The 72,089-nt window shown below is 39.4% G+C and overlaps 1 protein-coding gene and 2 pseudogenes across 2 annotated transcripts; all 3 read left to right on the top strand.

Annotated features, from left to right (window-relative positions):
- Positions 1–29,521: 29,521 nt before the first annotated feature.
- On the top strand, positions 29,522–33,903 carry LOC148033598 (7-ethoxycoumarin O-deethylase-like). Its single transcript, XM_087680940.1, has 4 exons — positions 29,522–29,548; positions 29,690–30,214; positions 33,551–33,685; positions 33,772–33,903. Exons 1-4 carry the CDS (start codon positions 29,522–29,524, stop codon positions 33,901–33,903), a joined length of 819 nt encoding a protein of 272 aa, XP_087537066.1.
- Positions 33,904–40,417: 6,514 nt separating this feature from the next.
- Positions 40,418–49,152, top strand: LOC148033596 (pyrophosphate-energized vacuolar membrane proton pump 1 pseudogene; annotated as a pseudogene). Its single transcript, XR_015691329.1, has 7 exons — positions 40,418–41,258; positions 41,676–42,997; positions 43,139–43,350; positions 43,571–46,375; positions 46,557–46,649; positions 46,792–46,884; positions 47,312–49,152. The product of XR_015691329.1 is annotated as a pyrophosphate-energized vacuolar membrane proton pump 1 pseudogene (transcript).
- On the top strand, positions 48,481–49,152 carry LOC148033597 (uncharacterized; annotated as a pseudogene).
- Positions 49,153–72,089: the final 22,937 nt, after the last annotated feature.

Raw genomic sequence — 72,089 nt, 5'->3', positions numbered from 1 at the left:
TGAGGTGGTTTGTTTAGTGGAGGAAAATTTTCCTCGATCCATTTTGACTACTCAAGTATATTTCCTCGTACATTTGATTGATGAGATCGCACTTTGTGGGGCAGTTCATGTAAGGTGGATGTTTTTTCTTGAGCGCTTCATGAAAACCTTGAAAGATTTTGTGAGGCAAAAAGCACGGCCTGAGGGAAGCATGGCTAAGGGTTGGTTAGTGTAATCATCCCTTGTTTATATCTCTGAATATCTTGCTGAAGTGGATCCCTCTCAACCACGACTATGGAAAGATGATGAAGACTTGAGGATGACCTCTATAGTACCTCAAGGAAAAGGAATGAGTAAAGTGCTAACAAAAGAAGAACTTCGTAAGTTAAATAGTTTTTGTGTGCTCAATAGTGATGTAATGAGCAAATGGGTGACACTATATAATGAAGCAAGGGCAAGAGAAAAAAGCAAAAGACAATAATTTCGCACTAGATATGGCAGTAATGTCTCATTTCCAGATCATCTAAATGCGCTCCCACGTCATATTGATATAGATTGGTTACATGAGGAAATGGAGAGAATGGAAAAAGAGGAGGAAATTAATATATCTCAAGAAGAGTGGGAATACACACGAGATTGCTTATCAAAGGTGAGACATACTATCAATTAATTTGTTTCCATAAGTTTTATTTTATATAAATAATGGACATGTTTGATATTTTATCTTTTACTACTAGTGCACATTATTCAATGCACTTTGGTGTGAGGGTAAACATCTTCGAACTCAACGTATAGATGAAAAGAGAAATAACCAAGATTGTGGTGTCATTGCTCACTTCAAGGCTGCCAATGGTACCATGGAAGGTTATTGTGGCTTGATCCAAGATATTCTGAAGCTTGACTTCAGACGATTCTTTATATATGTACTGGATGTGAAGTGGTTTAAAGAAGTGGTAACAAATGGTGAGTATTGCACAATCAAACGTCATCCAAGTGGTTTTGTAATCATTGACTCTACAAAATTTCACCAAAACAAGAATGACACATTAGTACTACCTCAACAATGCGAGCAGGTATATATGCAAAGGCTAATTTTTTTATATGTATACATGTGATACATATACACAATATAATAAGTACTTAAGTTTTTTGCTTTTGTTTTTCAAAGATAGGTTGTGTATCATCCAATGGTAAACAATAACCGATGGTGGTATGTCATCCCTATATCTAATCGTTCAAAACCAATATATGGTAATATTACCGACATGGAGATAGCAGATGACAACCCAACAATTAATGATGATGTGCATGATGACACCATAATGGATGATATGCATGATATAGTACAAGATGAACCTTGCGAGGATGTTCAAGGAAACGCAGAAGAAGACAATAATGTGATTGTCGATGATATTGATGAAGTTATTGAGCAATATAGCAACACATCTGATAGTGGGATAGACTTATTTGTTTTGTTACCTCTTGGTAACATAGACCTAGAAGTAGATAGTTTAGCAAGGATTGATCTCATTGAAGATGAGATGGATCATTCACTGTAACATACTTAATTTGCTTATTGATTCAATGTGTATTCATAATTCTACGCTTTTTATCATGCACGTGCATACTCAAGAATCAATAGTTAATTTTAAAGCTAAATTGAATTTTCCATAATAAAAAGGAAGTATATTTTATCATCTTCAAGTACGTAGAGAAATTACGAGGTACATATTGCAATGCTTGCTACGAATTGTAAGGTTTCTGTCGCTTGCCGCTAATTACTTATATCATGCTTGTCAAGTGGAGGAACTACCATTCATTAGAGAGCAATGAAAAAGTAATTATTAACTCTATTTTTTTAATTCAACGATTCAATGTGTATTCTTAATTCTATGGTTTTTATCATGCACACATGTGCATGCTCAAGAATCAATTTCAGGTGGTTAAATAATTATTAACTTTGGTTTTTTAATTATGTGAATTGCTAATTTTAGGTGGTTAAATAATTGTGCGTCCGCTGGCGCGTCTATATTAGCGTCTATTTGCGCAAATATATAGATGCAAAATTCGCGTCTATTTACACGCACGTTTACACGCACTTATAGACACTCTGATAGACACGCTTGACTTTGCACGTCTAATATGTGCGTCTATGCCTTGTTTCTGTTGTAGTGTTTGTGAACATGTAATCTTCTATCCAAACCCCCAACAACCTCGATGGTGGAGGACAATATGCAAATAAAGGGGTCGATATCGCAAGGGGTGGAGGCCATCGAAATCTTGGAGCATGTAGAGGAGATAGAATTGGCTAACAATGATGGAAATACAGGAGTCCAAGAATTCTTTGAGAATGAGGTGGACTCATCCTTTTGTGGTGACAGGTCTATCGACCTTCCAGTATATGTGGAGTTGTGTTAAGAGATTGACATGGAACCATAGGATACTTCATACTTGGAGCATCCACTTACTCAATTCGTTGACTAATCGCTTATAAAAGTACATAAGATATGCATTTAAAGTGAGATCAATTTTTTAGGATTTATATTACCGTGCTTTGTATTATTTAAATTGATTATGCTAACATCATTTTTTATCTATGTAGGTGACATTTTCAAGAGTCGAGGGATGAGCAATGAGGAGTTGCAGGATATCTTCACACGCATGTCTTGAGATTGGATCACGAGATTCAGAGACACGACAAACCAAAAGTTGTCTCAGATATCATCAGGCTGCTCTACTAGATCTACTTCAGCACGATCAGATGCTTCAACTTTGAGTAGACTAGATTGACGCTCTAGACATGGGCCAGAGGGAGGGAGTGCTTCAGGGTCAAGGGGATGCTATAGAGATACGGAGACAATGAGCCTGTGGTCGTCATGGGATATAGGTATGACTCCTCGCTCTCATGGCGGTTCCAAGGAGCATGGCTTAGGTGGATGTTGTGGAAGCACGGACGCGGTGTCTCCGTCTCATCATTCTGCTGGAGTTGCGTCACCTCCAGGATTTATCACACCTGTGGGGACGTCTACTCCAGTTACTCTGCCTTTTGCTCAGGCGTTTGTAGGTGGCATCCCTATGGGTGCTACTCCGATAGATACTACCCCAGTCGGTACACTGGATGTACAGGGGTCTCTTAGATATGCCCAGGAGCATGGACGCAGGTGGGAGAGGACCCATCTTAGGCATACCCCAAGGGGATATGCCTATCTTGTTGATGATAGGTCAAGAGCCATCGTCATGAATGATGAGGGGAGGAGGGTGATGGCTCGCATGAGAGAGTTATGCCAACAAGTTTTTCGACACCATCTTAGATCATTGGAAAAACATATCGGAGGGGATCAAGGACTACATAGTAGCATCCTTGCATGAGGAGTTTCCAGTTCCATCCACAGTAGATAGATTTTCTACAGGCTCAATGATGGACTGCATGCGTGCATATATATCACACACATGATCGGATGCATGCAAGGCACTCAAGAGTGGGGCTGCAAAGCCCGAGTGGCTAGATGTAGACGAGTGGTGGAGGAGGCTATAGATTCTCCAGGACGTTGGAGTCAACAGAGCGGAGGTGGCGAGGGCACGACTAGAGATTGGTGTGGTCCATTATCTTGGGAGTGGCGGCCACAGGACATATCAAGAGGACTTTGTAAGTTTTTCTTTTGTTTTGCTTGCTTATTTTTTTACAGTATCCTTTGTACTGACAATCTTGTTTCTAATAGTTAGTATTTTGTTTTCTTTGTAGCACTCCATTACAAATCGCAATCCTATGGCCTTGAGACTTGATATGTAGAGAGGCACGGTCTCACTGCATTGATCAACCGATTGTATAGATGCGACGGCCCTGTAAGTCACTCATCTTTCTTGTCAGTAGTTACCATGTTTAATTAGAATGCATTATTGTATGGTGGGCTGATGTATTGTTGTTTCTTTTTTTCCACAGTCCATTTGATACTCCTTTGCGGCAAGACGAGCTTTCGGATGGCGAGCATATGTAGCTTGCCCTTGGATCCTTGGAGCTCACACACCCTTCTTTTTTGGTCACCTGATCTGTGTAGACATTTTCTATGTAGTAGTGATATCTTGTCATGATTGTACCAGTCGCTTTCATTATGTGATCATGTATTTATTTCATGTATCAGTGTTATGATTTCAGAGTACACTTTATTTTTGTTTACATGAGCATTGTACATAGTGCATAAACTATTTTGTATGGCCCCAATAAAGCACACATTGCTATATGTACTACCCTGCCACAATTTTTTTTTCCTTGTTATCGTTGCTATTAGCATCACAAATTTACCTGCACGCATCATTATTGGCATCGTTATTAGTGTCGCAAAGCGTCGATATCAGCGTCGTTATTTGTGTTGGTGTCAGCGTCGTGCAAATAGCAACGTTGATACCGACTATTCTATGGCATCGCCAATAACTATGCTTTTTGTGACGAGAGGGGAAATTTTTGTTATTTACATTTTCGTTACTTTTAACGTCAGTATAAGGCCTATATCTTGTAGTGAGGGATGTGTTTTATTTAGGAAAAATTTAGAGATAAGGGTATGTTTAAATAGTCTTCAACACATGTGATGTAAAGGATTTATACATGTGAACTCTACGAGGTTCAAGGTTATGCACACTCAATGGGGTTAGTATTAATTTTTGGTGATGATGAGGAGTCTAGATTTTTTTATTAGCTTAGTTGACCTCTTGACCTACTCTCTCATTTTTCTTCTTACCCATGCTAGTAAGTGAGAGAGAGAGAAAGATTCCTCATCTTTATCTTTATTATCAAGACTTAAAAAGGGTGGAAGTCATTAGTCATCATCTTATCTTCTCCATATATGTATATTCTATTATTTTTCCTTCACCACCTACCTTCATGAGAGCTATTCAACCACTCCATACCCCATCCTAAATTAGGAAGTGAGAGAGAATCTCCTGTTTTGACTCTATTATATTTTGAAAAGAGGCTAGATATCATTGTTCATTATAATAATTATCTTCAAGGAGACAAGTCATCAAGGCAGGCATAGTCAATGCTCCTCCTCTAAAGCTAAGTGCTAACAACACAACAAGAGAGATTCATAGGAATCATCATGTACAATTTGGTCAACAACATCAACACTATAGCAACATCATATGACTTGTATTTTGGTATGCTTAGTAATATACTTCCCAAGAGATTTAGAATTAATGATTAGCTGTCATGATGGCACCATGTCCTACTCAAGGCAATCCCATTGTTCAATGCATAACATCAAAGGCAACCATTACAACCAATGTAAAATGTGGCCATTAGCACAATCAATGAAAGTAGGCTCATGTATATTACATGTTAGATTCGATGATAGTTCATCATTGTCATTATCCCTTCTTTTAAGTAACTATAAAGCTTCAAAAGGATTTATAGCCTTTACTCAGGGTAATGCCCTTAACATTATTAAGCCTTATTCACTATAGAGGCCTTAAGACTACCTCACATGCTTATTTAGGCATTTATACGTACCGTCCACTATTGAATTTCATTAAATTTACCCTTTTAAGTGATGATGAGAAAAATATATTTGGTTCAAAGAATTCAAGAATCAAAAATAGATTTTGAAATATCACAAGTGGGACTCAACCTGGCTAAGAGAAGAGCAAGTTTCCATGCTATATGCAGGGGAGGGACATCACAAAAAGTACTCAATAATGAACTTGATGTGTCTCTTATGAGGGCACTATTGTTTACCTTAAGGAAGATCAATGTACAAGATGCTTATGCATCATTTAAACTTCAAACATATTTGCCCAACAACAAAGTTCTTCAATGAGATGTCAAAACCTCATCAAGTTAAAAGAATATGTCAAAAGCCCTCCTAACTCACACAAAGAGATATGAGGAATATCTTTTATTTAAAAAATATTTATGATGGTTATTAGGTTTACTTTATGGGTAACTAGTCTACCAATATGTATTCTAGACTTTGAAAGAAAACATGAAACTTAAAAGTTTTGAAAAGTATATTTTGTTAATATGTCTATGGTAGGTTTTCCTTTTGAAGAGAACATTTAAATTTCAAAATTCTAGATGTCTGATTCTTTGTAATGCTAATTGGAGGAGAGAACTAAAATACTCCTTCCATTTTAGATATTATATTCTATTTTTTTTATCTGGGAGTAGTGCCACCTAGCCAACTCTATTTCTATTTAGCCTATTATTTGAGCCATGGAGGGTGTTGAAATATGGCCCTTAAAGGATTCTCATATGAATCCTCCTCTATTTGATGGAAAAGGTGAGATATATTTGGATCCATGTGAGAGGTATTATTACACCCATGCGAGGTGCTAGTTGAACCCCCATGTGACTATGACATCACATATGGTATAAGAAAAAGCAACTTGTGTATGCCTATAAAAGAGGCTTTATCCCACATTATAACTATCTACCTTGGAACTATAAATCATTATGAGGATCTTTCTACTTTGCATCCAACTTGTGTCTATCTTTCTTTCTTTGTTTTCTCCACACACACACACATCATGAGCACTCTAAGATACCACTATCCATAGCTATGTTTTCCTCTTTGTGAACTTGTGTGGATACAAAATCCAATAGGTGAGGCATAAATTGTGGTCAAGATATGTGGTAGGACAAATGGTTTAGAGAACCAAATCCATCAATATTCTATATAGAACCCTTGACCACGTAGCATCACTTTAGGAAACCATTGTGGCATTGTGTGAAATCTTCACCAATACTTATGATACTACTCCCAAGATCTTGTCTTCCTTTTGTTAGGTGGTCTTCTTTTGACATCCCAAGATGATAGTGGCCATGTTAAGTAATCCTCAAATTCCTTAAGGAGGATTCCAACATCAAAGTTGCCATAAGTATAATGAAGAAATGTGATTTTATCACACAATTCCTAAAGGCAGATAGGTGATGTGAATGTCGTTCCACATCTTGAGGGGAAGTAGTCAGGACTAAGTTAGTGGGTTTGGAACTTGTAGTAGTTGAGGGAAACTGTGGTCTTGGATCCTAGTTCTGTTGGAGAGGATTTATGGGGTTAATGGGCTCTTTGTGTTTCGAGCTCTCTATGGATGTGTCTTTAAGGGCAAGGATCCATTCCCTTTGGAGCCTTTCTTAAGGGTTCCTTGAGGAGGTGTGGATCCTTGAGTAGATTTATGGGATGATTGTCCATTCTATTCTAGCTATGTGGGGCAAGGTCATGGATGAATCACTTTTCCTTTCATTCTTTCATGAAGGGATGGATGGCACTAGGTAAAAATCAGGAACTAGTGCCACACAATCGTGGATTCAACCACTTCAAGAAGTCACGATTTTATTGAAGCAAAGCATATCCCTCTATGATTGTTGGGTCTTGGGTAAGACAAAATACATATGCACTGACATCAAATACCATGCTTCCTACTCCTAGCCTGCTTACCATGTGTAGATCTTCTTCTATAATAAGTTTATCATATGAGGGGTGAGTTTGGAGATTGGCAGAAAGTTTGACATCATGGATGATTGATAACACTCGTAGGGAAATAGATGTGACATATGTGGGGTCTTTGCAAAGGGGTACAAAGAGCTTTCCTTTTGCTCGTTGATAATAATTAATTGATGACCAATTTTAGCTACTAGATTATAGTTAGAATGCCATTCATGCTCAAAAGCACCTTATTCTTTTTGTTTCCATTCCATTGCTTCAAATCTTTCCTTGTTCCTCCCAAGGAAATGGCTTTCCTAAGATCTTTTTGTATTCATTTGTTAGTTTGCCCATGTCATTGAAAATGTAGATGTATGTGAGGGATGTTAGTTTTGCATGAAGGGGGGATCAAGATGGACTAAAAACTTCATTGCTAGCTCATTGGTTTGTTGTGCTATCACATAACCCATGTCCTCTTTTCTTGCTAGACATAGGGAGGTTTTGGAGGTGACAAAGATGTTTCTCGAAACATCATTTTTGAGAGTAGAATGATAACGGTTTGTTCCTTCGTGAATGTAACCTCTCTTATGGCCATAGGCGATGACTGTTTAGATTCCCATTGGAAAGTACTAGTAGCTAAGTCAATGGGCTGGCTACTTTTGTTGGTTTAAATAGACTAATTGGTCAAATCCTTGCCCTAATTCGGTGTGACAATGTCCTTGACTAATTTTTGTGAGTCTATTTGCATAGATTGAGCAACAATACAAGGTTGTTGTTGCTAGGCTTTCTTTTTTTGCTTAAACAAAGCATCCTTAGGGAATTGGGACTTAGATCGAGCAACAATATGATGTTGTTGTTGCTAGGCTTCCTATTTTTGCCTAAATAAATCATCCTTAGGCAAATTGAGACCCTAAGTAGGCTAATTGGTGCTTTTAGTGGCTACTTATTGCTTTTGCCGATGGTGTGTCTCCTTCGACTTGTGTGCATTCTTGTGCAATAAGAATATTACCATGGAGTGGACACTTTGATTCCACTTCTAGGTTTGTTGACCTATGAGGCATTATCATCACCTCTTTGGATTTGACAATTGTAGTTAGCATTTGTTCCTCAATGTTAGTCTAGTTCTTGTTTTTCTGATATGTGAAGGTTGGCTTCTTGGTTTCTATCTTAGCTTGCTCAAATTTTTGAGTTGCTTTTATCCTAGGACATGTGGTCCAAATTTAAGTTTTTTTCTTTATTTCTTTTTGGCTATGACTGATATTGCTAGTGACATAGGTAGCTTGGGTAACTAGATCCATCAATCTCTTATATAATACCTTTGAGCAGTAATGCTTTGGGAACCTATCATGGTGTTTTGTTGACTCTTGGTCAACGTTTATGGTGGTATGCCTAGGATTTTCATTTCTTTTTGGTGAGGGGTTTGTGTTTGATAGTATTAGTAATGGGATGGGAGCTACGATATGCTTGGTGTTTCTTGCTAGGTCTATGGAACTTCGCATTGAGGGGAATTTCCTTTTGGTCTTGTGCTTCTAGTAGTTCTCTAAGAACTTCATGACTCTTTCCATTGAGTTTCAATCTAGGGTAGAAATTAACTGCTTACCCTTGACTTGAGAAACAAAAGGATTTTATTTTGCTAAAGATCATGATGATGATCTTGGCACCAAGTTGGGTCAAGTGGATTTGTTGTGCCTCATAATTGACATCACACCTAGACCTTTGTAATGTACGAAGATAAATCCAATGCATTGAGGGTCCTTAGCATCAGTTCCTCATGTTGGATAATAGTAGGTTACATGGCATAACTCATGGCAATTCAAACAAGCTCTAGGCTTGTGAGGATGTATGGTAGATGAAGTGCAGGGTGGGTCATGAGATGACTGCATAACGGTTGGGTTTTGTCTCATTTGAGCACATAGCATTGGTATTTTATCTTACAATTGATTTTTTCATGTTGTGGAGCTGAAGAAGATGTTTGGCATTTCTAAGTATGTGATCTCTTTTCAAGTTTCACACTAGGGAAGTTCTATGATCTAGATTAAGTGCACTATGATCTAGATTGTGCACTAGCGATTTATGATTGTTGTTTATCTAAGACTTCCAACTCACACTAGCTGGGTTTCTAATGTGTGATAAATGTGAAGATTTGGATAGAAGAAGAAAGTTACAAGTTCTAGGTCCATTTTCAATATCTAACCGCTCTTGGATTTTCTTTCATGCATCCCTAGCATTTGTGTTTCTATTGGTTCCAATAATATGTTGACTAACATGAACAAAGAATCACACATTTCCTTAATTTTGTGCAAGTTCCTAGTGTGTAAGAAAGCTTTCTTTTCTTTCCAACACTTGTGGAACTTGTAGCACTTGGAATGCTAATCACAATTTAATAATGATTACGCTTGTGGTACCTATTGCTTATGTTGGCTCTTGAAATTTTGGCTTTTGTTGGCTTCTCACATGATTTGTTTGTGCATTCTTTTTCTCCTCCTATGTGCACTAGTATTTCTTGCTCAACTCCTTAGGGTTTCATTTTGATTTTAATATCCATGCCTTAAAATTCACTACACAACCAAGTTTTACATGTACAATGATGTGATCTAACCTCTATGCCTTAGTTCTAGTGCATGTGGACAAGTTGTGTAATGTGAATGCATGGTTGTATGGTTCCTAGGGTAGATGTGTGGGTTAGTATGTGTGTGTGAAAACTTGGACTTACATAGGTGTACTCTAGATGTATGCAAACTACGTGTGACTATGTGTAAATGTACTTAATTTCTTATACACGAGTTTGTGTCTATCTCATTTGCACTATTGCGGGATGTGTGGCAAGGGAATGTGGTGCTTAAGGATGAAATGTTCCTAGGCAGGGAGTCTAGTGCAACGATGCACTAGGCATGGTTTGTATGCAAGTGCACTATGTGCGTGTGAATGAGTACAGTGTGGTAGTGTGTTGAACACATGCAAATATCCTTGCACACATATGAGTGCACCTAAAAGTAGTGTAGGTGCACTTGGTATGGTGTGTCTGACTAGGGGTTTAGACATACACGTGAATAAAAGTGTGAGCAGCTAGGATGTGTGGGTCTGCAGAATGAGCATGCCTAAACAAATCCTTAATGTGTTCTATGTGCCCCTAGTGTGCTATGAGTGTATCCACACATGTGAACAACGAGTGCATACATGTGTGTAAATACATATGTGAATCTATTGATCCATACTAGTGTGCAAATGGACACATTGTATAAGGCCAAATGCACATGTGTACGATCGAATGCACATGCAAATGCACTAGGGTGAGAAAATGCACATGGGTGTCTATAATGGGATATGGTGTATACTATGGGCGTACAAATACACATGTGGATACATGGTGCATACTATGGGCGTACAAATACACATGTGGATACATGGTGCACAACGATGCTATGGGTGTCTATAATGGGATATGGTGCATACTATGGGCGTACAAATACACATGTGGATACATGGTGCACAAAGATGCTATGTGTGGTTGGATGCACTATGTAGTCAAACATGCATGAATGTACTAAAATGTGATGCAAAGTATCTGTGCACATGAATGCACAGATACACTATGTGGGGTGACAAATACACAAGTGAATGTGCAAGTGTCGATGCATGCACTACAATGTAGGTAGATGCACCCATGTGCAATTGGATGCACAGAGATGCGCTATGTGTGGTCAAATGTATACAAGGTCTAGATGGATGTAGGATGTTGAACAATATGCATAGGGTGGATGCACTATGTGTAGCTATGTATATTGAGGACATACATGTGTCTAGTCAAATGCACAAATATGTACATGTGTGTGGCTAAATCCACATATAGATACACAGTTACATATGGATGCACATGGGTATAGGGATGCACATGGCTGCATGTGATGCACTATGGTATATGGTTGTATTCTAAAGTGATGGATGTATGATAGGTGTCCAAGGTCATTTTGATGCATGATGCATGTGCATGCCTCTTTCCTCTTTCCTCTTTTCTCTCTCCTTCCTCCCCTTTGATGGGGTGGTATTAGGATAAGTTGAGAAAGAAAAGTGTGCACACGTATGACACACATGGCATATATGCATGTCACATGAAGTAGATGGTGTGTGTATGTTATGATACATGTGCACATGTGTCAATATTAGTACATTATGTTGTGATTGGGGTGCCTATGTGCATGGGATGCGTGTCTAAGTGAGGCTACTTGTGCCCATGGGATGGTACATATATATGTCTATGCATGGATATTTGTGTCTACAAGTGGTATGCGTGCGTTTTGCATGTTTCCTTTCCTCTCTTCTCCCTCCCCTTAACTCCCACCATGTGAACAATGAAGCGGTAGGGGTGCATTAGAACCAAGCAGCCATAGGTGCCTTGTGAGTGGTGTGCATGTAAGTTGGGATATGCCTGCCTAGTGCCACTAGTGTATATGATGTGTATATTCATGTGCATTAAGGGCATGCATGTGTGCTAAAGTTGTGTGTATATATATTAAATGTGTGTGTGTATGCGTAATTGTCTAATTGATGTGTGTCTTAAGTGTGTGCATATGCATGTGGTGCGTGTATATGTGTGTGTGGTGCACAAATCGGATGTTGTATGCACGCGTAGTGAATGCCGAAAAGTCCCCAATAACAAAGTACTCTACAAACCTTCATAATTTCAAGTACAAAGCAAAAGAAAATTTGCACGACATGAGACAAAAGAGACAAATTGGGTGCAATCTCCCCCCATGCCTTGTATGAGTGCTTCACAAGGCATGTATTTATACATTTATTTATCTTCAAGCTAAAAAATAGCCCACTTTACAAATAGCATGCTTTTGCTTTTGTGTTTGCGTTTGCCCAAATATAGAGTAAGGCGTTCGGGCGTCCAAAAGTCAGATTGTGCCTAAATACAAATATCAAATAATGAAATATTTAACCGAGCGCCTATGCGCATACAAGATAATAATTATTTTTAAAGCACTTTAATAAATAAGCACACTTAAATAAATATTGACTCCATGCCTTTAGTGATAAGGTGCACACCCATAAAAAATAGTAACTTTTCTAAGCATTTGGGTTCACGCTTTCACACGGTGCTACCCAATGCTAGTGTCACCTACTCTACACATCAACTCAAATATTCAAAATTGTTAGAAAATAATTAAATAAAATCCAACAAAAGTGAATAACTAGCAGTCTTCAGCTACAAAATAATTAAATAGGTTGGAACTCTGTCCTAACCTTAATTGAATTCGAGTGCATACTCTAAACTCATAAACATCCATTAATTCAATTTGTATTTTACGGAATCACCCGTTGTGGAATAACCCACATGAACATTAAATTAATCTGATGCTCGAGAAGAATAGATGTCCCTATCAGCTTCTCCCACAAGGAATCCTCCTTGTGTACGAGCCCCAACAAATAAATAGTTTTACGGAATCCACCGAAAAACCTCATGGAATCCACCGTGGAGTATGCCTCTTGGCATCATACCCCCGGCCCAAATTAGCAAACAAAGTAGTCCAAAAATTATTATAAAATCTAGAATCACGATCAGAAATAATAACTTATGGTAGACCATGAGTAGTGAAAACAATCTTCAGAAACAATTGTGCAGCTTGAGATGTAGTTAATGTTTTCTTACATGGTAGAAAATATATGTGTTTACTAAATCCATCTACTATAGTCCAAATCATATCATGATTAGCTTGTGTATTAGACAAATGAGTTATAAAATCCATTGAAATATGTTTCCATGAACAGGGTCAAGAATTGGTAAATGCATTAACAAACCATATTTCTTACCATGGTGTCCCTTGACTCTTTGGCAAATTAGAAACTTAGAAACAAAGTTAGAAACATCAAAATCCATTTGCGGCTAGTAAAATTTTTTAACCAATGTTCTTGAAGTCAAAATAATACCTCTAGTTGATATGAAGGACAATGAATTTCATGCAACACAAATGATCTAAATTGAACAGTAACACAATCTTTTCTCATAAAATATAAATCCATTAGAATAAGACAAAGAATCAATTAAAATCCAGTTATTAGTAATTAATTTGTTCCGATCAGCTTGAATCAGCTTGAAAACTGGGATCATGGTCATAGGTATCATTCATGGAAGTAAGGAAATCAAAGGATAGAATGGAAATATTATGGATACTTAGTCTTCTACTCAATGCATCGGCAACAACCTTTTCTCTTATTGGCTGATATTGGATAAGTGAATGAAAACTTTGAATGAAAGCAGCCTATTTAATATAGTGGTTAGAAATTTGTGGCTAACTAAGGAGATGTTTGATACTTTGTTGGTCAGTTTTAATCATAAATTCGGATCCCATCAGATAGTGTTTTGATTGACGTGAGGCTTGAACTATAGCTAACAATTCTTTGTTATAGGTGGAATACTTCAACTCAGAAGTTTTAAGTTTGCAACTAGAATAGGCTATGGGATGTGAATCTTGTATGAGGATAGCTCCTATTCCTGATCCGCTAGCATAAGTGAATACTAGGAAGAATGGTCGACTAAAATCAGATAATTGCAAGACAAGTGCATGTGTTAAAGCATATTTCAACAAATCAAAAGACTTTTATTGGTAGTCAAACCAATGATACACAACACCTTTCTTTAACAATTTAGTCAAAGGCAATGCAAGCAATGGAAAATTTCTCACAAATTTTCTATAAAAGTTGGCAAGCCCTAAGAAAGAGCGTAACTTATGCAAATTTTTAGGGATTGGCCAATTTAAAATTTCCTCTATCTTTTTAGGATCAACGTGAATACCATCAGAAGAAACAATGTGACCTAAGTATTCAATCTAGGTTCGGAGAAATTCACTCTTGTCAGGGCTAGCATATAATTGATTATCTTTCAACAATTTGAAAAGTAAAGATATATATTTACAATGCTCATTCTCAACCTTACTAAAAAACAAAATATCATCAAAGAAAACAATCACACAATTCTGATACTTCAAAAATATATAATTCATCATATGACTAAATGTGGCTAGTGCATTGGTCAAAACAAAAGACATAACAATAAATTCATAATGAGCAAACTGAGTTCTAAATGCAGTCTTAAAAATATCAAATGTATCCATGTGTACTCGATGATATCCAGGCTTGAGATCTATCTTGCTAAAAAGTAGTGGCCCATTGTAGTTTATCCATGAGGTCATCTACCTTCACTACAAGGATACACACATATAGCGACACTAAGTTGCGACGTTTTTTTTTCGGCATCGGTATTAGCCTCGGTAAATACCGACGCAAATACCGATGTTTTTAAAGACGTAGATAGCGATGTTAATACCGACGACTTACTGCGGCAAAATTTCACCAAAACCCGAACGTTTGTTTCATTTGAGCGCGCAAAGGCAGAGAGAAAGAAAGGATTGTGAGCAAGAGAGGGAGGTGAGCAAGAGAGGTGAGCAAGGGAGGTGAGCAAGGAAGCAAGCTGCGAGCCGCACGCGAGGAGAGGAGCGTCGCCCACTTGAAGAGGTCATGGAGGAAGAAGAGAGCACGACGGTATGCCCTGTTTTGGTTTCTTTACAATCTTTGTTTTGCTTTGCAATGTAGGTTAGAAAGTGTTGGTTTGTCTTAGATCTTTGTGTTGCTTTGCAATGTAGGTTAGGAAGTATTGAAAGAGAGAGAAATGGAACCGAATGTTTTCCAAATTTTTCTTGTGTTGGTTTTTATTCTTTGTAATGTAGGTACGAAAATGTATGTGTGTGAGCATAGCTTAGAGCCGACCTCAAATATAGATAAGTTTAGAGCCAACCTCAAAGATAGATAAGTTTAGAGCCGAACTCAAAGAGATAGGTACGGAAATTTTAAAAAAAGACCTGAAATATATATAGTGGAGTGGTTCCAATATACAATATAGTATCGTTATTAAATTATCATTCCATTACATCGCAGTCAAGATGTCTAGCACTCACGACCAACATGGTGATGATCGTGAGGCTTGGCTCAATCAACGTGTCCCCTGTCCATGCACGCAATGCAAATTAGCCATTCGTCGGAAACGTCGTTTGTCCATAGAGCATGTACAACGGTATGGAGAGTTTCGAGTTGAGATAATCGACCAAGCAGTCTTGAATTACGAGATTGCGGTAAGTTCTCTCTCATTACTATATGACATGTAATTGATTTAAGTATAACAGTTTGGGGTTATCTTAGAAGTTAGCTCCTTAACATCCTTTACAGGGTCGGGGCTATGTCGATACATTACAATTGGCAGATCTCTTGCATCCAGTAAGACGGGTTTGTCCGTGCTCTATACAAATGCCGTCCGAGATAACTAACTGTCTCATAGAAGGTGATAACTCTCAACCCCCTTCTATGGGTGAGAATACTGGAGACATGGATGATCCTCCTGCTTTTTTGGAGCCCGAGTTAGAGGACATGATCGAATCATTGCTTCCGACAGACTCGGAATCCCAAGATCCTTTAATTGCAGAGGCTGCCATTCCATTGTATGATGGGAGTCGGGTATCCCGTTTGAAGACACTTCTTGCATTGTTGAGCATACAAACAAAGTATGGATGGAGCAATGTGAGTGTAACAGAGCTATTCAGGTATATTATGATGTGTATGATTCTTTATTGAAAGCCATTAAAATGTGCTATATAGCACTCTAATAACGTGCTTCATTGCAATTTGTAGAACGTTGAAATCTTATATTTTTCCTATCCAAAACACGATGCTTGAGTCTCGTGATGATGCAAGACAAGTGCTGCGAAAGCTAGGCATGGATTATAATTGCATTCATGCTTGCCCCAATGATTGTGTCCTCTTCTGGGGAGATTTTGAATTGTTGGCCACATGTCCCAAGTGCGGTGCGGACAGGTATCGAAATGACTTGCAAGGACATACTGTTCCGCAAAAGGTTTTGAGGCACTTTCTGCTGATACCGCGTGTTCGTCACATTTTTCGGACCAAGAGTTTTGCAAATTTGACTACATGCCATGCGGAAAATCGATCCACTGATGGTGTACAGCGTACACCAACTGACTCAGAAGCATGGCATCACATTGACGAGACTTTCCCCGACTTTGCAAAGGAGGTGAGGAATCTACAATTTGGTCTTGCCATGGATGGGGTAAATCCTTTTGGTTTACGTTCCACTTCCTATAGTGTATGGCCCGTGGTCCTTGTTAACTACAATATACCGCCATGGCTTTCCACCAAGAAAGGACACCTTTTGCTTAGCTTGCTTGTGCCTAGACGATACAAAGTCAAGAATATGGATGTCTACCTCTCTCCACTGATTGATGAGCTAAAGGAGTTGTGGGAGGGAATTGTAGTGGAGGACATGAGCAAACATATTGGTAGGCGATCCGCAACTATAAGGGCAATTCTTATGTGGACCATGCATGACTTTCCAGGTTATGGAGAATGCTCTGGTAAAGCGTGTTTTCTTATTTTGCTAGTTTTCTTTGAGCGATGTTGGTATTATGATATGGCTCATTGTGCATGTGTGTTCTGCAGGGCTAGTCACATCAGGTTACCATGCATGTTCTCTGTGTGGACCAAGGTTGGATTCTTGTATGTCAAAATCTATGAAGAAGATGGTATTTGAGGGACATCAGGCTATTTTGCCAAAGGGTCATGTCATGAGAGAAGGATTTCTTGGTTGCCCTCCTGCGAGAACGAACGCACTGAGCTGGTTTGATTGCAGGATGGTGGACCAAGACTCGCTTCCCAGTGGAATGCGACGCTTCTCAATTTTCTATGAGCTGACTTATTGGAAAAATTTGAAGATTAACCATCTTTTAGATCCCATGCACATTTTTAAGAATGTGGGTAGCTTGCTATGGGACCATTTCACTGGGCAGCGAGACACACTAGGAGTGAGGATGGATTTGAAAGCAGTGGGAAAGATGGAACCATATTGGCCTGTAAGTGGCGTCGACGGTCGAGTGCAATTGCCGCGCGCTCCTTGGGTTTTGTCTGGCAATGAAGTGCGATGAGTAAAGGAAAACATCAAGTCCTTTCGTACGCCGACTGGCCTAATGCGTTCTCTCAAGACAGCATTCACAAAGGATGACCAATTGACAGGACTCAAATCCCATGATTGGCATAAGATGTGTCAGGTATGTACAGTATGAGGCTGCGTATGGCATGATTCTGCATATTAGATTTCAGAATCTCCGTTTGTTTATACACAATGTTAGGATTATGGTTTTCACAGTTTGTATTGCCGATCGCAATCGCGGGGTCTCTGACATGGGAGGTACGGACAACCATTTACAAATTGTCTGAGTTGGTTCAGTTTGTCTCCCAAAAAGAGATTCACACATCATTGATTGAATCCGCAAAATGCATGGCAGTAGAGACTGCTTGTCTTTTGGAGAAGTATCTTCCCACTAGTATGCTCACGATACAAACCCATCTTCTAGTGCATATTGTAGATGAATTGCAGGTTGCAGGTCCAGTCCCTACTCGATGGATGTTTTTCCTTGAACGGTTCATGAAGACCTTAAAGGGATTTGTGTGACAACGGGCTCGTCCTGAGGGTAGCATGGCTGAAGGTTGGTTAGTGTTGGAGGCCTTGGTGTACATTTCTGAGTGGTTGTCCACTGTGGACCGGGACAAAGGCTTGATATGGTCACTTAAGGAGGATGATCGTCTGAATGGAGATGTCCTAGTGGGAAACGGAATAGAGAAGAAGATGGACACATCCATGGAGTCCAAGGTGAACCGAATTTGTATGTTGCATAGCGCTATGATGGAGAAGTGGCTGCAACGGTATGAGGATGCTCGCGTTGAGTGAGAGTTTGCAAGATCTGACTTTCGACGGAGTACGCGGCAACGGCCCATTCGATATCCGAAGGGCTTAGAGGAGATGCCTCTACTCATGTCCACTAGATGGCTACATGAGGCCCTAACCAAAGCATCTCAAGATGGAGAAATAGTTATTGAAGAAGAGTAGGACTTCTCACGTGGATGCAATCCCAAGGTATGCAATCCCAAGAAATTACAATCTATACTGCAAATCACAACTAATATACTTGTTCTTCTCCCAGTATAAGGTCCATAGTGCAACATGGTCACATGGACGACATTTCACAGTAGAGCACATCGACAAGTTATGCTCGAAAATGGACTGTGGAGTGATGGCAATGTTTGAGCAGGAAAGCCAACGACGTGCTACAGATCCAAACCGTGTAGTTGCAGAGATGGAGTATTTTGGATGTTTACAGAGTATCCTTGCAGTTGACTATCGAAGTTTCTCCGTTACCATATTTGATGTGCAATGGTTCAAGGTTACTCTCGAAGGAGCAGGTGCAATTGTTTGGCGAGGGCCGCGAGTGGCTTTGTTGAGATTGACTCAACGAAGAAGTGGACCGATTTGAGTGATACATTTGTTTTGCCAAATCACTGTGAGCAGGTAAGCGTCCATGATACTTGATGCGCTTTAGCAATTTCAAAGTGGACTTTTATACTAATCGTAATATGGATCAGGTCGTTTTTTCCCCTAATCCGCAAGAACCTCAATGGTGGTATGTCATTCCCATGACATCTAGGAGTATCCCAGCGTTTGCCAGAACCCTTGTACCAATCGTAGAAGAGACACCTTTAATAGCGGCAATGACAGAAGGCATACAAGAAACTAGGATGAAATGCCTGGAGGATCAATACATCTCACCTATGGAGATAGAGGAGATAGAGGATGGGTTTTTTGAAAATGAAGCAGAGTCCTCATTTTGTGGAGAATTTTGTATAGACCTTCCGGTGTATACTGAGCTATGTCAAGATGAGATTGTGGAACCCTAAACAAAAGTGACTCGATCAAAATGTTCCTCCCACTACATCATGTCCACTTTTTGCAAATCGGTTAGGACAGTTTGTATGTTTTTGGAGTATTGTATTTTGTATTATCTAATTATTATTATTATTTTAAAATGAAGTCTTGCAAATTAAGTCTTAGTTTTATTATGTCTTGCAATTCATTATCAGATTGACTTATTTTTCCTTGTATGTGCAGGTTTAGGATTTGGGCACAGACGACAGGATGAGCCGGGATTTTACAGATGACGACATCGACGCAATGCTAGCGCGTTTCTCACGGGAGCAGCTAGCACGGGTGAGAGATAGAGCCGATGCACTGCTTTTCCATTCCACCTCAGCACGATCGGCAAACTCTAGATGGTCCGATGCGTCGGTCTCCAGTAGACGTAGTCGCAGGTTTCGCTTTGCTTCAGAGTCACGTGGTCGAGGAGGAGGTAGCTCCTGTTGTGGGGACGCGGATGCAGTCTCCCCCACTCGCACTGCCACCAGGGAGTCGACACCATCTTTCATTGGCAGTGGCGGGTAGAGGTCTACTGCTCCCACTCCTTCAGGCACCCCACCGATCACTCCCACTCCTTTACGCACCCCACCGATCACTCCCACGGCCGACAAGAAGTACACGAAACCCACTCCTCTAGGTATGTATTTTCACATGAAGATCTTCGCAGTAGCACTTATCAATTCAAATTGTGTTTGACACATTTATATTAATGTCTTGAAAGTACGCGTTTGCAAGATCTTGCAGGTTACTCGTATCTCATAGATAAGGCCTCTGGCCATTTATACATGAATGATGATGAAAAAGCTGTCATCTCTAGGATGCATGAGTTGTGCCAACAAGTATCTCAGCACAACATTACAGACAAGTGGAAGGAGATCCCAGATGCCAACAAGGAGTCCATAATCGATACATTGTATCGAGAGTTCCCTCAGCCCTCTAGCAATGATAGATTTTCAAGAGGGTGGATGATGACGCGTATGTCGTAATTCATCAACAAATGAAACTACAGTCTACAAATATCTACTCAAAGAAGTTCCTCAAACCAGATTACATCTGAGTAGAGACTTCTCCAATTATGTCAATGAATGTTCAGAAGTAGAATATCCTTAATCAATTGGCTACTTAAAGAAGTATTTTGGATAAATGTTCATATGTGACCCTTTTCTCATTCTAATATAATATTTACAACTTCTCTAAAAAAAAAAACAAATAGTGGCTCGTTTGGTGGTGGGACAGTGGGATTCCCATCCATCCCCCTTTTCTTTTGTCTGCCTTTGTTAATCTATGTTAAAAGTCTAGAAGTAAATGAATACGGACGTAGTATCTTAATTGGTTTGCTCTATCTAATAATTTGGAATGCCTTTAACAAAGTTGTTTTTGAACTCAATATCTATTATCATCCTATGACAACAAATTCTTCATGATAACATAAAACTGACTGAAATGAGATGATAGGGATGTCCCCTCTTTCATGCGAAGGTCGTCTCCCCTTTTGAGAATGAGTTCTCCTTGGATGTTACCGATAGGGGTGGTGATTGTGGCGGTGTTTGTAAGTGAAGATGGAGTGGCCTTCTCTGTCACTTGAGAGCTCCGCCCTCTTCCTAGCAAGGCAGCCCTTTATGGCACACTTCAGATAATCCCTAATGCAAACGAGGACATGTCCGAGTAGCGGATTTTACAAGCGAAATTTCCATAAGATTTTTCATTATCCTACCTAAGATAATTAAGTGTGTGCGTTGCATGAAGAGATCACAATTTTCGGTTACGACTCAGGTTGATATTCTTCCATAAACATGAGTTAAATAATACCATCCTAATCTTACACGGCCTTTCATGGAATACCTCGTTTCGAATGAAAGAGCATTTACCTTGGGTGATCGTCTCCCTTTGACTTAATCTTCTTTCGTCCATATTTACGCCAATGGTAGCCATCATGCAAGTTGAGCTTCTCTGTGTTAACAGATAATGTTACTGTGTATGCCCCACGATCATCATAAAGATTGATCTGTTCGGACATGGGTTCAATTAAATCACTGAGATCAATCCATTCATATGCTGCTTCCTTTTCCACATAGCCATGCGTGACGTTTAAAGCAGTAGGAGAGCTCCCTCCTGGGAATGAGATTGCATGTTCCTGGTTGAAGCACTTGAGATAAGTATCCTGGTTACCATTGGGTAGCTCATGTGGACCTGTGATGTTGCTTATATTCTCCGACATGGTGGCAGGAAAGTGGGTGTCAGGATTCGACAATAGTGATGTTGCCTGAAGTAAACAGATGTCATCATCTTGGGTATAGGACTGACTGTCTGCGACAAGGGATTCCCTCTCGTAGCATGCAAGAAGCCCCTCAAATTGAAGTGATTCAAAAATCTTGTCCCTGATTTCTTCATCAGTATCAGTCATGTACAATACTTTATCATATTCCTGATCATCAGGAATGAACTCAGAGCTTGCTAAGAATGGAGATTGTGAAGTTGTATCAGGATGAAAGGGGGATTCCTCGAAGGGGGGGACGGAATATTCCAGCTCAAGGGCATCAGAGGTGGTAAAGAGTAGCGGAATACTGTGGATGTAGGGCGCCAGACATAAGGGATGATCCAACATTACATGACCATGGGCTGATGACGGTGGTGTTGGTGGTGGTGGTGGTGATGATGATGGGGGGAGCAAAGAGGAGGAGGGGAACGGACAACGTGTGTTATTAATCTAGGTACTGTTGCTGCTTCCAAGCTCATGAGCAAAGGGACCAGCAGGAGGTGAGACTGGGGAGCTTTGTTGCTGTTGAGTCATTGTATCAAGATGTAGAAATTAGTTGTCAGGTAGTTGATCACAGAGCAATCACAAGAAACTCTAAACAACTTACTATATAGGAAAAAAAAGAGAATTTGCTAGTTAGATTTCCACATAACTAGAAAGAGTCTAATATAGGAAAAATCAAACTTTACTAGATTGCCAATCTAGAAACATAGTTTCCAATGTAGAAACATTTTTCTAGTTAACTTACCATATAGAAAGATTTTTTTGGTTAACTTACTATATAGGAAGTTTATTATCATAACTATCTATATAGTAACTTTATTTAAAAAATTTACTATATAGTAACTTCAGAAATAGGCATTATCTATACAGTAACTTCATCGAAAAAGTTACCAGATAAGAAATTATAATATATCACATCTATGTAGTAACTTTATCATATAAACTTAGCATATAGGAGGCATATAATGACATAATCAAATCTCATAGAATGCTATTTTAATATTTTTTATATAAATAATAATAGAAAAATAATTGATTTAAAAAGTGATTTTAATAAAGTAAAAGTGAATAATAGAATTTTTGCCAATTAAGTAGCAAACTATAATGTGAAATCCAAATTGTCCCTATTCTACTACATTAACATTATCTAGGCTTAAACTTCCAATGACTGTATCTTTTATTATAACTTGTTTTTGCACCATGAGCCACTATACACTAAGTGCAACTTGAAGATTATATTTCTCCAATGCTTGCCAGCCAAGCAAAAGAAGCCACTGACCCATCATTGTTGCCAAACCTCTAAGAGCATATAAGAGTTGTCCACCTTCAAACAGGTGAGCAAAACTGAGAATGGCCAATATTCAATGGTGCGCACTCTGCCTACCTGTTTCCTTCCTGGTGAGCAAAACTAGGATGCCTACCTGGTGATGGCCAATATCACCAGCTCCCTTGGATGCCTGGGAGCTCATCAACAGCTCTACCAGCGCATGCCTCCTTCCTAACTACTGTGGAGACTATGGCATCTGTGTTAACCCAGGCTCTTGCAACGTAGAGAGTGAGGGAGCCATGCTGTGACGTTCTGAGCATGCACAATGGTCTCATTCCCAGTAAAAACAATCAAATGCCTCTGAAGCAACAGCAGTCGCATGAAACAAAACGTTCGGTATAACAATTAAACGAACATGCTACAGATGCAATGTACCTTTGCCAGGATATGGCAATCTAAATATTTCAATCAAAGGGCTGCAGCCCTAATGAAGCCTTAGTTTCTTTGTGAAGATACCGGAAGGATCTCATTAATACGTACTTAGAAGCATCACCCGTAAAGGCATGCTAATATAGTAATTATCAGGGGGATGTAGCTTGATCTTGAGGGGAAATTTATCCCTAGTTAGGGAGCACATCAATGACATAGTTTTCTATACTTTCCTTTTCCTTTCTATAAAAGCCTCATCAACTATTAAAATTAGCAAAGAAAGAGAAATATAGCAGCACAAGGCAATTCTCAAGCACACAATGTTCGCTCTTGTTCATTGAAGGGAAAATTTATTTCACCATTTTTGTGATGAAGGGAGAGCGCCCCTCTGAATAGCACTCCCAATCTTCAAATTCTAGCCTTTCCTCTGGAAATATAGTATCATTTGCCAGACTTACACTACCTTCTGAAAAAATATGGGAAAGATCAATCTCAGCAGTACAGACTACCTGGCTGACAACTGGGAGTACTCAAAACAGCAGCTGTTTTCATGGATATCGCCGGCCCCATCACGAGAGGCCAATGATAATGAGCTGGTTGACAATCTCATCATATGCAAATGGGCTTCCAAAAAGGCATGCAAACTCTGAGTGAGGGGAGGATCAGGGACCTCCCCATAGTCCTTATCCAGCATTTGCGCTACCTTGCACATGTCAGGTCTCCTTGTGGAGTCCTCCTGGACACATAGCAGAGCATTTCTCACTATTTTCTTGGCTTCGTCCCCATCAAATTCATGCCCCAGCCTTGCATCCACTAGCTTCACACCTCTCTTCTCCTTCACCATCCTCAAGGCTAGAGCTGGAAAGTAGCAATTCTCCATCACATAACCTGCATCACTCATGGTCTCTCGCAAAGCCAATGGCCAGATGTGATTCCTTCGCCCACTTATCAGCTCCAGCAACACCATGCCAAAGCTGTACACATCGCTCTTTTCTATGACGGCAGAATCCAAGAGCCATTCAGGTGCCACATACCCTGGTGTCCCCCTCATTGTTGTGAAAACATATCTTTCTTCTCTGCTGACAAACCTAGATAGTCCGAAGTCAGCAAGTTTGGCCACGAAATTGGCATCTAGCAACACATTTTGAGGCTTGATATCTAGATGGAGGATCTTGTCTTTGCACTCTATGTGTAAATAAGAAAGGCCTTTAGCCATGCCTAAAGCTATATGAAGCCTCATTTGCCAGTTCAAGATGGGGGTCCTAGAATCTAGAGGGGAGAAAAGCCATCTTCCCAAGGACCCATTGGGCAGGTACTCGTAAACCAAGAGCCTATGGGAGGCTTCTGCACAGAAGCCATACATTTGCACAAGATGCCAATGGTGTATACTGCCCAATGCTGCTACCTCTGCATAAAACTCTTTGTGACCTTGCAGTGCACCCTCAGTGCACCCTCTAGCTTCTTAACTGCGATGGTTCGCCCATCCGGCAACACACCCTTATACACCGCACCAAACCCTCCCTGGCCTAGCTTCTCAACAAACCCTCCTGTTGCAACCTCGAGCTCCTTGAAAGAGAATCTTGTTGGGCTAATGCCAGCTAAATCTATCAACCCTTGGTCTATACTCTCTGAATCCTCGCCATCATTGTGGTGCTTCCTCGTAGTGGCCGATCTTCTGACATGGATGGAAAATGCCAAGAGAGTGATGAACAAACTTCATGCGATGCCTATTGCTAGCCCAATGATCCAAGCCTTTCTGGCTGATGCCATTCTAGAATTGGAACTTCTTGTTGAGTTGAAATGCAAATCTCTTCTGTCAAACTTAAGAAAACCCACAATATGTGGATCCAAGGTTTGGTATAAGCTGCCCTCTAAGATATCCACAAGGAAGCAAGCCGATGTGTTGGCATGGTAAAATGCTGCTGCACAGGAGCAATTTTGAGCACAAATCTGCTCGCATGTGGCCTTCGAGGTAGCATTCAGACTACTGTCAACAAAATACTTCGTGTTGAAGTAGTCCAATCCTGAGATAGACAACATCTCCCATACAGTGTTGTAGTCCAGTCTTGAGACAGAAGAAGAGAGGGAAAGCCTGCATATCTCCCAGACATGGACGAGTCGACCTTCAAGGAGACTTTGACACAGCTTTTTGCAGGGAGTAATTTCAACTTCAGTAGTTTGATGCTGCAGCTTGCAGAGTTTGATGCTGCCTGAGGAAGCTCTTCAGTACGGCCCTTTACTGTGCAGCTTGCAGAGTTTGATGCTGCCTGGTGCTCATACCTCTATCAGTTTGTGGCTTGGAAGGTGCAAGATGCCCAGATTTTGGAAGAAGATCTTATACGGGTCGCTTGTCAATTGGAGCTTTCCATGTTACAGAAGCGCACCTAGTTTTCTAATGACACTGATAATGCTGGAGCCGATGCAAGTCATGACAATCAGGCCATTCAAAAACAGGTGTTGGAAGATCAACAGCTTTTAAGAGACCGAGTGTTGCATCTCACTGGGTCTGCAGGTGTAGCAAGAATGGAAGAAGCATTATCTAAAGCTCAAACCCTGTTTTCAGAAGCACGTGAGAGAGGAAGTCCTCCTCCCTCCCCATTTGCATCTTCGCAGAAGTCCAAGTCCTGTGCCCCTACTCATTTAGGTTTACTGTCAAGGACTGGTTACCAGATCTTCCACTCAATAGAGAACTTAACAACTTCTAATAAGCATAGGCCTGAACAATAATGGAATAGAGGTCTTGACCTTTGAAAAGTTCTCAATATCCAAACAAATAAACTATGATCGGCATATACAACAACTGGAAGAACCAAAATTGATGTAAAAATAGTGATTGAAGAGAAACCTGACTAATGTATTATCAAAACCGAAGCACTTTACGCCTTACAGCTTTAAGTTTCTTCTCAATGTAAGGACTCACTAATGCTATCTCAAAATAAAACTTACCAAGCTTGTGCGATGTTACAAATTGACAAGCAATAGCATCAGGATATGAGATCCCATTTACATTATGTGCGGCAAGGTAGGACTCGGAAGCATGTGTTTGTATCTGTCAAGTCATGAAATCCAAATGGCATTGGTCAAGGAAAAGTTGCAGTAAATGCAAGAGACTCAAGCATAAAAATCTACACAATACCATCACTACATGAAAAAGCAATGTGCAAACTTGAAATGGCTAAACCATGGCCTTGTCGAACCTGCAACAAGTAGCTGAAACTGTTGTTGATGTTTGCAAATATCCCTGTTATTACTTTAGCATGACCTTGCCCCAAGGATAAAATGCTTCCATCTGATATGTCATACATGTGCATGCTCTTATCAGAATGTGATCAGACTACTTATGACCCACTAGGATCAATGCGAACCTACCACAGAAAGGGGTAAAAGACATCAGAAACTATGATGACAAATATTGTACACAAATAAGAAAAACTCTTCAATAGCATAAGACAAAAAATATATCTACCTCCAAAACATGAACTTTGAAAGTGAATTAAATGACCACCATGTTGACAAAGGAATGATAGACTATGAATGTACAAGTCACAATAGCTGCAAACATCATATATATGTACAAGACAGTCTCTACCACCAAATGCCAAAAGGGGAATTTGAATGGCATTAATGTTAGCACCCATGAGGGCCACAGCTCCAAGGCATTATTTCATTCAAGGCAATTGATAATTCTACAAAATGCATGAGAAATGCTCTTCTCCAAAATTGTCATGATGCACTACAAGGATCACAAATGCATCAGGAGTGCACCAAAGAAGCTTACAAGGATTTTAGGATATCCCCAAATGTGAGCAATTGCTGGTCCTAGAAAAATGCATGAGAGGGGCTCTTCAAAATTATCATAATGCACTACAAGGATCATAAAATGCAACAATAGTGCATCGAAGAAGCTTACAAGTATTTCACGATATCCCCAAATGTGAGTTGACCAAGGGCATGCTAGACATCAGAGTGTTCTTCTAGATGGCCCTTGTGCTTGGGTGCTCAACTATTGTCCTTGCACTTCCAAATTATGCTGTGCCAACCCACCAACTCAGCACCCATACAAACTATAGCAATCCAACAATCCTGAACAATCAACCCATCTAGGTACTCCATTATGCCAAACAAGAGTACACCCAAGTCCATAGTATGCAAATTCTCCTATGACCAAAGGAGATTAAAAATGGAAGTAAAATGTATCCCACATCATGATATGATGCTACCCACTAGATGCCTACCTTCTCCATCGAGTTCACACCAAAAGCTCACTTATATTAACATAGCTCAATAAGCAGAACTGTTTTTGCAAGAACATAGGTCCAATATGAGTCCAGAGTGAAAAATACAAAACAAATTGCATGCAAAAAAACCATCATTTTAGCTACCTTACTGAATAATCTACAAGAATCATTAAAGAATGATATACAGTACCGATGCCCAACCAACTTAACCTACAACAATCTAACTACATCTAACTGAATCCTCTCAATCATGTAGCTTACTAAAATCTGTTGTTGTGGCTCCTACCTCTACTGGGACTGGCCCTCTTGCAGCCCAAAATGCCTAAACTGGCTTAAAAACTGAAGTGTCCAATGTGACTACCACTTCAGGTGCCAGACTAAATAATCTAAGAGATTTAATAACAGGATGAACTCATGGCATCTCCCATCATGGCAGGCTCACCTTATCCCTGGATTGAATACAAATGACATAGCCGACATAATGGCATCAAAAATTCAGCTGCCAAACTCAATAATGTATTTGCATTTACTCTTGCATCCAACTGCTTCTATTGTCACTGACTAACCCTGATGTGGCCAAAGCCCCTGATATGACAACTAACCCTGTTGTCACTGACTAACCCTGATGTGGCCAAAGCTAATATATGTAACTAGAAAACAATGCATTGCCCTGTTTAAAGAAACAGCTACAGAAAACAGGTCAAAAAATGATTGACACATCATACCATTGCAGTAATCCTCCTTCCTCTTTGATATTTGTTGAGACCCCTGCATGCATCCCAAGCACCTAGATGCCAGCTTCACCTACATCGGACAGGGGTTGAGGAAGCCATGTGTTGCTATACGAGTATCTCCAATCTAGAGTCAAGTCAACTTGGACATTAGAGGCCTGCACGGCCACACTGGTATTGCCAAGGGAGACGACAGGCCATGCCTGCTATCAGCACAGCAGCAGCAGGAACAAGCATTGCCGTTCCTTGGGAATTTCCTGCAGGTGGCTGGGAAGTCGCCATAGGTGTCGTTGGGCGTACTGGCCCGGCGATACGGCCCCATCATGTACCTGCAACAGGCTGGGCCGGGTCCCGTGCATCGTGGTGTCGTCCGCCGCCATGGTGCGCGCCTGCTTCAAGGACCACGACCACATCTTCGCCAGTCGCCCACGCTACGCATACGGCTGCCTCCTCATGTACCACTGCAAGGGCATCGGCTTTGCCCCCTACGGCCCCCGCTGGTCCCTCATGTGACAGCACCGGTGCTCATGCCCATGCTTGTGGGAAAGAAGCGGCGACCTGAGCCTTTTGAGCGCAGGAAGACGTCGAATGACTGCAGGCCGTCGGAGCTACCACCGGAGACGAGAAACTGGCCGGCCTGATCGGCGTCGGGGGACAGGGCGACGAGGTAGAGGGCGAGTTCCTTGGCGTCAAACTCCTCTACAGCGAAGGCGTCGAGGAGGGATGCTGCCGCTGCCTCCAGCGGCCACACAGGTGTCAGCCAGGAGCCTCCGGCTGCGACGCCGGAGCTGGTCGTGGATGGGGGCCGTGATGGAGTCGTCGGCCTTGCAACCGCCATAGCAGGGGTCCGGCCCCTACTCATTTAGGTTTACCCGTCGCCCTTGCAACCATCGTCCTGGAACGAACCCCAGTTGGGATTGCAGGCCGCCTGTGCACCTCCCACCTCTTCTCCCCCAAGCATTTTCATTCAAAAATCTCATTCACATTTTTTGAGTTGAAGATTTCTACATCTACTACTACCAAAAATGTCTTTTGTGAACCTTGGACAAGGTTTTCACATTGGCAGCTAACAACATCAGCCACATGGTCATGGGGAATTGTTTCTTTGAGTGGACTAGTGCTCCTACCCCCCAAGTAGAGGAGTTCAAGAAAATGATCAATGACTTCTTTGGCTGGTAGGAGTCTTCAACCTTGGGGACTACATCCCTTCTTACGAAGCCTTGACTTGCAAGGGTATGAGGGCAAAAAGAAACAGCTCCACAAGAAACTCAACTCTTTTTGGAAGTGCACCATATGAGAGCACTCTCATCTAGAGTGTGAAAGAGGGGGGCATTTCCTTGACTTCCTTATGTCCCTTACTACTTCGACTACTCCAGAATCGTACAAGCTCAACATGGAGGAAGTTAAGGGTGCCTTGATGGTTTGTATTGAATGGTTTTCTTCTTCTCACATCTTGGAAGTTAAATTTGGATCTTAGGGTTCTTCTTGTTATGGTCATCTTGATGGGAATAGTTGCATATTATATTCATCTTCACCAAAGGTTGTCTCTGTGTACATGTAGGACCTCTTCGCAGTTGGCACTGATACCAAGGGAGTTTGTGTTGAATGGGCAATGACAGAGCTCCTATGTGATTGTGTAGTGGAAAAGAATAGCATGGTGCAAGAATCAGACATCCAACAACTCAAGTACTTGCAAGCCATTGTAAAGGAGACATTACGACTCCATCCACCGTCACCCCTTCTTGGAGCACGTGAAGCTTTAGACTCTTGTGAAATCACAGGATATTCCATACCCAAGGGCACACGTCTCATAGTCAATGCATGGTCATTGGGACATGGTGAAAGTGTTTGGGAGAGACCTTTGGAACTTATTCCTGAAAGAGTCATGCACACAAGCATTGATGTTCACGGACACAATTTTGAGCTAGTTCCATTTGGAGGAGGTAGACACATATGCATGGGGATACCATTGGCCTTATGCAATGTGCAGTTTTCTCTTGCAAGCTTGTTACATAGCTTTGATTGGTCCCTTGCACCTCATGAAACACTTGATATGTCCGAGAAGTTTGGAACAGCATTGGAAAAAGTAAAACCCCTCTTACTAACACCCACACCCCGATTTTCGAAAGAGATATATGGGTACACAAATATCACAATATTAATATCACAAGAGAGACAAGTACACAAATATAAGTGTTGAAGTTGTACACAATATTAATATCACAAGAGAGACAAGTACACAAATATAAATCAATGGAAAAGAGAGACTACATAAGTGTTGAAGTTGTAAATCATGAGTTTATGTTTGCCTTATCTGTGAATTGTCATTATCATTCATGCCAACAAAGGGTTTTCCTTTTGAATAGATTGTGGTGGTAGATGTGGATAAAGTAATTGTAGTTAGCAAGAAACCATTGCTTGAACGAGTATGTTAGAGCTTGAGTGCAAGAGATGAAAGACCAAGATAGCATGAATTTTTGAATAACAAGAATACCTTTAGAGTGGTGGATGTTAACCCCTCTATTCTATAGTCAAGTGGGGTATTAGAGCCATCTCTATTCCCTTCTTGCTTACAGTTTCTTCATGGTATTGGAGCCTGATATGCTCTGTGACATTTGTCAAGTAATAATATTATAGATGTATTGCTGAAGAAGCATGTATAGAGGAAAAGGGGCTAGCAATGGAGTTCAACAATTGGTGAGAACTGAGTGACCAAGTGTTGACTCATGTTTATGCCCCAACCTCCATAGCGAATGATCTTTTTGAGCCACCTTGTCTAGATCGATGATGGTATCCTGGCACCATTAATTAGTGCTCCGAAATCCCTCCAATATTTAGTGCTCTGAAATCCCTCCAATATGTAAAGAGTCGTGTAATATATGATCAAAGCCTCCAACTTTGGCTTTCATTGGCTTGGCTAGTAAGCTAACTAAATTTTGAGTTGGCAGCTTATTAAACACTTCTTGTGCTTTTGCAAGCAAGCTAAGTTCAACGCACATATCTACCAATACAATGCCACAACTACTATATCATGTGTATTTCTTAGCCCTTCTATGCCACTTCTATGCATCCACATGCCTTGAAGATGCAACCAAAAGTGACTAAATAAGCCCCAGCTTGTGTACCTTGGTATGTATCTTTTTTCCCTTCTTTGATAGAAGCTTTCATAATGCAAGTGTGAATGACCAAATTTGTAGACGCTCACCTTTGAGATGTTGCCAAAACATCTCAAAGCTTCGGCACCATGTCCATGCTTTGCCTATCTCTAGTGATCAAGGCACTTCAAGAGACTTTGTTTGGTACTGGGAACTTGTCAAACACTTCTTTTCCTTTTGCGAGTGCAACACACTTTGAATACACATAGAGCTAGGCAACACCAACACAGATGTCCTTTTTAAGAAACCTTATCTTGATGATATCTATATGCATCATGCTGCCTCAATGGAGGTCTTACAAAGCTTCTTTGGCTTCATAGCTAATTAGGTAGAAAACATCCAAAACCCTACTATCCATTACTAAAACCTCTTCTTCCACACTGTCTTTCATGTGCTATATACCCTTATTCTTCTAATCCCCACTAAAATCAATAGATTGCATGCTATTTACTTGTGCACAAGTGAGAGATCAACTTCTTCAACTAATCTTGCTAATTCTCAGTCCCTTAAGATAATCTATGAGAAGTATGTGGTGTAATATTTTAGTGGTTCACTACACCAATACTTCAACCATTACTTTGCTGCTATGATCATAGACCATGTGTAAGAATCAACTCCATGGTATCAGAGTGATGATTGCGATGGAAAATTGAGCCAAATTAATTACAAAAGCATATAATAACTAGCAAACAGTGTAAATGAGGACGACTCAATCGCACTCAAAATGATTAGTTCTAACATAAGCCTCAACCTAGCTCTAATATTTTATTTTTAATATTATAATTACAATTAATTAATGAAAATTTTAATGAATATGAATAAATTAAAAGAAAATAGAGACAACAATGCACTCTAAATAGATGAGTACAATCGCTTTAAAGCTAAAGTATATGAATAGCTTTATGTGATAACAGTCTCCATAATAGTAATATTTCACATTGCACTCCACTAGTGATCAATATTACAATCATTACATCTCTATATGTCTAGTTATTTGCTCACTAAAAGTAAAACAAATTAATTGCTTATTATCGTCTGTTTAGCACAATATGATCATCATCACACATATAAAAAGTTAGAATTGTACTACAAATAGGTCAAAATTAATGAGAATCCACAAAATGACTAAATACAACTTATTTTTATAGAAGTAACACATGATGTATAAGCCTATCTTACTCTTTGTATTCTTTACCTTAAATTAGAATTAGACTCAATATATACTAGGCTTATACTACATTAAAGGTTAGTGTTAGGGATAGGCTGGTAGTAAGGTAGAGCTTAAGCTTAGGCTTAGATTTAGATTGGATTAGTTATATAGGCAAGGTATATGCATAGGCTCCTCATACATACAAACTGATAGAGGCTATAGAGTGGCTAGACATAGGTATGTCTAACATAAATACACAAGGGGTAGGCATAGGGGTACACATATGGCAAGTTAGAAAAATACTAGGCATACTATAAGCCAATCCTATGTGTATACATAGTCTAAGCATATTCTAGGAAGAGTTTAGACATAGGGTAAGCATATGCTAGGAGCCAACGCCTAACACAACCCTATCATATTCTATGGTTACCTTGTGCCTAGAAAATGCCAGATATAAGTTGTATTCTTTTGCATAGCATATAATGTTCCTACTTTATATTATCGAGCCAATGCCTAACCTAGCATGTGCTTATCCTATGCCTAATGTATAAGCTAGGCTATATATAAGCTATGGATAGGCTAGACTATGCATAGGCTACACAAACTAGTGAGTATAGCTATAAGTGTGGAATCGAAAGCTTAGCTCATAAGTGAGTAACATACAAATGTAAATTTCAAATAAACTAATATTTTTTTACTAGTTTTACCTAGCAAAATCGTGAGTCTACAATAACTTTAAAGACTATCCATAATTTCCTAGTTAGATGATAGTACTTGCTAGTTATGACTAGTGAAAAAAAAAATCCTAGTTATGTTGATATTGTTACTAGATATACAATAACTTACTAGATAATGTTACGAGATAAGGCTTCAACTTTCTAGATACTATCTAGAAAAAGGGATTTACTAGTTAGAAGAGATTCGTGATGACAAAATTATCTAGTTATAACTAGCAAATTCTACATTCTTCCTAGTTTGGTTGCTATTCTTCCTAGTTATAGTGTGAACTTTCTATATAGTAAGTGGTCTAGAGTTTGTTGTGAGTGCGGCTGGAATTAAGTCTGGTTGCCCAAATTATATACTGAATGATTCACAGAATAGACGAATTAATTGTCAGGTAGTTAATCACAGAGACTTGATCAGTGCGACGTTTGAGCTCTTGTCGACCCGGCCTCCGTCACCACCCCCGCCTCCAGCCAGCGGCCGACGGCCGCGCGCCTCTGTCTCAACAGGCAATCACCAATCTTGGATTGTAATTAGCTCTGTCCTACTACTATTACGTCAAACAGTCCAGGCCCTATTGTGCGTGTGAACTCTAATTAGTTCTAATCGGCGCAGCGGTCAGTGCGGCTGCGGCTAGTAGAGCTGGTGCTGCTAGCTGATGCGTGCCGGCCCCTTCCACTCCAAAGATATTCACTTCTGATTAGCCCAGGGCTTCAAGGTTTACAGCAGGTTTACAAAGATATCTGAGTCTTACACTGTCGACCCCAGCTGCACCACGCACACGCTGCTGTGTCCACCGCCGGTAGACGATGAGCTATTGCTGCCCACTAGCACCACCTACCGTGCCCCGATATTGAGCTGCCGGTAATTACTAAGAATATGACAAGTGAGATCAGTGTTAGCTATATATAGTGTGTCTATATATAGCACCCCAAGTCCCCTCTATATATTCCTATCATGTGTGCTCAGTTGACACACTTCTGGGGTTCCATTTCAGTTTCTCATGTTTCTCTTCGCCTCTCTCTTCCTCCGTACCTCGTCTCCCTTGCGCACTGTTCAACATGGTATCAGAGCATACCGCCAACCCCTCCGCCAGGGTAGCCGCAGGCCATGATGGCGTCCCCTGTGACCAGGTCGTCGCGACGACTCGTCCCCCTCCATCTTCATGGCAGCAGCAACAGCAGAAAATCCTTCTGCCTGACCTGAATCTTTGTTGTAATTTTAGGGGGACCATGGTTTCTTCTGGTCTGCGGCCGAGATTTCCTCTCAGTAAGACTCCTCTTTCACGTTCTTTTAATTCTTCTTTCTGAGAGACAGAGAGGAACGCTCGATGGCAGTCACTGCTGCAGCACCAGACCCTGGGATTGTCCCCTCAGGCACATGAAGTGGTAGAAAAGGCACAGGCTCCGCAGCCTCCCCATCCCAGGGCATATGAAGCCTCCCAGGGCCAAAGGGAGAAAACTTCTCTCGGAATCCAACTAGAGCAACCTTCGGAATCTCCATGGATGCTCATCCATGCTCCTCTCCTCAAGGAATTGCCCCTTGTCGGTCAGCTCTCCCTCCTGCACGTGCTCGACAATGTGCATCCCTTCCTCCCTCATGAACTCGGCACATGAAGTGGCAGAGAAGGCACAGGCTCCGCAACCTCCCCATCCCAGGGCCTATCAAGCCTCCCAAGCACAAGGAACTTTCAATCGTTCCCCACATAGGCAATTTGGTGAAATATAGGAAATTCTCCAATATTTCCTATGTAGACAAGTACGTATTCCCCATCTATAACTAGGAAATTGCATTCCCTACATCTTATAATAGGGAATATAGAGCATTTCCTACATTCCTTTGAAAGTCCCTACGTTCCCTACATCTTATAATAGGGAATACAGAGCATTCCCCACATTCCTTTGAAAATCCCTACATAAGGAATTATAAGGATGTGATTCCTTACTTTTATGTAATAAGGAATTAAAGGTACAATGAGGATAAGATAAAGATGATGTTTATCACAATTCTCTATTTCTCAATTCAAGTTGATAATGATGGTTTTGAGACGGTAAGGACAAAGGTATCACAAGAAACTCTAAACCACTTACTATATAGAAAGTTCACATTATAACTAGGAAGATTACTAACCAAACTAGGAAGAATGTAGAATTTTCTAGTTATAACTAGATAATTTTGCCATCACTAGTCTCTTCTAACTAGTAACATCCTTTTCCTAGATAGTATCTAGAAAATTGAAGCCCTATCTAGTAACGTTATCTAGCAAGTTATTGTATAACTAGTAATAATATCAACCTAATTAGAAAATTTTACTTTTTACTAGTCATAACTAGCAAGTACTATCCTCTAACTAGGGAATTATAGATATTCTATCAAGTTAACTTGGAACTCATGATTTTTCTAGGTATAATTAGTAAATAAATATTCATTGATTAGACATTTACATTTGTATAATACTTCTTACTCACGGCTAAGCTTTTCACATTGACACAAAAGCAAGACCACAATTGTTGAAAGGTAATCACAATAACAAAAAAGAAAATTAAAAGAAAGATGTTTAGTACACATGAATAACACAAACTGTGTGGCCCCAACAACAGAGTCATTGCATTTAGCAACAATAACACTTACAATGTTGAGCAAAGTACATGGCCACATTGACCAAGCATATATCATGTCCATGACATCCATCTTATTGCAAAGCTCATGATTATACTAGTGAGAAAAAAGCATATTGCACCAATGGATTAAATAGAAACTCCACACACTAACATCGTATTCCCTACTGTCCAAATGAGCAACAAGAGCAAACATTCAAAGTGCATGGCAAGAAAACCACACAATCATATATACCCCATCATGAAAATTAGATAGCCATATTAAAAAGGAAAGCACATTACCAAGTGCATGACCATATTGGTCATGGAAGTGCACATGGAAAAAAAGAACCACCAAGGCAAAGCGCGTAGCCATATTGAGAAAAAGCTAAATTGCATTGCCCAAAACATGTGGCTATAGAAAATAAAGCAAACTACATTGCTAGTTGTATGATGAAATATTATCACCTTTCAAACTAGCATTAAACTTATAAACTTCATGTCTTAACACAAAAATATAAGTACCAAGGATTCTAGTGATTGCCAACTATTGTAGCTAGCTCTATGTGGAAGCTTGCAACATGATAGATGAGAAGCTACTTTAAGGTTCACTATGAGGTGACTTGAATAACAAGAAGGCTACACCTAAATAGCCTTACAAGGGTGGAAGTATATTACCTTTACAAAGAACTAGTGCTCCAAAACAAAGAAATCCTCATTGGAGATTCTCATTTTATTAGGGTTTGAAGTTGAGAAATTCCATAGAAAAGTATCGATGGGAGCATATCAAATTCTCACCAATCTCAAAGGTAGGTGAAATAATTCAAACAATGTAGAAACTCTTGCAAATTCTCAATGGAACATTGAAAGTGCATCATAATAAAAGGAAAACACAAGTGAAAAAGAAGAACAAATTAAGATTGGAAAATTTTTGAATTTATCTTTTGAGAAAAAATAAGAGTGCTAAAAGAAAGACATGCTTTTTGTGCTAAGAACACAAGGCCAATATTAAAATAGAGTACTATAAAAAGCAAGGAGGGGAGGAAAGCGTGTTGGGCTATTCTCTCCTATACATCTTAAACCTTCCATGTTGGGTAAAAAACCATAGGTTTGAATCTCTACAAGAGAGGCTGAACCCCTAGAGGATCTTAATGTACTCTCCGTGAGGATTTCAATCATGCTATGCATTTGGCAATTCAAAAATTATGATGTGTGCAATCTTGTGTAGCAACTTCTCCTATAGGCACCTATTTGGCTAGTATCATCTTGTGGTCATAACAAACATCAAGTGTAACATCCATGACAAGTCTATTTATGCTATCCTCTAATCCCTCCTAACTTGCTCTAGCCCTTATTCCTATAAGTCAAGCCTTAGAGGTAATTCAAAGCTCCCAAAAATCTTGGAACAACTCAAGAAAATTCATGAGCACTATCATATCCCTTCTCTACCCTTAGAAATAATAGACACATGAATTTTTAGCAAGACCATTCATATATACTTGTGAAGATCATATCCCAACGACTATATTTATGGCCCCAAAAAACATTATTACGAATATTTTAAAATTACTCTATGAAATTATCATTTTGTCTAATTATAAAAAATATTTTGAAATTATTCTCTAAAATTATTGTTTTTCATGGAACAATTTGACAAATTTTTTATCATTGTAGTTCAAGCCATTGGCATTTCCATCCCAATATGCCTTAGCATCCTATAAGATGCCAAAATACTCACTAGTGGGTTGGGATCCCATGATCTTTTAGGAGATAGGTGTTTTTGATTACATGAGTGCTTGAGAAGGCAAAAGGCCAAGTGACCCTATTATATAGGATACCTTTAATGCGGAGGGAAGCTTATCATGGCTCTAAGTTAATAAGTTCCCTACTGTGTGTTGTTGATAGAAGTAGTGTAATCACATACAACCCAATCTTATGGGGTTGGAAGCTCATATCCTAGGCTAGACAATTTTTTTCTCTGTAGGGAGATGGATTTTATACTACTTCATGGAATGGTGTTTTTATATATTATCTTTTGTGCAATAGAATGTTGTTTTCCAAAGTGTTTGTCATGTGCTAGATGTTGTGTTAATGGACCCTATGTAACATGATAATAAAAGGAAGCTGCTTTTTTATGTTGTAATAGTATGGTACCTTTGCTAATTAGATAAGTAAAATAAATCCCATCAAGGAACGTGAGAATATCTCAATCCTGATGACCAATCATCTATGGCTAGATGGACCTAATAATTTGGGTAGCTTTTCTAAACATTAGATGGAGTTATTAATACATGATCCTCCAAATTCAGTAGGATATATATGAGGCTCAACTTCATTTTTGGGGGGCTAATGTGAGATGATGCCTTATCGACAAGAGGATCAACATTCTATTCTCTTCCACTTCTCACTCTCTTTGAACCAAGTGCCAAGGTCATTCACCTTCTTATGTGCAACCAGATGGTGCGAAGCTGCAGAGCAAGAAGGATGCAGTTCCTGCTGTATATGTTGATTGCCTCCAGATTGTCGCCTCCAAATTGCTGAGCTGTGCAACCTCATCCAGAGTTTGGAACTTGTTAAGGGATTGCCCTTAGTCCCAAGTAGTTTGGAATGAACATAGAGTGCCAATGACATGGTAAGAGTGCACATGGAAGTTTGTCTTATAAAGAAATAAAAATGGGACTCATAGATTGAAAAATGGTTATATAAAATGCATTGCTGCCTATACCCATAGCCCATCTAGTTGTCCTTCATATTCTATAGCACACACAATTTACTTGCAATATTTTGCAAGTAGCAACCAATCATGTGACAATAGCTATATGTTTCAAGGATAGAATCCATCATGTATATGCAAACACCTAAGTGCTTGTACCCTAATAAGAGATTGGGAACCTACATGTAGAACTAGAGGAGCTTATTGACTAACGAATTGTAATGTTCAATGCCTTGTGAAATGGCTTGATGAGATCCTTTCAAGGCTGTGAGACTCCTCCAAACTTCCTAAAAAAGTATCTATTTATGTAGCCAACTTTAAGGGAGGAGGTCTAGATAAAGTTTCTTGAGAAATTTAATTGGTTTTGTCTTTGTTATACCATAATTGATTTGTCTCTACCCTTAAAAAGGCTTCGACTTTGGTAAGAACAAGTTATCTTACCATTAACTTTAGATGGCTCCAATATATTGAAGAAATTGTGTGAGTGTCCAAAAACCATGGTAGAGTTGGGTTCCCAAGACAACTCTTTCTTGCAAGTTTTGGATTCTCTTCTCTCTTGCATTCTTATACTTGTTCCAAGTGAAGAAAGTACCATTCCTAACTCCAAATGTAGTTATCCACCCTTTCAAAAGACTCACGAGGATAACAATTGTGATTGTAATGATGATTATGACATTTGGGATGTCCTTTACCTCCGTAATAGTGCGATCATAAAGCTCAGGATTGGCCTTATGATGGATTGGCATTGAGGAGGAGGAGGAACAACAGAGCTGCCTATGGTACCGCCGTGGTTCTAGCCATGATACTGTTGAGGTTAATAATGAGAATGTTGCCCAGATAGCTAAGTTGCCCAGATAGCTAAGCACAGCCAAAGCATCTTCAACAACTTCGAAGAACTTGTGTGCAATATAGGAATATAGGGGCCTGATATTTATGCGCGCGATGGTGGGAAGACACAGATTGTGGATCGACACAAGCTCCCGGCTTTTAGCACAGTAGGGTTTAATGTGGGAGGGGACGACTGGAGCGGTGTCGTATTGCTGCGCATCCGAGATGTGGAATCCACCAAAAAGATATGCTGAACATGGGACTGATGAAGAGGTACGTCCAGATGCTTTCATCTATCTTTACAACTTGAAAACTTGTAGCATTACAGGAGCTTTGGAAACAGGACATGAAATGCATGCTGAAATAATTCAAAGGGGATTTGAAAGGGGAGTTCCTTGTGGGAAACATGCTGGTAGAAATGTATACCAAATGTGGCTTTCAAGGAGATGCTGCCAAGTTTCAGAACAATCTACCAGTTTGAAACACAGTTTCTTAGACTGCGAAGCTTTCAGGATATGTAGAATGTGGGAAAAGGATTGCTATTTTTCTGTTTCTCTGAAAAAGCCAAACAGGGAAAGAAGGAGGGCCAGTTGATAGGGAACTTGATGTCCTATCTAGACAGTAATGACAATGATCAACAGTCAAATAAAAATGGTTCTGATTATACAATCAATTTGATAGGGCAAGATGGGCATATAAAATCATCTAGCGACAACATGACTGGATGTCATAATGAATCGTTTGGTTCTGAGGTCTCCAACATAAGCAATAAAGGTAGCAACAAGAGCTTGATTGGTGAAGATGTGTTTGCACCCAGTGGCAGCTATGGGAGGATTGACAGTCTATTGTTATCAAATGAAACCTGATTCCTCCACAATGAATCCTTTCGCAAAACTAGTTGCGAGCTCCTATACTAGAAGGGAGGCTGTTACCAGCAATGATAAAACACACACAGGGTTGATGGGTACTTCTGACATGTTTCCGTTCAGCCAAGTGTGCTCAAGAGTCGTACTTTTGACTGGGAGGCATGCTGCATATGAAAGAGACCTGGAAGAGATAAAACGACTCTTTGTTTATTGTTTTGAAAAAAAAAAAGGCAAATCACAGTAGCATGGTGGAGAGAAAAGCTAAATTGGGGGCCTGCTTTATGGGTCCGAAGCAAAAAGAAGAGCCGCTGGAAATGGAGAGAGGAGGGGAAAGCAGAGAGAATACCAGGAGTCCTGTTTATAGATGAGGGGGCATATGCTGGATATCGAGTGCTTTTCGGTTTGTGCAATGTCCTGATGGAGAACTCCAGAAGCGAAAAGAAGTGGTCCATGTTGTGACTCTGCACGAGATTGATGTAATCAATAGCAGAACTCAAGGATTCTTGGCTTTGTTCACTGGTGACACTGGTGAAATACGTTCTGAAGTACGAGAGCAGATTGACAGCAAAGTTGCGGAATGGAGAGGGAGGACGGAAGGCAAAAATGGTGGGATGATCAGAGATCTTGGGTCTCCTCTGAGTGCAAGGAGGCGCTAGTGCTCGATGCAAAAAAAATCGATTGATATACGATGAAGAGGATAAGGAGGCAATCGGGCAAAAACAAAACAAGGAGAAGAAGCAGTCTTCGTTTCTGATTGAACGTTTCAGGTGCTTTTGAAGTTTGGAGCCATCGCCAGTCCCAGGCCATCCGGCAGCTCATCTTCGGATTCTTATCCCTTCATCTTCTCCAGTTGCCCTGACTCATTTCCAGGTCTCGATCTTCATCGCTCTTGTCGCTCCTGTTTTGATTGCAGGCTTTCAGATCTCGAATACCAGAAGTTGGTTAAATAGGAACAGGAGCATGAGACAGCTCTGATTCCAGGGCTGCAGGTGGTGCAGAGACGCCATGATCACAAACACCTGACTGATCTGAAGTCTGCAATTCTGGATCGGAAAAAAGGACAGATATTTCATCCTGTCTCATGGAGAAGATGTATTGGTATATGACTGACAAAAGCTTTAAATTGGTCCTATCTTTCAGTAATTAAAAGTGAGAGTTGGAGATGACATGTTTGCCATGATTGGGATATTCCATTTCATCTCAGAGCTTGAGTATCTCAATCTATAGTTGCAAGGATAAATATATGTGCTTATAGTTTGTCTACTAGGTTGAGCTCTCTTGATCCATGGCATGGAGTTGCTATGATTTACAGTGATAAAACTGAGGACTACTAGTGTTGTTGCTACTAATTAAAAAAATGGTTATTGGTTATAGAGGTGACATTGGTTATCAAGGATGTTGTGAGGTTTTCTCATCTAATGTTCACTATGTGTACTGATATTTCAAGGACTAGGATGGTGTGAGGTTTTCTCATCTAACATTCACTATGTGTACTGATATTTGCTGCATATGCAGGTTTCTGTTTCAATAAGCAAAGTATCATCATCAAATGATGTTTCAAAGAAGAGTAAAGGCTCCAAGGAGGAACCAGAAAAAAAAGAGAGAAAGGTGTATAGTTTACCAGGGTAGAAGCATGATGCTCAAAGCTTGCTCAAATATTACAGCTTTGTATGAGGTTAAACTGATTCATGGGGACATCGTGGAGTCTGGGTTGGACACTGATGTGTGTGTTACCAACACTCTAATTGACTTGTACGCAAAATGTCACAATCTTGAAGATGCAGCATCTCTGTTTCATAAGCTACAGAAGCGTGATATTGTAGCTTGGAATGCCTTTATTGCTGGCCATGCTCAACAGGAGAATGGCCATAAAGTTGTGGTACTACTTCAATGCTAGAAGAAAATGTGGAACCAAACAGGATCACATTTATAAGTACTTTGAAAGCTCTCTGCACTGTTAAGTCACTTTTCCAAGGCAGGGTGTGCAGGGCAGGGTGTGCAGAGCTGTGGCTCAAGGAGAAAAGAAGGATTGCCTGTGTTTAATATGGTTCTATAGGCTGGTCTGTGGGTGCCGTACTGGGCTATGCACAAGCAGTCCCAGATAAGCGCGTCATTGCATGCATTGGAGATGGTAGTTTCCAGGTCACAGCCCAGGATGTGTCAACTATGATCAGATGCGGACAGAACAATATCATATTTCTTATCAACAATGGTGGATACACTATTGAAGTGCAGATTCATGATGGGCCATACAATATAATAAAGAATTGGAATTACACTGGAGTAGTAGATGCCTTTGATAATGGGGAAGGAGATTGCTGGACTGTGAAGGTGAGGACAGAAGTGGAATGAATATACAGAGTGTGAGAGAACCTGTTATTGAGAAGGAAGACCATACAACTTGATACCAGATCTCATGTTTTGGGTGGCCACTTAATCCATACAACTTGATATCTGGCTCTACATTGGAATTAACAGCAGCTAAGATAATGTGTACAGCAATGAATCTGTGTACTGCAGCAGGTCTGTGAGCATTTATATGAGCAAAGGCTTTGTATACATCAACCAAAATCCTTGTCGATAGCAGCAGATGAATCAGAGGTCTAGATATCTGGCTCTACATTGGAATTAACAGCAGCTAAGATCATGTGTACAGCAATGAATCTGTGTACTACAGCAGGTCTGTGAGCATTTATATGAGAAAAGGCTTTGTATACATCAACCAAAACGCTTGTCGATAGCAGCAGATGAATGAGAGGTCTAGATATCTGGTTCTGTATTGGAATTAACAGCAGCTAAGATCATGTGTACATTAATGAATCTGTGTACTGCAGCAGGTCTGTGTACTACAGCAAGGAATACACCTAGGCATGCAAATTTTTTTACAAAAAAGAGCTCTGATTTGAAACTTCAGCAACCCCCATGAGATTTGAAAGTTCAGTGTAACAATTTTTGTAAAATTGTATGTCTGTATGTAGAGGCAGTTTCATGGACATCCATGCTACTTAGCGGATCAAGCCTAGGCAGCACTGGTTGGTCAAGAGCATGTGCTCCAGCTCAACAACATGGGTGGATCAAGAGGCATGATTGGTGATGATGATCTGCATAATTTGCAGGATAACTTCAATTTGATATCTTCTGTTGCTAGACATGTTCAAGTTGATAACTCAGCAAATCTGAAGGCTCCGAGGTAAGTGGAATGGAGGTTTCTTGTTCTTTTAGTAAAAAGCTTTCTGGGTTATGGGTTGAGGGTTGTTATACAAAACATTAAAAAAAGATATGATAGGGAAAGGAGGAAGCTTATCCTGCTTTTGATGCATCTTTTTATCCCCATTAGTAAGTATGATACAATATGGTTCCATGAGCAAATAATTTAAATATCATTTCATTATTTGTCTTGTTGTGGATAGGACTACAGGGTTTGAAGTATACAACCAGCAGAGTAGATCTATGTTGTGGAGCTTTGGGAGATTGCAATGCTTTTAGGATCAAGGGAAGGAAGTTTACTAAAAATGGTAGGTCTTCTCTTGTTGCTTTTAGCTTTTTTCGCTATGTACATGTTTGAGCCTTTTGATATCATTGGTAATTGTAAACACAAAATGCATCTAGGGACAACATTGTGGGTGAAGCAGCAAGGATCTGCCGAGCCCATTGCCACCCTACTCCGAGTTTGAGTCCAGCAAAAGCATTAGGGTTCCCAAGGAAAGAGAGCTTCCAGATCATGAGTCCACCACGAGCTTAGACGAAGATGCAGATGATTTTGACCAACCACCACCAGATCGCTATCGCAACCGGTCTCTTGGCCTTCGAGCACAAGTCCAGGCCTGCCAGCAATGGCTACACCTTCCTCGACAACGACACCCACAGTCACAACATCGTCAATGGATCATCAGACTGTGACGAGGAGGATAGATTGGATGAGGAATCAGATGCAGTAGCTATTAGGAAATGCGCTGAAATTCAGCAAGCCATATCCATAGGAGCCACATCGTTTTTGCTGACAGAGTACAAGTATTTGGTTTATTTCATGGGCATATTTGCTGCTGTCATTTTCTTATTCCTGGGATCTGTGAAGGGGTTCAGTACTAAGCCCCAGCCTTGCAGATACAATCCAAAGCAGGAATGTGCCCCAGCTCTCTTTACAGCGATTTTCACTACAGTTGCATTTATATTGGGAGCTTTGACATCCATAGTGTCGGGATTTTTGGGCATGATGATGGCAACATATGCGAATGCTCGCACAACTTTGGAAGCCAGAAAAGGGATAGGCAAAGTATTCAAAATCGCCTTCCAATCAGGTTCGGTGATGGGTTTCTTACTTGTTGCTAATGGCCTCATAGTTTTATACATCACTATAAAACTGTTCCAGCTTTATTACAAGGATGATTGGGAGGGCCTTTTTGAGGCCATCACTGGCTATGGGCTTGGATGCTCATCCGTGGCTCTATTTGAAAGGGTTGGAGGTGGAATCTATACCAAAACTACGGATTTGGAGCAGATCTTGTTGGAAAAGTAGAAAGGAATATCCCAGAGGACGATCCGCGAAATCCAGCGATCATTGTTGACAATGTGGGTGATAATGTGGGAGATATTGCTGGAATGGGTTTAGATTTGTTTGGCTCCTTTGCTGAAGCTTCTTGCGTAGCTCTTATTGTGGCTTCCATGTCATCATTTGGCACAAATCATGACTTCACTGCTATGTGCTTCCCTCTACTCATTAGCTCTATGGGCATTGTGGTGTGCCTCATCACAACCTTGTTCGCAACTGATGTGTTCGAGATCTCAAATCTAAGGGATATTCACCAGCAATACATATAGACCAGTCCAGGATGTTGTTGATTCTTGCAGGACAGGAGCTGCTACCAATGTCATCTTTGGTTTGACACTTGGCTACAAGTCTGTAATTGTTCCAATATTTGCTATTGCTGTTGCCATCTATGTCAGCCATACCCTAGCAGCCATGTACGGGATCACAGTTGCAGCTCTTGGAATGCTTTGTACTATTGCCACCTGTCTAGCCATAGATGCATATGGTCCCATAAGTGATAATGGTGGTATCGCAACCGGTCTCTGGATGACCATGATACTTCTTACACATCTCTCCACAAGAAGCGCAGCCGCAGTATAGACTATGAGGCCGCGAAGGCTTTCAAGATGGACAGATTCCTCAACCATAGGACTTCTTCAAAGTCCAGCTTGCGGCATCAACAGCCCCCAGTTGACAGCACTTTGGGAGAGCGCTTTCTCAGATTAGTCTCCATGATCCGCACTTTGGGGGAGCGCTTTCGCAAATTAGAAGAGATGAAACTGCAGATGCAGAGAGTCTGAGCGATTTCGTGATGATCTGGAGGCCAGGCGTACAAAGATGTTCCTAGAGTCCCAGAAGCAGATTGCTGAGATGTTTGCTTGGGCTCTGAGCAGCAGTAAGAAAACTGATGAGCTCTTGCTGATGATTGTCGGTATTTTGTTCATCATTTGATTATTCTAAATGTTTCTTTCTTCCAGCTGATTTTTGGCTCTTCATGCTACGTTTCATATCATTTCATCTATATTACAGCTAATGCGTTGAAATTATTCCACGCTTTGTTTATAAGAAATGTTTCGAGCTGATGGGATGATATTTTATTTCATTCTTATTTCAGCTGTTGAAATGTTCCAGCTGATGTTTCATTATTATTCCAGCTGTTGAGTTGTTCTAGTTAATGTTTCATTGTTTCCAGTTGTTGTTTGTCTATTTTTAGTTGATTCGTCTGTTCAAGATTATGTTTATTCTACTTGATGTTTTATCTATTCTAGCTAAGGAGCTGATGTTGCAGCTAATGTGTGCTCACTTGATGCACTTCTGGGGTTCCACTTCCGGTGTCTCGTGTCTCTCTTCTCTTCTCTCTTCCTCTGTTCCTCATCTCCCTCGCGCACTGTTCAACAGGAAGCCTGTAAGATGCTTCAAACCAGAAGGAGAAGTTGGTGAGCCCATAAAAGTATGAACAATGAATTCCTTGTTTTCACCTGCTCAATTTACTATCAGATGGTGTAAAGAACAGGGCAAAAAAGGTATGCATGTTTTGATGTTTTACAAATGTCTCTTATGTTTCTAAACTTTGGTTTATTATGTGTACATAAAGGTAACAAAATCACAAATGATGGTACAAGAGATAATGGAACAATGAAAGCTAAGGAGGTCATTGGCCCTAATGTCTCTTCAAATCATGATACAGGTATATGTCTTTATTTCTACTAAACTTTGAAAATTAAAATTTGTATATATTTTACATCTTGCTTTAGGTGATTCATTTTGAGATTAACTAGCTTTAATTAGTCTCTTTGTCTAATTTAAAATGTTCATAGTTATTCATATTTTTAAACTTTGAGTAATTGTGTGTATATATATAAATATAGATTAAAGAACAACAAAAGGTGGGAAAAGAGGTAATGTAAGAAAGGGAGATCAGGAGGTTACTCGCAATAATGTTTCTTCAAGTCAAGATGCAGGTACCAACTTTAAGGATAAAAAACTTTTACAAATTTGGTGACCCAAATTGATACAAAATATCTAATTACTTTCTTTTGTGTTATTGAAATTTTTTATAACCTTGTATTATCGTGAGCTTTGGTTAACTCTATGTATATATAGGTAAACAAGTTACTAAAGATGACACAAGAGACAATGCAAGAAAGGAAGACATTGAGATTGCTTGCCTTAACACTTCTTCAAGCCAAGAATCAGGTATTACCATCTTTCTTATGTTGATAATGAGTCATTTTTTGAAATGGTTATACTAACTAATGATATTTTATCACTTGAGTATCAATAGGAGTGATACGCATACCATTATATGATGATATCTATCGGCCACCCATGTTGAAATTTAGAGAAGAGGGTAGACAAACATTTATTACTTTGCAACATATTGGAGATTTATGGGATAAAACAATCAAGACACACATGTTGCTTAATTAGTTTTTAGTTCTATGCTCCTTTAAAATTATTTTTATTTTTCTTTTGGTTGCTAGAAGTAGATGTTGATGTCTTAATTTGTTTAATCTATTTTGATCATTAGATGTATGTTATTGATCCTTACTTAGAAATGATGACATTCTCTGTATAATTTTCTAGTTAAAAATTTATTGTGCAATTTTTTGTTTGATATTAGCATGTCTAAGAGGAAGGGCAAAGTAGATAAAGTGATAAGGAAAAAAGAGAATTTCCGCGGAATTCCCTGTTGAAAGTACATGTAAGTAGGGAATGTAAAAAATAGGAAAAATGAGAGATTTCCTAGTGAGAGTACCTAGGGAATCACCTCTAGAAGTTTTTTCCTATATATGAAATATTTTCTATATAGGAATTATTCCCTACATAGAAAATTTTGTATTTTCCTATGTAGGAAATATTTCCTTCCTACATAGGAAATGTCTTATGTGATTCCCTGCTTATTCTCACTAGGAAATGTCCCATTTTCCCTAGTTTTTACTTTCCCCACTTATATGTATTTTCAACTAGGGAATTCCATGGGGAATTCTCTTTTTTTCCTATATGGGGATCGATTGAAAGTTCCTTGTGAAGGGCAAAGGGAGAAAAGTTCTCTCGGAATCCAACTGGAGCAACCTTCGAAATCTCCATGGATGCTCACCTGCACTCATCTCCTCAGGGAATTGACCCTCGTCGGTCAGCTCTCCCTCCCGCACGTGCTCGACAATGTGCATCCCTTCCTCCCTCATCTCACCCGCGCTCCTCTCCTCAAGGAATTGCCCCTCGTCGGTCAGCTCTACCTTCCACATGTGCTCGACAATGTGCATCCCTTTCTCCCTCATGAACTCGGCCCTGCCTGCCAGATCAATGATGACATGAACGCAGAACCTGATCATCCGACGGAGGCATACTTCGAGACTTACTTTTCGAAGATTACTAGAGAGCTTCCTCTACTTCATCGAGCGTGTCATCACCTTCCTTCAGGTCTCTAACGCGCCGTGCATTATTGTGTCGTCTCCAAGCGATGGAACTTGATCACATCTTCTCCTAATTTTTGTAAGGTTTTCTCGGAGTCTTACAATGGCGGATCATCTGTGCTTATGTTTCTATGCAATCAGGGGAGCCGTAAGGATCAAACGCCATGGCTGGCTGCATACGATTTGCATGCTATGCGATGCTATTCCATTATCGTGAGAGCAATGGTATTCCATTACCCTTAAAATGGCAGATCATCTGTGCTTATGTTTCTATGCGATCAAGGGAGCCGTAAGGATCAAATGCCATGGCTGGCTGCATACGATTTGCATGCTAAGCGATGGTATTCCATTACCCTGAGAGTAATGGTATTCCATTACCCTGAGCTTCCTCCCAACTCCTCCAATGGCCCCGTTCATGAACTATACAGTTGTTTCTGCAAGCAAGTGGAGGCCTGCTTTGTCTTTGGCCCGAGCCAGAAAAGTTGTTGAAATCTGTCAGCTTTATTGTCTGCAATCTTGTGACTCAGCGTTGGAAAGAGTTACCTTGTCGTAGCCATGACAATCGCATGCCTGATCTTGTTATATTATCCAAGGACAATGGAAACTGTCACTAGAAACTCCTCGTGTTAAACAAAAACTCCATCAGATTCTCAAATTGTGGTTGCTACTGAGCTATACGATTCCTGGAGTTGCAAGTGGAAACACACAGGATTCAAGTCACTCTCTGGAGGAAAATTCAATTCTATTGTTGTGTCTAAAGGTAAAGTGTATCTAGTTCATGAAGAGAGAAACCAGAGGTATAAGATCAGGGTTTATGATATGGAGGAAAATGTTTGGAGATCTTCTCTTTCTATGCCTGCAATTTTTTATGACACACCTGAGGTGATTGAAATACCAGTAGTTCTTGATTGCAACGGGAATCTATTGTTGGTGGGGTGGATTGAGGTTGCTATCAAAGAGACTCAAACTAATGAAAGGTAGCCTTCGAGAGCCACTTAGCAGATAAGCTTTCTCTCTCTCTCTCTCTCTCTCTCTCTCTCTCTCTTTACATTTCAACATCAACATTACTTTTGGATGTTGATATTACCATGCTTTTGATGATCGTCCTCGTTTGTTATTCCAGCTGATGAGCGTCTATATTCTAGTTGATGACAAATTGTTTTATTTATATTCTGTTCATGCAACATCAACATTACTTTTGGATGTTGATATTGCCATGCTTCTGATGATCGTCCTCGTTCGTTATTCCATTGATGAGCGTTTATATTCTAGCTGATGATACATTTCGTTTATATTCTTTCCAGCTGATGAGCATCTATATTCCAGCTGATGACAAATTGTTTTATTTATATTCTGTGCATGGGGCCCCACATGTGTTATGTGGTCTATAGAGCGGCGTCGCAAACCGTCTCTATAGACCTTGTGTTGTTCTAATGTCACTGTAACATTTTTCTTTAAGTTTTGATGTGACAGATATATTGCTTACATCCCAAGTTTAGTTGAAGGAATTTCTGGGAGATTTTATCTTATGCAGTGATGTCGCTTATCCTTATTTTACATGTTGTATATTTAGGAGTGATGTAGCTCCTTTGATGCCTATGAATAGGCTCTTGTAAGTTCAACTTTGTAATTTTATATTTTGGATATTAATATAACAGTAGGCCTATATAGAGCTGTGGGTTTTTCCCTTGAGCCCCCAAGGGTTTTTTCATCCATAGTAAGGGACCTTTATTTGAGCGGGGGTGTTAGCTATATATAGTCTGTCTATATATAGCACCCCAAGTCCCCTCTATATATTCCTATCATGTGTGCTCAGTTGACACACTTCTGGGGTTCCACTTTCAGTTTCTCATGTCTCTCTTCGCCTCTCTCTTCCTCCGTACATCGTCTCCCTTGAGCATTGTTCAACAATCAGAACAGCTATAGCGGCGGCCAATGCCACCCCCCAATACCACGACCCTTGCTGCACCACCACCAGGAGAACAAGCACCCCCACAAAATAGCTTTAATGATCAGAAGCTGGATTCTACGTGGAAAAACCAGTGGCACAGCTCAGCTCTGTGAAGAGGGAAGTTGCATAGACTAGCTTATTACTCAACTCACCCTCTCTGAAAGCTCTGTGAAGAGAGCAGCTGCATAGACTAGCTATTACTCAACTCACCCTCTCTGAAAGCTGATCCCTCAACTAGGAAACTCTTCTCACACCACTACCTGACCAACCCGATCAGGACCTCTCAATGGCAACACCCTCAGAGTCCAAGTGACATGCTCTATGTTTAGTCAACTCACCGCCATGATCAAAACTGCTGAGGCTCACTATCAGTATAGAATGTTCTTCATAAAGCTCTTCAAAGGCAAAGTCCACTGAATGCCAACTAATTTGGCTGTTCAGCTTGGTAGATTTGGGGCAACAAATGATGGATACTGTATCGATGAGGGAATATACAACAAGCACTAGAGAATTTAAATAGGCAAATTTGTCAACATTATTTGTTGATGATGAAGGAACTAGCTATAGAGCCGCGGGCTGCCGGGCTCGTCACGGCGTCACCTGTTAAGTGACGCGCAGATGGTTGACAGTCGCCTAGAAGGTATACGAAAGCGGATTCCGGAATCCGCACGTGTTTTACAATACATCTGTATCGGGAACATAATTCAGTTCAATGAATCCAATGGTTGAGTTTTCGGCCCCACACGCCTTGACTCTCTACTAGTGGCGTTTACCTCAGGCTAGAAGCCTTTTAAAGGTCTCAATCACATGGACACGTGTCGATTGCCCGAACCCGACAAAATCACAGTCGCCGAGTGACGCGACGCCAACACATGCCTCCACCCGGTCAGACAAGGCCCCCGGGGCCCGCACGGCGCAACGCCTTGCCGTGCCGTCAAAATGAATGCATTGATCTTGCAGCTTCTTCCTCGAGCGGTGCATCTATATTTCGAGTTGCGTGTCAGCCGAGCAGGATCACTCGTGTGAATTGTGTGCCTCTAGGGCTCCCACCTTCACCTCCAAACTTGGTGGCCCAACCCCCTATTTAATCACTAGATTCTACAATTTCCGAGCTTCCGCCATTCGTTCTTCTCACAATGTGCTTATTTATTTTACCATTATTTATGTAATCATTTATTATTGTAAAATTAATGCTATTTATTTATTAGCATTGCCCTTAAGAGCAAATGCTTGTACAATGGTGCGGTGACAAGATGGTGGACATTTAAAAAAAACACACATTTAACTTCAAAAGAAAGATAAGTAATTTTGGTATAAGCTTTCTAGGATCTTCTACATCATCTTTGTCGAGTCTAGCCCTCACAAGGTGACACATCATAGGTGGTGATCCAATCATGCCAATGATAGTAGAGGATGCAAGCCGAGCCTACTACAACTTCCTTCTTGATCATCTACACCCTCCAACTACTGCAGCTTCCTCCTTATTCATCTACATCCTCCAACAATGCAGATGCACCACGAATGTCCATTGCATTGCACACCTTCATGCTTCCCTTCGACACCACCTCGAATCACACCCCATCCTTGATTCAAAACAACACTCTTTATCAATAGTGAAGTGGTGCGAAACTGTGTTGTAGATATGTATGGAAAATGAACCTCACTTGCATAAGCATGCCAGGTGTTTTATTGTCTTTCAATAAGAAATATAGTATCATGGACCGCTTTCATCATAGCATATGATGAACAGGGATTTGTAGTTGCCCCTCGGGTGCATCAAATCTTCAATTGACTCTTGCACTGCAATGAGTACTCTTGGATAACTCATCTTCGTCGGCTACATCAAATCAAGGGAACCCTAGCATTCCCTCCTCTTCAAGAAGATGTAGGAGGAAGGAGAGTACACACAACCCTAATGGGTTCACTAATGTGGCCCTACTCAATGTTTGCATGCTACTAAAGGACATAGAATAGAGAAAGGACAATCCTTGCATTCTCACATAATTGTTTGAGGATTAGAGTAAGATGTTGTTGGGGAGAGTGTGATTATGGGCAACACGTTGGTGGACATGCATGCAAAATGTACCTGGTTGTACAAACCAAGCATGTCCTTAGAGATTTTCATTGTGCAATGTTGTCTCATGGACAACGGTAATTGCATAATATATTGAACTTAGGTTTGGCGAACAAATGCTAGTACAATGCTTGAAAGAAATGCAGTTGGAAGGGGTTTGTGCAAATTTTGTGATTTTTGTATGTTGCTTGCAAGCTTGTGGCATTATGGGAGAACTAGACATAGGCCATGAATTAGACACCTTGTATTGCTCAAGGAGGATTTGAAATGACACTTTATTTGTAGTCAAGTGTTGAGAAACACTCTTGTGGATATGTATAGAAAATGTAGCTCACTTTTGCAAAAGCATGCCAAGTGCTTTACAATCTTCCAATACAATATGTAGTGTTGTGGAATGCTTTCAGCACACCATATGCTAAACAAGGGAACCCCATCATTCCCTCCACCTCTTTAACAAGATGCAGGAGGAAGGATAGTGCACGCAACCTAACACGGTCATAAATGTGGCCTTGCTCCATGCTTGCATCCTGCTGAAGTTTACATAAAGAAAGGCCAAGCGCTACATTCTGACATAATTGTTTGAGGACTAGAGCAAGATGTCAAGGATAAAGAAATTGTGCAATAGACATGTATGGAAAATGCAACTTGCTCATAGAAGCCTTGCACATCTTCAAAGATTTCCCATTGCGAGATGCTGTCTCATGGATAACAATAATTGCATAATATACTCAACTTGGGTTTGGAGAAACAATGTGTCAATGCTTGAAATAAATGCAGCCACAAGGGGTTGGTGCAAATTTTGTGACTGTTTTCTATTGATTGAAAGCTTATGGCATTATGGGAGAACTAGACATAGGCCATGAATAACATACTTATATTGCTCTAAGAGGATTCAAAACGTCACTCTTTATTAGTAGAGTGAAGTGGTGAGAAACACTGTTTTGGATATGTATGCAAAATGTATCTCAAGAAGCCAAGTATGTCTTTAAAGATTTTCCATTGTAGATTGTTGTCTCATGGACAACACTAATTGCATAATATATTGAACTTGGGTTTGGAGAACAAGTATTGCAATGCTTGAAGAAGGCAATGTAGCTGGAAGGCATTTGTCTAAATTTTGTGACATTTCTTTGTTGCTCAAAAGCTTGTGAAATTATGGGAGAACTAAACATAGGCCATGAATTACATAGTTGTATTGCTCAAAAAGGATTCAAAATGACACTCTTTATCAATGGTGAAGTGGTGAGAAACACACTAGTGGATATGTATGGAAAATGTAGCTCACTTATAGAAGCATGCCAAGTGTTTTACAATCTTTCAATAAGAAATGTATTGTTATGGACTGACTTCATCACAACATATGTTGAACAAGGACTTGTTCTTGCTTGAGGTGCATCATCTATTCAACGGACTCTTGCATCACGACTAGTACTCTTGGACAACTCTCATCTCTTGCTACATCCAATCGAGGGAACCCCAGCATTGCCTCCACCTCTTGAAAAAGATGCAGGCGGAAGAACAATACAAGCAACCTAACATGGTCACTAATCTAGCCCTACTCAATGCTTGGCATACTAACATGGTCACTAATCTATATATGTATGCCTCCATGGATACTCAATGCTTGGCATACTCAATACTCTTGTGTATATGTATGGAAAATGTATCTCACTTGCAAAAGTATGCCAAGTGTTCTAGACTCTTTCAATAAGTAATGTAGTGCCATGGACCACTTTCATCACAACATATACCAAACAAGGACTTGTGCTTGCCCCAACTACACCATGTCTTCAACAGACTACACCTCTCATCTTTGGCTACATTGAATCAAGGGAACCCCAACATTCCCTCCATCTCTTCAAGAAGATGTAGGAGGAAAGAGAGTATACACAACCTAAGAGGGTCACTAACTTGCCCCTACTCAATGTTTGCATGCTACTCAATGACATGGATAAATGGCAATTGTTGCATTTTGACATTATTCTTTGAAAACCAGAGCAAGATGCCATCGGGATGAATGTAGTTTTATGGGAAACACATTGGTGGCCATGTATAGAAAATGCATCTTGCTTGTAGGAGCCCAAGAATTACTCAAAGCTTTTCCATTACAAGATGATGTATCATGGACAATGCTAATTGTATAATATATTAAACTTGGGTTTGGAGAACAAGTGCTACAATGGTTGAAAGAAATGCAGCTCAAAGGGGTTTGCCCAAATTTTGTGACATGTTTTTGTTGCTTGAATCTTGTGGCATTATAGAAGAACTAGACATAGGCCATGCATTGCACACTTGTATTGCTCAACAAGGATTCACAAGAGCAATCTTTATTAATAGTGAAGTGGTTAGAAACACTATTGTGGATATGTATAGAAAATGTAGCTCACTTGTAGAAGCATGCCAAATGTTTTACAATCTTTCATTAATAAATGTAGTTTCATGGACCACTTTCATCACGAGGTACTTGTGCTTGCCCAAGGTGCATCATGTCTTTAATGAACTCCTGTATTGCAATGATTATACTTAGATATCTCTCATCGATGGCTACATCATATCAAGGGAACCCTAGCATTCCCTCCACCTATTCAGGAAAATGCAGAAGGGATAGTACACGCAACCTAATAGGGTCACTCATCTGGCCCTACTCAATGCTTGCATGCTATTGAAGGACATAAGGAAAGGCGTATCACTGCATTCTGATATAATTGTTTGTGGACTAGAGCAAGATATCATCGGGGAGAGTGCAATTGTGGGCAACTTGATGGTGGACATGTCTGGAAAATGCAACTTGCTCATAGATGCGTAGCATGTCTTCAATGATTGTAGGATGTTGTCTCATGGACATCACTAATTTCATAATATATTGAACTTGGGTTTGGATAAAAAGTGCTACAATGCTTGTAGAATTTGGTGACTTTTTTTGCTGCCTGAAAGCATGTGGCATTATGGGAGAGCTAGACATAGGCCATGAATTGCACACTTGTGTTACTCAAAGAGGATTCTAAATGGCACCCTCTATTAGCATTGAAGTGATGAGAAACACTCTTGTGGATATGTATAGAACATGTAGCTCACTTGTAGAAGCATGCCAAGTGCTTTATAGTCTTTCAATAAGAAATATAATGTCATAGACCTTCATGATAGCATATATTGAACAAGGACTTGTGCTTGCCAGAGGTGCATCACGTCTTTAATAGACTCTAAATAGACATAGATAGACAGTGACATGACTTTCAATGTTCAGAGCTCGGATTGAAGAGTGAGACATAATCATAGCATAGGAAACAAGCATAGAAAGGTAATCAAGACTCAATCTCAAGTGGATTGCTGAAATCAAAGACACTACATCACTAAGGGACCAAACAATTGCAAGATAGTTCTATTAATTTTACATTTCAAAGTTATTTTCTATACAAAGCATCGAATGTTTCAAAAAGAGATTTTGATTTTTTCTAAGGGGTTTTTCTTCTCTTGTCACACCATCGCATCTTGTGGTTCTAAAGTACAATGTTCTTGCTTATTAAAAGTGGGACTTCTTCATACCTTATGTTTTTAGAATTAACAATGGCCCATAATTATCAACAATGTATACTCCATGTTTTAACAAAATGTGCTACACATGAGAAGAGAATAGTCAAGTCTATGAAAAATTACCTTATTAGATAAAGTAGTAAGACCTCATACTGGCCAAGTACGATGTCATGTGTTGTTTTACCCAAGGTTTTACAATTGCTGCCACCAAATTTTGTATAGCCTTCTTCAAATCTAAACAATAGCCCATAGTGTTCCTACTTTTCCTCAATAGTCATATGAGGTTATCAAGGTATATCCAAAGCTTTATACGATCATTTTCCATAAGATGATCACTAGTCACATTGGTTTTAGAATTACACAATTCTTTCCAATATATCCATATTGCATTTTTTTGGATAGTATCAAAGTTGGAGAGAAAATTTTGGCTTTTGTCCCTTCAATTGATATGGGGGCCCGTATATGACTAGATTTTCTAGATGGTTGTCTAATAGTAATGTAGAATTGATATATTAGACATAAACTAAATGTGAAACTAAGAATTTATTAATACTAGTAGTGTGGAAAAATGCCATTTTTGTGGCATTTTGAGTCTTTTTTGTAGAAAATCATAGCATTAAAAGTATAGCACATAATGCAAAGATATCTTAGGATAGTAATCTAGACATCCATAAACGGTTGAAAAAAACTAGTGGATATATTTTGAGATATGTTGCTATGTGAATCACTGATACTTATTGAGATGCATTTTCTTTTTCCTATTATATTTTTTGTATGCTCATAAAATATGATCCAAAATTTTTTTAAGCACAATCATTTTCACATTGAAAAATCCTTTTTTATATAAATAAACCTCCTATCAATAGCTTGGTACAAAAACATTCATCAATTTGGTGTATGAAGGTTTTTATAAGTAAAGGGTGCATATATTGACCATGGAGTGTAGTTTTTGGATGTACTACTCCGTACTTGGCTCTTGTTTCTCTCTTGGTCTCTTGCCTTTCATTTGTCCCACCTCTACCACGTCTAGGTCCTACTTGCATTACCTCAGAGAGTCCTAAGGCTATATTGATGACCTTGGTGAGAGAACTGCCATAGTTGATTATGCAAAACTTGGCCCCAGCTGTGGTAGGCTGCTCATTAGGGTTTTTGGCACTACAAGGATATAGGAGAATAGCGATGGCCATTTTCGACGCAAATCAATAGCTTCGCTATTTGCGTCGCAAATAGCGACGGTACTTAGACGAAAAAAATAGGGCTAAAACCCAAGAGCGACATTTTGGGTGAAAGAGAGAAAGAGAGAGTGAACTGTATCGTGCATTTGAGAGGGAGAGGGATACAAAGAGAGAAAGAGAGAGAAGTAGAGCTTCTCTCCACCGCCGTCGCCATTTGCGAATAAGAGGAGAAAGTGCACGAAAGGCGAAGAGGAGTTGTCGTCGCGAAGAGGAGCCGCTGAATCCATCCTTGGACCTTTGCGGTGAGTGCATTGATTCCTCTTGGTTTGTTTTTGTTTTTTCTCTTTTTCTTTTGTTTGTTTTTGTTAAAAATGATGTGTACCGAGAGAGAAAGAGAGGAAATGAGAGAGGGAGAGGAAGAGAGAAAAAGAAAGAAGAAACGAGAGAGAGAGGGAATAAACATTAAACATAATAAAGAAAGAGAGAGAGCGGAGGGAGAGAGGAGAATGAATGGATAAAAAACAAAGAGAGGGTAAGATCTTGTTCTTTAATTTCTTCTTTTCTTATTTGTTGTAGTAGTAGTAGTTCTTTAATTTCTTCTTTTCTTGTTTGTAGTAGTAGTAGTACTAGTAGTTGTTGTTGTTGTTGTTCTTAGATTTCTTCTTTTCTTGTTCATAGTAGTAGTAGTAGTAATAGTAGTAGTAGTTCTTTAATTTCTTCTTTTCTTGTTTATAGTAGTAGTAGTAGTAGTAGTAATAGTTGTAGTATTATAATTTCTTCTTTTCTTGTTTTTTGTTGTTGTTGTTAGAGTAGCGGTAGTAGTAGTTCTTTAATTTCTTCTTTTCTTATTTAAATGTTGTTAGAGTAGCAGTATTAGTAGTTTTTCAATTTCTTATTTTCTTGTTTGTAGTGATAGTAGTAGTAGTAGTTCTTTAATTTCTTCTTTTCTTATTTGTAGTAGTAGTAGTATTACTAGTAGTAGTGGTAGTGGTAGTGGTAGTGGTAGTGGTAGTGGTAGTGGTAGTGGTAGTGGTAGTGGTAGTGGTAGTTCTTTAATTTCTTCTTCTCTTTTTTTTTGTTGTTATTGTTGTAGTGGTAGTGGTAGTCGTAGTGGTAGTAGTAGTTCTTTACTTTTTTTATTTTTTATTTAGTAGTAGTAGTAGTAGTAGTAGTAGTAGTAGTAGTAGTAGTAGTAGTAGTAGTAGTAGTAGTAGTAGTAGTAGTAGTAGTAGTAGTAGTAGTAGTAGTAGTAGTAGTAGTAGTAGTAGTAGTAGTAGTAGTAGTAGTAGTAGTAGTAGTAGTAGTAGTAGTAGTAGTAGTAGTAGTAGTAGTAGTAGTAGTAGTAGTAGTAGTAGTAGTAGTAGTAGTAGTAGTAGTAGGAGAGAGAGAGAGAGAGAGAGATGTTTTGTTAAAGATGCACCTTGGGTGTGTTCGATGCTTCAGGAAGGCAAGTAGTGGTGATGGTGGTGGTGGTGATAGTAGTAGTAGTAGTAGTAGTAGTAGCAGTAGCAACAGCAGTAGTAGTAATAGTAGTAGTAATAGTAGTAGCAGTAGGAGAAAGAGAGAGAGAGAGAGAGAGAGGTTTTGTTAAAGATTCACCTTTGGTGTGTTCGAGAAGGCGAGTACTAGTAGTAGTAGTGGTCCGGTGCAATACCACGGGATGAAAAACACTCCGACACATAGGGTAGCTACTCTCTCCTCCCCATGCATAGCACATTAGACTTTACATATTATGGGCTCGTCAGGTGGAGACTTTACATACGCTAATTTTGTTGAGTTACAAGAGAAGAAATCCATTCTCAAACAATTTAAGAAAGAAAAAAAGAATGATTAAAAAAACAAATTGTTTGTCGTAACATAGACCAAATGGAAAATGATGAAGGCCGTGATGTTCAAGATCGTGAGCGTATCTTAATTAACGTGTCCGATGTCCTTGCTCTCAATATAAGTTGGCAATTAGAGGAAAATGTTGATTGTCTATGGAACACGTACGATACTTCGGCGAGTTTTAATCAAAGATCATTGATCAAGTGAACTCTGATTTTGAGCAAATGCTAAGAAAAGTGTATATCAAACATACATTATATTCGCAAACTAGTTAAATATCATATACAAAAACATTAGATGTGGTTGTACAATTTATTACAGGGAGGTGACATCTCATCCCAAGGAGAAGTGCACCCTTTGCGGCTAGCTAGAAGAGTTCATGGGTGTGCAATGGATGGAGTGCGCCTGAGCCAATCCACCACTTGGAAGGTACTACCCAATCTATACCGTCAATATCAAAGGAGACAAGAAACCTTCCAGAAATTTCTACAATCTTGGAGCTTGAGATGGAGGCAATGATCGATGCATTGATGCCCATGGATGTCAAGACATCTGATCCGCTTTGAGAGGAGGCATCCATATCATTATATGATGGGTGCTGAGTATCTTGCTTGAAGAAACTACTTGCACTCCTAAGTGTGCAAGAAAAATATGGGTCGAGTGATGCGAGTGTAATCGAGTTGTTCACGTACCTTCTACGTACGCTTTGTTGATTTCTTTTTGGCACCATCATAAAAAACAATTGTAATTTTTCAAGGTGTTTTATGATTTTTTTTAGGTTACTAAAGTATCATATATTACCACTTGCAAATACCATGCGTGAGTCTCGTAATGATGCATGACATGTTTTACGAAAGCTTCTCATGGACTACAATAGCATCCATGCATGTGTCAACAATTGTATACTCTTTCGAGGAGAATACAAGACTATGGAGACATGTCCAAAGCGTGGTTCTCACAAGTATCGACAAGACTGACAAGGGCAAACCATCCCTCAAAAAATTCTTAGACACTTTCCACTTATCCCCCATATTGCTTGAGAGCCAAGGAATATTTAGCTCGGTCTTGCTATGGATGGTGTGAACCCATTCAATCTACGCTCAACTTGTTACAGTGTGTGGCATGTAGTCCTTGTTAGCTATAACATCCCTTCTTGGCTTTCTACGAAGAAAGGACACCTCACCCTTCGCTTGCTCGTTCCCGACCACTACAAAGTCAAGAATATGGACGTGTATCTATGTCTATTAGTCGATGAGCTTAAGATTTTGTGGGAGGGGGTCGCCATGGAAGATATGAACAAGCGCGATAGTCGATGGTCTGCCAATATTCGAGCCATTCTCATGTGGACCATGCATGACTTTCTGGGATTCGGAGAGTGCTTAGGTAAGTAGGCATCCATTCTCATTGGTAATATCTATTATAGCTTGTCAAGTTTGTATTCATTGGATAGAGGTGTTGTGACAGGTCTAGTTTTCTGAGGTTATCATGCATGTCCATTGTGTGGGCCATAGTTAGACTTCTAAAGGTCACAAACCATGAAGAATATGGTATATCAAGGACACGCCACTTTCTTGTCAAAGGGTCATGAACTGAGGGAAGGTTTTCTTGGACGACCTTGAGCATAAATGAACGCCCAAAGCTGGTATGAGCAAAAAATGGTCCACACAGAGTCATATCCAAACGTGAATGTGACAGTTCTCAGGTTTCTACGAGTTGCCATATTGGACCCACATACAGATCAACCACTTGTTGGATCCCATGAATATTTTCAAGAATGTGGAAAGCTTACTTTGGGACCACATCACAGGAAAGAGAGATATTCCAAGGCCACGAATGGATTTAAAGGAGGTAGACAAGATGGAGGCGATTTGGCCACAATCGAGTGCTGATGGTCACTTGAAGCTACCTGGTGCTCCTTGGGTTTTGTGCATTAAATAAGAGTGCCTTACGAAGAAAATTATCAAGTCTATCTGCACTCTGAAGTGTATGATGCATTCTCTCATATCCGCATTTTCTAAAGATGACCAATTATCAGAGCTAAAATCCAATGATTGGCATAAGATATGTTAGGTTTATACTACGAATGGATCATAAGTGGCCTGCATATTTTGCTATTTGGAGTGTAGTCATTGTTCGTAAAGCTTCTTCATTTGTGGTAGTTTGTACTATCGATCGTGACCGTAGGATGCCTTACTCCAAAAATATGTGGGCCGATTTACAAGTTGTCAAATTTAGTGCAATGGATCTCACAAAAGGAGATCAAGACATCCTCTATTGAATCCGCAAGGCGGGGAGCAGCAATGGAGACGGTCTATCTCTTTGAGAAGTACCTGCCCACCAGCATGCTCACGATACAAACCCAACTTCTAGTGCATCTTGTAGTAGATGAAGTGGAGATTTCTAGACCTGTCCATACATGATGGATATTCATCTTGGAGTGCTTCATGAAAACCCTAAAAGGCTTTGTGCGACAATGAGCTCGGTCAGAAGGTAGTATGGCTGAGGTTGATTGGTGTTTGAGGCATCATTGCATATTTCACAATGGCTACCAACGGTGGATTCAAACAACAGTATGCTATGTCCGCCGAAGGATGATGATAGACTGATCGGAGATGTGATGGTTGGAAATGGGGTGGAAAAAAGAATGGATGCTGCAATGGAGGAGAAAGTGAATCGTTTTTGTATGTTGCACCACCATGCCTCCATGGAGATGTGGTTCGCTAGGTATGAGCAAGCTAGGAAAGATGGGGAAGAAATGTGATCTCAATTTCGATGTAGTACGTGCCATTTACCAATTTGATATCCCAAGGGCATGGAGGAGATGTAGCGGTTTTTGTTAACAAAATAGTTGCATGGAGCTTTGAGTGCAGCATCTCGCGAAGGGGTGGACTCAACTGAGGAGTGGAAATTCTAGAGGGCATCTAGTCCAAAGGTGACGACGTATTTAGGATTTGTCGTATCTAGATTTTATATACGACAACTAATTGATTATTCCAATGTACAGTACAAAATACATAATGCAGCATGGTCATGCAGACAACATTTTCGCATGGAGCGTATGAACAAAATGCACTCCACAATAGGTTGTGGTATCATGGTAAAGTTCAAGCAAGAGAGCAATGACGAGTAACAGATCCAAACACCATTATAGATGAGATGGAGTATTTTGAGAACTTACAAAGTATTATCACGATGGATTACTGTAAAGAGGAAGAAGAATCTCATGAAGACATTGACCTTGACAAAGACAAATTGTCACACAAGTGAATGAGGTTCCAAGATTGAGACTTGGACTCATAAAGACAATCTTGTGTGTGGAAAGTGACATAGACACTTTACTAGAAATAAAAGAGTACTATCATTGGATTAGATAAAGAGTGCAAATACAATGCTTTATAGAAATTGAGTGGTGGCACTGTGCATATGGGATTCTGATCTTGAGCCCTCACTACTCCTTACAAATGGATTAAAGTAGGTGTGATTGTAAATATCTCAACACCCCTCCTCAATCACAACCAAAAGCACAAAGTTTGTAGAGGCTTTAGTGAGAGCAACACCTACAAAGCATGGGCACACCATAAACATGCCCCTTCCCTTCGCCATCCCATCTCGTCATCCCACAACAGCCTCCCCTCCATCCGCCAGCTGGTAACGTGAGTAAGGGGGAGTTTATTATTATTATTATTGCTTAAATTTGTTAATTTAAAAAGGAAATCATTCGGGGGAAAGAAAAATATTACACTGTGGGTCTTGGTAGTTGAGCATGAGCTCCCATAACTACTGTCACTCAAGTTGAAGAGAGAGTTAATAGAGCTTATGAAGAGATGTTACAACAATTACTCATACACTTGGCAAAATCCCTTCATAAGAAACATTAGTTTAAACCTTATGCAGCTACTCCATGATCCTATTTGATATGCAGTGGTTCAAAGTGGTACTTAAAGGAGTTGGGGCAATAGTTCAACGAGATCCATCTGGACTTCTTGAAATAGATTCCAAAAAATAATGGATGGATTTTCACGACACATTTTTATTGCTTGTCCATTGTGAACAAGTGTATAAACTCATGTTTTTTTAAATTTTATTACAACATGGTGCATGTCACAAAACTTAAATCTCTCTTGTACATGATTTTGAATATATAACTTTATATCCAAACCTTGGACAACTGATTTAGGGTGGTATATTGTACCTTTATCTCCCCGAAGTGTGAGAGTATATGATCAACGCAATGTTTCTAGCTAAGATGAGGACAATATGCAAACAAAGGGGTTGATATTGCGAGGGATAGAGGCCGTCGAAAGCTTGAAGCATGTCGAGGAGCCAAAATCGGGTAACAATGATGAAAATACAAGAGTCCAAGAATTCTTTGAGAATGAGGTCGACTCATCCTTTTGTGGTGACCTGTCTATTGAGCTTTCAGTGTAGGCGGAGTTGTGTCGCGAGATTAACATGGGACCATAGGGTACCTTATACTTGGAGTATCCACCTACTCAATTCCTTAATGAACCGCTCATAAGGGTACATAAGATATGTGTTTTAAGTAAGATAAATTTTTGAAGATTTATATTACCATGCTTTACTTGATTTATATTGATTATTCTAATGTCAATTTTTATATGTGCAAGTAACCTTTGTGGATATTTGAATCCACACGATGAGTCAAGAAATGAGCGACGAGGAGCTATAGGAGAACTTCACACATATGTCACCAGATCAGATGGCTCGATTCAGAGATATGGCAGACCAAGAGCTGTCTCCGACAGCATCAGGTCATTCTGTTAGATCTACTTTGGTGCGGTCTGATGCTTTAGTTTCCAGTAAACGAGGTTGACGCACCAAACTTGGACTGAACGGAGGGAGTGATTCTGGGGGATGTTGTAGAGACGTGGATGTAGTGAGCCTACAGTTGGCTTGGGATACAGGTGCTACTCCTCGCTCTCGTGTAGGTTGGAGAGAGCGTGGCTTAGGTGGTTGTTGCAGAGGTACTAACATAGTCTCTCCATCTCGTCGTGCTGTGTCACCTGTGGGATTTGTCACACCTATGAGGATATATACTCTAGTCACTCTAGCTTTTGCTTAGTCATCTGCAGATGGCACCCCTATAGTTGTGCACCAACTATATGGACGACCCCTATGGGTGAAGCACTCGACGATACTGTATATCCAAGTTACTTAGAAGAAATTATTATAAATTTTTATGGGTGTGCATCTTATCATTAAAGGCATGACGCTAATATTTATTTAGGCGCGGTTATTGATTGAAGCACTTGATATATATCTATTATTTTTTATGCGCATAGGCGCACGATTTAAATATTCATTATTGGACATTGTATTTAGGCACTATTCAACTCTTGGGCCACCTAACCACTTTATTCTTCATTTGGACAAAAGCAAACACAAAAGCTAAAGCATGCTAATTGTAAAATTGGGCTATTTTTTAGCTTTGAGATAAATAAATTTATAAATACATGCTTTATGGAGTACTCACACAAGGCATGGGGGGAGATTGTACCTCATTGGTTTTTTTTTCCTTATGTCGTGCAAGTCTACTCTCTTGATTTTTAAGCTTAAAGTAGAGTTCTTTGTTCTTAGGAATCTTTTGGCGCTCACTACGTACGTATACAACATCCGATTTATGCACCATGGTATCAGAGCGAAGCTGAGATAAAGGGCTTTCAATCGCTTACACGACAATCCGTCAATACCAACATGTTCTTGGCAATGAGGAACCCCCTGTTATCCTGTTGCATCATGAAGGACTAGTCTCTGCTGATAGAGGACCACTCAGGAAGATCCTTTGTAAGTCTCTTGGACATAAAAAAAAACAGAGAAGAAGCTTCATTAAGTTTAAGTTTATTAAGCTTAAAAAGCTTAAGAAAAGGTTAAGCTTTTCAAGAATTCGACGTCGACGGTGGTAGCATGCACTCCTTGGCGGCAACGTCAACGCCAACATTCTCTCGTCCCATCGCAGACCAAAAGATTAGTTGAAGCTTTTAAAGCTTAAGGTTTTAAGCTATTACTAAAGTCTCAAAAATTCAAGCTTAAATCTTCTCCATAGCCGACGTTCACACACTGAGTCAATCCCAAACTCATTTTCAACCTCCCTGCAAGCCTCTGTTCACACTCGTGCTATGACAAAGATAATTTCTACCAAGAAGATTGCTATACACAGTCTTCATGGGCAAAGTATTCATTGAAGAAGGATTTCATCAACTTCTGCATCTGTGAAGAAGAAAGATTGCAAAAATCCATTTTAAAAAAAGAGCAAGCATTGTAAACTCGACTTTGAGCTACGCTCATCCCACTAACAAGATTTTGAGTATGTGAGGTCGTTTGAAATTTTGCAAGATGACTGATCGAAACATGGAAGATCTTATGACCAAAGGTAATTTACCGGAACCAATGATGGAGCAAAAATTGGATCTTATTATGATGCAGCTTCAAGAAGAATGAAGAGCACGTCAAACTTTGCAAGTTTAGCTTGCCACACTTCAACAATCTACTACCAATCAAGATGGACCGCAACCCGAAGATGTTATATGACGCATGATCGATGTGATACTTGAAGCAAATTCTATCCGGAAAGAAGCCAAGATAAGTAAAAGAAATTTTAAATTCTGTACTTTTAATGGGTTACACGAGGGAAAGATTGTTCTGGCTTTTATTAGTCAGTTTCATGATTATTTCCCTCAATAACAATATGCCAAAGACAAACTCAAGTGTGTCACTAATCATTTAGTGGACAGAGCATCGCTATGATGGAATCTTGTCAACAAAAGTATTGATTGTCCTACTACTTGGGAGACTTTTCAAAAGAAGTTTTTGTAAAATCTTCTTCCACCTCAATTACACGAAAAAGCAATCAAACAGTGGGATCTTCAGCAATAAAGAGATCACGAGTCTATTTTACAATATACAGAGTGTTTCTAGAATGACTTATTGCAACTTTGAATGCTCGAAGATGTACCTGAGGCGACCCATAAACGAAAGTTTATGTCTGGTTTGGTTGGTCACTTCTATGCGGAAGTGAGCATGTTCAAGCCAACAACTCTCAAGGATGCAGTTTCCTTGGCCCATGATGATGAAGACCAAATTCGAGGACGAGAGAAGCAACCACAACAATTCCCAACTAATGGTAACTTCGGTACAAAGCAATTTAATTCTAACTTTCTAAGATTCAATCAAAACCGCTTTGTTCCATCTTCATTCCGTATATCTTGGACACGACCCCCTACTTTACCAACAAACATAAATCCAAATCCTAAGCCATATTTTTAGTCAAATTCCAACATTCCTAAACTTTTCGCTATTACCAATAATGTTTCCAAAGCCAAATCCATAGTCTGTTATAAGTGCCATCAACATGGACATCTAGCGCTGAATTATCAATCCAAAAAGCGAACTGTTCATATCAACTACTTGGGAGCGACTGAATATGAAGACCATGAAGAAATGTCAGATTTCACAGAAGACGATAACGATATCGGTACTACTTCAGAAACTTTACCAGATATGCCAAATTTCCATTTTTTATTAACGATAAAATGTCTTGTGTATGGTAGAGAAAAGATTGTTGTACATGATGATGGGAGCATACATTATTTTATTTCTGTGAAATTGGTCAAATAATTAAATTTATATACTATATTGACTCATTATCGCATCCAGACTGTATTCTTAAGCACCAGATACAATGGAACAAGTGTTGAGCGTAAAAATTTCTTAGTTGTGCCTTTGCAATGTAGTGACATTATCTTTGGAATGCCTTGGAGTCATCAATATAATCCCGATATAGATTATTCCACGCATTCAATGAAAATTCATTCTAATGGAAAACAAATCACATTGCATGGTATGTATACCCTTGATAGTTTTCCATTGCTTAGTCATACACAGACTAAACGTGCATTAAGAAAATGTAGCAAATATTACTTAATATGGGTGAATGAAATTGAAGCTAAGGAAAATTACATGCATCCTAGGCACGCACAATTGCTTTTACAATTTAAAGATTATTTTGCTGCTGACTTACCACGTGGCTTACCACCTACACGTCCTGAAGCTCATAGAATAGACTTAATTCCAGGTTCTCAATCACCATGTAAAGCACCTTATCGACATAATCAAATCGAACAGAAAGAAATTTAAACCCAAGTTAAAGAATTGTTAACCCGAGGACTCATTAGGCCCATTAGTTCTTCTTTTGGTGCACCTGTCTTATTAGTTAAAAAGAAAAATAACACCTATAGGATGTGCATTGATTATCATGCTCTAAATAAGATCACTATGAAGAATAGATATTCGATCCCTAGGATAGGTGACCTCATGGATAAACTACAAGGGGCTACAATATTTAGTAAAATAGATCTTAAATCTGAATAACATCAAGTACGATTGGACACATCTGATATTTTCAAAACTACATTTAGGACTCAATTCGAGCATTATGAATTCCTTATTATGCCTTTTGATTTAACTAATGCACCATCCACATTTAGTCATATGATTAATAACATATTTTTGAAGCATCAGCATTGTGTCATTGTTTTCTTTGATGACATATTAGTTTTCAGTAAAAATGAAAAGGAGCATTATGTACATTTATCCTTGGTTTTCAAATTATTGAAAGAGAATCAATTATATGCTAATCCTGAAAAGAGTAAATTTTTCCAAACTCACATTGAATATTTAGGACATATTATTTCATTTGAAGGTATTAAAGTTGATCCTAAAAAAATAGAAGCAATTTTGAATTGACCGATACCTAAAAATCTGCATGAATTACGTTCTTTCTTAGGTCTTGCTAACTTTTACAAAAAAATTGTGAGAAATTTTTCATTGCTTGCATTACCTTTGCAAAATTTATTACGTTTTTTCTTAGGTCTTACGTTCTTTCTTAGTTATTGCTAGCTTTTACAAAAAAATTGTGAGAAATTTTTCATTGCTTGCATTAGCTTTCCAAAATTTATTAAAGAAAGGTATCGTATATCATTGGTCTGAAAATCAACAAAAAGTCTTTTGATTTACTTAAACATGCTTTAACACATGCTCTTGTATTGCAACTACCTGACTTTAATAGAAAATGCTTCCTAGTAGTCATTCACTGACGCTAGTGGATCTGGAATAGGAGTTGTCCTTATGCAAGATTCACATCCCATAGCCTACTCTAGCTACAAACTTTTACCTTCTGAACTCAAGTATTCTACCTATAACAAGGAATTGCTAGCTGTAGTACAAGCTTTACAACAGTGGAAACACTATTTAATGGGATCTGAATTCATGATCAAAACTGACCAACAAAGTATCAAACATCTTTTTAGTTAGCCGCAAATATCTGAGCGTTATATTAAATGGGCTGCTTTTATTCAAAATTTCCACCTACTTGTCCAATATCAACAAAAAAAAAAAGAAAGTTATTGTAGATGCCTTGAGTAGAAAACCAACTATTCATAATATCTCTATGATATCTTTCAATTCTCTTATCCCTATGAAAGATACCTATGATCAAGACCACAGTTTTCAAGCTGATTGGAATAAAATAGTTGTAAATAACTAGATTCCAATAGATTCATTATCTTATTCGGATGGATTTATGTTTTATAAGAAAAGGTTATGTGTAACTGTTCCATTTAGATCATTTGTGTTGCACAAAATTCATTGTCTCCCATATGAAAGCCATAGAGGTATTATTTCTACTTTACATACATTGGTTGAAGATTTTTACTGGCCACAGATGGAATCTGATGTTTCTAACTTTGTATGTGAATGTTTAATTTGTCAAAGAGTTAAGCGACACCATGGTAAACAATATAGTTTATTAATACCTTTACCAATTCCAGAACGACCATGGAAACATATTTCAATGGATTTTATTATTGGTTTTCCTAACACCCAAGCTAATCATGATATGATTTGGACTATTGTAGATTGATTTAGCAAACAAGCATATTTCATTCCATGCAAGAAAACATTAACTGCATCTCAAGCTGCTTAATTGTTTTTGAAAATTGTTTTCACTAACCATGGTTTGCTAAAAGTTATTATTTCTGATCGTGATTCTAGATTGTGTAATAATTTTTGGACTACTTTGTTTGTTAATTTAGGTACAAAGATTGATTTTTCATATATATTTCATTCTAAAACAAATGGACAAATATAAGCTACAAATAGTATAATTTTGAATCTTTTGTGTACATACACAATTACGAAATCACAAACATGGGATACACACTTACATTTACTTCAGTTTGCATACAATAACACACCACATGCAGCTACACGGAAATCACCTTTTGAAATCATTTATGGATATAGATTGCCTACACTTGTTACCTCATTGTTAAACAATATTGAAGCTGCTGATGATATTGCTAATATGCATGCTACTATTTTGGCTGAAGTTAAAGACATGATTGCGAAAGCCCAGCAATCATACACAAAACAAGCTAACAAAAAAAGAAAAGCTATGAGTTTCACAGTTGATGGTTATGTTTGGTTACACATTGAAAAGAGAAGATTACAAAGTGTTGAGAAATACCCTGTTGTAAAGTTGGCTCCTAGATTTTATGGACCTTTCAAAATTATTCACAACATCAATGACCATGCATTTAAATTAGCCCAACATTGGAAAATCCACAATACTTTTCATATCACTTTGATACGACTTTTTCAAGGCCAATTACCTATCCATCCTGTCTATGAAAATCCTCCTTTGTTAGAAGAAGAAACCGAAATCCTTGAACCTGAAACTATTCTAGACACTGATTATATGACCACTAGAATTAACAGTAGATATTCTAGATCTTTGATAAAGTTTAAAAATCATCCTATTGAAGGGGCCCAATGGATGCGCGCTTATGACCTAAGTGCTTACCCCTCATTGCTCGCTCTACATTAAGCTAATAGCAATTGAGAACAATTTCTATCCCACCCTGGGGGTATGATGCTAGGAGGCATATTCCACGGTGGATTTCGTGATACCATGGTGGATTCCATGAGGTTTTGTAGTGGATTCTATAAAACTATATTTATTTGTCGGGCCTTGTACACAAGGTGAATTCTTTGTGCAAAAAGTTGACGAGGACGCCTGTCCTTTTCGGGCTTCATGTTAATTTAACATGCAAATGGGTGATTCCATATGGGTGATTCCACAAAATACATATTTAAATTAATAGACGTTTATGAGTTTAGAGTGCACACTCGTATTAAATCAAGGTTAGGATAGAGTTCCAACCTATTTATTTATTTTCTAGCTGAAGATTGCTAGGTATTCACTTTTGTCGGTTTAATTTTATTATTTTCTAACAATTGTGATTGCTTCAGTTGATGTGTAGAGTAGGCAACGTTGGCGTTAGGAAGCACTGGGCGATAGCATATATTTAAGTTACTTAGAAAAATTTATCATTTTTCATGTGTCTTATCATTAAAGACATAGCACTAATATTTATTTAGGTGCTCTTATTTATTGAAGTGTTTGATTTATATCTATTGTTTTGTATGCACATGGACTCATGGTTTAAATATTCATTATTGGACATTGTATTTGGACACTGCCCAACACTTGGGCCACCTAACTGCTTTATTCTTTATTTGAACAAAAGCAAACATAAAAGCTAAAGCATGCTAATTGTAAAATTGGGCTATTTTTTAGGTTTGAGATGAATAAATTTATAAATACATGCTTTGTGGAGTGCTCACACAAAGCTTAGGGGGAGATTGTACCCAAGTGGTCATTTTGCATCAAGTCGTGCAAGTCTATTCTCTTGATTTTTAGGCTTAAAGTAGAGTTCTTTGTTCTTGGGGACCTTTCGACACTCCGTACGCATACAGCATCTGATTTGCACACCAAGCCTCAAAGCCTGAGTGGCTAAACATAGATAATCGGCACCGACTTAGGGAGGAGGCTACAAATTCTCTAGGACATTGGAGACAGCAGCGCAAGGCGGCGAGGGCACGACTAGAGTTAGGAGTGGTCCATCATCTTGGGAGTGGTAGCCAGATAACTTATCTAGAGGACTTTGTAAGTATTTCTTTTATTCTATTTGCTCATTTTTTTACAATATGCCTTGTACTGACAATCCTGTTTCTATCAGTTGTATTTTGTTTTCTTTGTAGCACTCCATTACAAACCGTAATCGCACCAGCCTAGAGACTCCATATGCAAAGAGACACGATCTCACTGCACTGATCAACCGATTGTTCGGATGCAGCAACCCAGTAAGTCACTCGTCTTTCTTATCCTTAGTTACTAATTTTAATTAAAATGCATTATTGTATGGTGGACTGTTATGTATTTTTTACTTTTTTTGCAAAGCTCATTCAATGCTCCTCTACGGCGGAAAGGGCTTTCGGATGGCAAGGATGTATAGCTCACCCTTGAATCCATGGAGTGCATATCCTCTTCTTTTTTTGTCATGTGATTTATGTAGGCATTTTCTATGTACTATCTTATTATCATCCTTTGTATCTTGCCATGATTGTACCGTCTCTTTCATTACGCGATCTTGTATTTATTTTATGTATCATTCTTATGGATTCAAGTACACTTTGCCTTCATGGAGACGAGCATTGTACACTTTACTGTAACTCTTTTGTGTGACCCAAATAAAGCACATAGTGCTATTTGTGACACAATTTTTTTTTCCTGTAACCGTCGCTATTAGTGTTGCAAATTTACTACACATGTTGCTATTAGCATCGCAAATCGTTGCTATATGCGTCGCTAACTACGTTGCATATTAACTATTAGTGTCGCATATAACGACGATAATAGCGACTATTCTATGGCGTCCTTACTACCGATGTTTTTTGCAATGATGGGGGTAATATTTTTTATGAATATTTTTGTTGCTTTGAATGTTGGTATGAGACTTGTATCTTGTAGTGTGGGGAGGGCTCGATGTGCCCTTGCAAGGGAGTTAGAGACTTCTTCCAACCAAAATCATTCAAATCCCTCTTAGTGATTTTACAAGATAGTATATCTTCCATAAAGCCCTTGGGTATCCTTCTGGTAGTATGGGTCTGTTGTAAGTAAACAAGTGATGAAAAACTTGTGTTGAGATCCTAAGATTCTCCTCCCAAATAGCTGAAATCAATAGATCATCCAAAGTAACTATAGGTTTATTGCTCCATCATTGATCTAGTAGATGAGTTTTAAAGGGTTTACCATGCTTCCCTAATCCCTGATGGAGACCTAAGACTTGTTCCACTAATTTTGGCGTGAGTATAACCTCCCCAATTTTTTGCTCTCTTCCTACCTAGTATCTCATCTTACTTTCTTTTAGTCTAAGGATGATAGTTTTGCACAAAATTGTAACAATTAGCAAAGTGAATAGGACCATTAGTTGCCCTAATATAGTCATTTATCCCACATGTAGCCACCAACTCCTTAGTTTTAGGATACTTATACTGAGAATGTTTTC

Source organism: Lygodium microphyllum, chromosome 7, assembly GCF_053477565.2.
Source record: "Lygodium microphyllum isolate KBCC chromosome 7, Lygodium_microphyllum_v1.1.10, whole genome shotgun sequence".
NCBI lineage: Eukaryota > Viridiplantae > Streptophyta > Polypodiopsida > Schizaeales > Lygodiaceae > Lygodium > Lygodium microphyllum.
The sequence above is the reverse complement of the archived record's forward strand: the minus strand, read 5'-3'. Positions and strand labels throughout refer to the sequence as shown.

Excerpts from the sequence above, each read along its gene's own strand:
- LOC148033598 (XM_087680940.1), top strand. The coding sequence starts at position 29,522 with ATGGAGGAAGTTAAGGGTGCCTTGATG. Across the intron at positions 29,549-29,689 it reads AAGTTAAGGGTGCCTTGATG|GACCTCTTCGCAGTTGGCAC; the intron begins GTTTGTATTGAA and ends GTGTACATGTAG. Across the intron at positions 30,215-33,550 it reads TTGGAACAGCATTGGAAAAA|GTAGTTAATCACAGAGACTT; the intron begins GTAAAACCCCTC and ends ATTAATTGTCAG.